Source organism: Panulirus ornatus, chromosome 44 (assembly GCF_036320965.1).
Source record: "Panulirus ornatus isolate Po-2019 chromosome 44, ASM3632096v1, whole genome shotgun sequence".
NCBI lineage: Eukaryota > Metazoa > Arthropoda > Malacostraca > Decapoda > Palinuridae > Panulirus > Panulirus ornatus.
The window spans coordinates 3918882-3971711 of NC_092267.1; the positions used below are offsets into that span (position 1 = coordinate 3918882).

At 43.9% G+C, this 52830-nt stretch overlaps 1 protein-coding gene across 1 annotated transcript; it reads left to right on the top strand.

Annotated features, from left to right (window-relative positions):
* The first annotated feature begins 13805 nt into the window (after positions 1 to 13805).
* LOC139762675 (glycerophosphocholine cholinephosphodiesterase ENPP6-like) lies at positions 13806 to 51318 on the top strand. The gene is given in 10 exon segments (XM_071687630.1): positions 13806 to 13953; positions 13955 to 13989; positions 17434 to 17576; positions 26004 to 26184; positions 27664 to 27808; positions 30501 to 30638; positions 31968 to 32129; positions 42336 to 42468; positions 43768 to 43899; positions 49280 to 51318. Coding segments are annotated over 10 exon segments (1380 nt in total). The 5' UTR covers positions 13806 to 13887; the 3' UTR covers positions 49525 to 51318.
* Positions 51319 to 52830: the final 1512 nt, after the last annotated feature.

The window sequence follows — 52830 nt, forward strand, 5'->3', positions numbered from 1 at the left end:
GAGTGATAGTATAAAGAAGTAAATCATACATAGATGTGGGTAAAACTGAGAGTGGATGGAGAGAGACGGATGATATTTGGTGCTTATGCACTTGGTCATGAGAGAAAAAAATATTGAGAGGCAATGTTTTGAGTGCAGCTGAGTGAGTGTGTCAGCAGTTTTGGTGCACGAGACCGGGTATTAGTGATTGGTGATTTGAATACGAAGTTAAGTAATGTGGCAGTTTAGGGTATAATTGGTGTTCGTGGGGTATGCAGTGTTCGGAATGAAAATGAAGAGCTTGTGGATTTGTGTGCTGAAAAGAAGCTGGTGATTGGTAATATCTGGTTTAAAAAGAAAGATATACACAAGTATAAGTATGTGAGTATGAGAGATGGTCAAAGGGGATTATCAGATTACATGTTATTTGATAAGCGTGTAAAAGAGCGACTTTTGGATATTATGCTGAGAGGGGCAGCTAGTGGGTTGTCTGATCAAATTTTTGTGGAGGTGAAGGTTAAGATATGTAAAGGCTTCCAAATAAAAAGAATATTGGGGAGAAGAGTGATGAGAGTAAGTGAACTTGGAAAGGAGAATTGTGTCTGGAAGTGCTAGGAAAGACTAAGAGTGGAATGGCAAAAGGTGACAGCAAATGGCATGAGGGGAGTGGATGAGGAATGAGAGATGTATTTAGGAATGCAGTGACAACATGCGCAAGAGATGCAAATGATATGAGAATGGTGGGAGGTGCGCAGATTAGAAAGGATAGTGAGCTGCGGGATGAAGAAGTAAAGTTGATAGCGAAAGAGAAAAGAAGCTTTTTGGACAATAATTGCAAGGAAGGCGTGCAGATAACTGGGAGATGTATGAGAGAAAGCGGCAGGGGGTCAAGAGGAAGATGCAAGGGTTGAAAATGAGGTCAAATGAGAGTTGGGGTGAGAGAGTATCATTAAGCTTTAGGGAGGATAAAAAGATGTTTCGGAAGAAGGTAAATAACGTGCGTAAGACAAGAGAACAAATGGGAACATCGGTAGTGAAGAAGTGAGGAGGAGATGGAGTAAGTATTTTGAAGTTCTATTGAAATTATTTGATGATAGAGTGGCATATGTAGAGTGTCTTTGTCAGGATGGTGTGCGAAGTGAGAGATTAGGGGAGAACGGTTTGGTGAAGAGAGAAGAGGTGGTGAAAGCCTTGCAGAAGATGAGATCAGGCAGTGCGGCGGTCTGGATGGTGTTGCTGTTGAATTTATTGAGAAAGAGGGTGATTGTGTTGTTTGATTGGTAAGAATGTTCAGTTTATGTATGGATCATGGGGAAGTGCCTGAGGATTGGCGGAATACATGTATAGGGGATAAAGGTGAGCGTTTAAACTACAGAGGCATAAGTTTGTTGAGTATTCCTTGGAAACTGTATATGAAGGTATTGATTAAGAGGGTGAACAGAGCATCGATTTGGGAGAGCAGTGTGGATTTAGAGGTAATTGAGGTTGTGTGGACCAGGTGTTTTCTTTGAAGGATATATGTGAGAAATACTTAGAAAAATATATGGATTTGTATGTAGCACTTAAGAATCTGCAGAAGGCATATGATGGTGTTGATAGAGATGCTTTGTGGAAGGTTATAAGAATATATGGTGTGGGAGGTAAGCTGTTAGAAGCAGTGAAAAGATTTTACCCAGGATGTAAGGCATGTATACGAAGAGGAAGAGAGGAGTGTGATTGGCTCCCAGTGAAGGTCGGTCTGCGGCAAGGGTGTGTGATGTCCCCACGGTTGTTTATGGATGGGGTGGTTAGGGAGGTAAATGCAAGAGTCTTGGAGAGAGGTGCGAGTATGCAGTCAGCTGGGAATGAGAAGGCCTGGGAAATGAGTCAGCTGTCGTTGTTCGCCGATGATACAGCACTGGTGGCTGATTCGAGTAAAAAACTGCAGAAGTTGGTGACTGAGTGTGGAAAAGTGTGTGAAGGAAGAAAGTTGAGAGTAAATGTGAATAAGAGAAGAGTTATGAGGTTCAGCAGGATTGAGGGACAAGTTAGTTGGGACGTAAGTTTGAATGGAGAAAAACTGGAGGAAGTGAAATGCTTTAGATATCTGGGAGTGGACTTAGCAGCGGATGGAACCATGGAAGCGGAAGTGAGTCACAGAGTGGGGGAGGGGTTGACGGTTCTGGAAACGATGAAGAATGTGTGTAAATAGTGTCATCTCGAAGAGGACAAATGGTTATGTTTGAAAGAATCATAGTTCCAACAATATTATAAGGTTGCAAGCCATGGGCTATAGACAGGGTTGTACGGAGGAGGGTGGATGTGTTGGAAATGAAATGCTTATGGACAATATGTAGTGTGAGGTGGTTTGATAGAGTAAGTTATTAAAGGGCAAGAGAGATGTGTGGTAAAGAAAAAAAAGAGTGTGGTTGAGAAAGCAGAAGACGGTGTGTTGAAATTGTTTGGACATATGGAACGAATGAGTGAAGAAAAGGTGACGGAGGATATGTATCTCAGAGGCGTCGGAAACAAGGAGAAGCGGAAGAACAAAGTGAAGGTGGAAGGATGGAGTGAAAAAAAAGATTCAGCGATCGGGGTCTGAACATGCAGGAGAGTGAATTGGAACGATGTGGCATACTGGGGTCGACGTGCTGTCAGTGGACTAAACCAGGGTATGTGAAACGTCTGGGGTACACCATGGGAAGGTCTGTGGGGCCTGGTTATGGATAAGGAGCTGTGGTTTCTGTTCATTACACATGACAGCTAGACACTGAGTGAACGAATGTGGTCTTTTTTCTGTTTTTCTGGCGATATATATATATATATATATATATATATGGATGGTATTGCAGTGGAATTTATTAAGAAAGGGGGTGACTGTATTGTTGACTGGTTGGTAAGGTTATTTAATGTATGTATGACTCATGGTGAGGTGCCTGAGGATTGGCGGAATGCGTGCATAGTGCCATTGTACAAAGGCAAAGGGGATAAGAGTGAGTGCTCAAATTACAGAGGTATAAGTTTGTTGAGTATTCCTGGTAAATTATATGGGAGGGTATTGATTGAGAGGGTGAAGGCATGTACAGAGCATCAGATTGGGGAAGAGCAGTGCGGTTTCAGAAGTGGTAGAGGATGTGTGGATCAGGTGTTTGCTTTGAAGAATGTATGTGAGAAATACTTAGAAAAGCAAATGGATTTGTATGTAGCATTTATGGATCTGGAGAAGGCATATGATAGAGTTGATAGAGATGCTCTGTGGAAGGTATTAAGAATATATGGTGTGGGAGGCAAGTTGTTAGAAGCAGTGAAAAGTTTTTATCGAGGATGTAAGGCATGTGTACGTGTAGGAAGAGAGGAAAGTGATTGGTTCTCAGTGAATGTAGGTTTGCGGCAGGGGTGTGTGATGTCTCCATGGTTGTTTAATTTGTTTATGGATGGGGTTGTAAGGGAGGTAAATGCAAGAGTCCTGGAAAGAGGGGCAAGTATGAAGTCTGTTGGGGATGAGAGAGCTTGGGAAGTGAGTCAATTGTTGTTCGCTGATGATACAGCGCTGGTGGCTGATTCATGTGAGAAACTGCAGAAGCTGGTGACTGAGTTTGGTAAAGTGTGTGGAAGAAGAAAGTTGAGAGTAAATGTGAATAAGAGCAAGGTTATTAGGTACAGTAGGGGTGAGGGTCAAGTCAATTGGGAGGTGAGTTTGAATGGAGAAAAACTGGAGGAAGTGAAGTGTTTTAGATATCTGGGAGTGGATCTGTCAGCGGATGGAACCATGGAAGCGGAAGTGGATCATAGGGTGGGGGAGGGGGCGAAAATTTTGGGAGCCTTGAAAAATGTGTGGAAGTCGAGAACATTATCTCGGAAAGCAAAAATGGGTATGTTTGAGGGAATAGTGGTTCCAACAATGCTGTATGGTTGCGAGGCGTGGGCTATGGATAGAGATGTGCGCAGGAGGATGGATGTGCTGGAAATGAGATGTTTGAGGACAATGTGTGGTGTGAGGTGGTTTGATCGAGTAAGTAACGTAAGGGTAAGAGAGATGTGTGGAAATAAAAAGAGCGTGGTTGAGAGAGCAGAAGAGGGTGTTTTGAAATGGTTTGGGCACATGGAGAGAATGAGTGAGGAGAGATTGACCAAGAGGATATATGTGTCGGAGGTGGAGGGAACGAGGAGAAGAGGGAGACCAAATTGGAGGTGGAAAGATGGAGTGAAAAAGATTTTGTGTGATCGGGGCCTGAACATGCAGGAGGGTGAAAGGAGGGCAAGAAATAGAGTGAATTGGAGTCATGTGGTATACAGGGGTTGACGTGCTGTCAGTGGATTGAAGCAAGGCATGTGAAGCGTCTGGGGTAAACCATGGAAAGCTGTGTAGGTATGTATATTTGCGTGTGTGGACGTGTGTATGTACATGTGTATGGGGGGGGGGGTTGGGCCATTTCTTTCGTCTGTTTCCTTGCGCTACCTCGCAAACGCGGGAGACAGCGACAAAGTATAAAAAAAAAAAAAAAAAAAAAAAATATATATATATATATATATATATATATATATATATATATATATATATATATATATATTTTTTTTTTTTTTTTTTTTTATACTTTGTCGCTGTCTCCCGCGTTTGCGAGGTAGCGCAAGGAAACAGACGAAAGAAATGGCCCAACCCCCCCCCCCCATACACATGTATATACATACGTCCACACACGCAAATATACATACCTACACAGCTTTCCATGGTTTACCCCAGACGCTTCACATGCCTTGATTCACTCCACTGACAGCACGTCAACCCCTGTATACCACATCGCTCCAATTCACTCTATTCCTTGCCCTCCTTTCACCCTCCTGCATGTTCAGGCCCCGATCACACAAAATCTTTTTCACTCCATCTTTCCACCTCCAATTTGGTCTCCCTCTTCTCCTCGTTCCCTCCACCTCCGACACATATATCCTCTTGGTCAATCTTTCCTCACTCATTCTCTCCATGTGCCCAAACCATTTCAAAACACCCTCTTCTGCTCTCTCAACCACGCTCTTTTTATTTCCACACATCTCTCTTACCCTTACGTTACTTACTCGATCAAACCACCTCACACCACACATTGTCCTCAAACATCTCATTTCCAGCACATCCATCCTCCTGCGCACAACTCTATCCATAGCCCACGCCTCGCAACCATACAACATTGTTGGAACCACTATTCCTTCAAACATACCCATTTTTGCTTTCCGAGATAATGTTCTCGACTTCCACACATTTTTCAAGGCTCCCAAAATTTTCGCCCCCTCCCCCACCCTATGATCCACTTCCGCTTCCATGGTTCCATCCGCTGACAGATCCACTCCCAGATATCTAAAACACTTCACTTCCTCCAGTTTTTCTCCATTCAAACTCACCTCCCAATTGACTTGACCCTCAACCCTACTGTACCTAATAACCTTGCTCTTATTCACATTTACTCTTAACTTTCTTCTTCCACACACTTTACCAAACTCAGTCACCAGCTTCTGCAGTTTCTCACATGAATCAGCCACCAGCGCTGTATCATCAGCGAACAACAACTGACTCACTTCCCAAGCTCTCTCATCCCCAACAGACTTCATACTTGCCCCTCTTTCCAGGACTCTTGCATTTACCTCCCTTACAACCCCATCCATAAACAAATTAAACAACCATGGAGACATCACACACCCCTGCCGCAAACCTACATTCACTGAGAACCAATCACTTTCCTCTCTTCCTACACGTACACATGCCTTACATCCTCGATAAAAACTTTTCACTGCTTCTAACAACTTGCCTCCCACACCATATATTCTTAATACCTTCCACAGAGCATCTCTATCAACTCTATCATATGCCTTCTCCAGATCCATAAATGCTACATACAAATCCATTTGCTTTTCTAAGTATTTCTCACATACATTCTTCAAAGCAAACACCTGATCCACACATCCTCTACCACTTCTGAAACCGCACTGCTCTTCCCCAATCTGATGCTCTGTACATGCCTTCACCCTCTCGATCAATACCCTCCCATATAATTTACCAGGAATACTCAACAAACTTATACCTCTGTAATTTGAGCACTCACTCTTATCCCCTTTGCCTTTGTACAATGGCACTATGCACGCATTCCGCCAATCCTCAGGCACCTCACCATGAGTCATACATACATTAAATAATCTTACCAACCAGTCAACAATACAGTCACCCCCTTTTTTAATAAATTCCACTGCAATACCATCCAAACCTGCTGCCTTGCCGGCTTTCATCTTCCGCAAAGCTTTTACTACCTCTTCTCTGTTTACCAAATCATTTTCCCTAACCCTCTCACTTTGCACACCACCTCGACCCAAACACCCTATATCTGCCACTCTGTCATCAGACACATTCAACAAACCTTCAAAATACTCATTCCATCTCCTTCTCACATCACCGCTACTTGTTATCACCTCCCCATTTGCGCCCTTCACTGAAGTTCCCATTTGCTCCCTTGTCTTACGCACCCTATTTACCTCCTTCCAGAACATCTTTTTATTCTCCCTAAAATTTACTGATAGTCTCTCACCCCAACTCTCATTTGCCCTTTTTTTCACCTCTTGCACCTTTCTCTTGACCTCCTGTCTCTTTCTTTTATACTTCTCCCACTCAATTGCATTTTTTCCCTGCAAAAATCGTCCAAATGCCTCTTTTTTTTTTTTTTTTTTTTGCTTTGTCGCTGTCTCCCGCGTTTGCGAGGTAGCGCAAGGAAACAGACGAAAGAAATGGCCCAACCCACCCCCATACACATGTATATACATACGTCCACACACGCAAATATACATACCTACACAGCTTTCCATGGTTTACCCCAGTCGCTTCACATGCCTTGATTCACTCCACTGACAGCACGTCAACCCCTGTATACCACATCGCTCCAATTCACTCTATTCCTTGCCCTCCTTTCACCCTCCTGCATGTTCAGGCCCCGATCACACAAAATCTTTTTCACTCCATCTTTCCACCTCCAATTTGGTCTCCCTCTTCTCCTCGTTCCCTCCACCTCCGACACATATATTCTCTTGGTCAATCTTTCCTCACTCATTCTCTCCATGTGCCCGAACCATTTCAAAACACCCTCTTCTGCTCTCTCAACCACGCTCTTTTTATTTCCACACATCTCTCTTACCCTTACGTTACTTACTCGATCAAACCACCTCACACCACACATTGTCCTCAAACATCTCATTTCCAGCACATCCATCCTCCTGCGCACAACTCTATCCATAGCCCACGCCTCGCAACCATACAACATTGTTGGAACCACTATTCCTTCAAACATACCCATTTTTGCTTTCCGGGATAATGTTCTCGACTTCCACACATTTTTCAAGGCTCCCAAAATTTTCGCCCCCTCCCCCACCCTATGATCCACTTCCGCTTCCATGGTTCCATCCGCTGACAGATCCACTCCCAGATATCTAAAACACTTCACTTCCTCCAGTTTTTCTCCATTCAAACTCACCTCCCAATTGACTTGACCCTCAACCCTACTGTACCTAATAACCTTGCTCTTATTCACATTTACTCTTAACTTTCTTCTTTCACACACTTTACCAAACTCCGTCACCAGCTTCTGCAGTTTCTCACATGAATCCGCCACCAGCGCTGTATCATCAGCGAACAACAACTGACTCACTTCCCTAGGGATAGGGGAGAAAGAATACTTCCTACGCATTCCCCGCGTAAGAGCAAGGTTATTAGGTTCATTAGGGTTGAGGGACAAGTCAACTGGGAGTTAAGTTTGAATGGAGAAAAACTGAAGGAAGTTAAGTGTTTTTAGATATCTGGGAGTGGATTTAGCAGCGGATGGAACCATGGAAGTGGAAGTGAGTCACAGGGTGTGTAGAAATTAAAAGATTCTTGGTGTCAGTGGGAGGTTTGGGCTCAACTCTATAAAATGATTTCTTTGCTAACTTAAGAGATCTATCAATGATTGATGATGAATTGAGAAGATATATTCTATTGGAACTAAGTTAAAGTACCCTACATCTTTCACTGATATATCCCTTAAGTTAGCAAAGAAATCATTTTATGGAGTTGAGCCGAAACCTCCCATTGACACCAAGAATCTTTTAGTTCTCCCTTTTAATGATAATTTTACCTTACTTCCCATGTTGCTGAAATCCTTTAATGTAAATGTTGCCTTCAGCACCAATAATACTATAAAGAATATCTTAATGAGGAACTCACCAGAAAATTCTCCTGGGTGCATCTGTAAAGTTCCATGTAGAAATTGTGATACGTTTTATGCTGGGCAGACTGGTAAGGATCTTTCTGTTAGACTTAAACAATATAGATATAGTATAAGAACAGGACAAGAATCAAATGCCTTGATTAATCACGTTAAAAACTATGATCATTGCATTGACTGGATTAATGCCATCTCATTTATCAACTCTAACTCCAGTACCACGAGAAATATCATTGAATCTTCTATTATCAAATACACAAAGAATTATAATCTTGATATTAGTGAAGGTCTATACAAGTTGGATAACTTTATTGTTGATAAAATTTGTAGTCAATTCCCCTTGTCCACAAAATCAGTTTATGACACGCTCGTTGTCTGTCTTGGACAGTCACATGTTTATCAAATAGCGTCCTAATTACGTCTCTTTGTTGTATATCAACTGATTGTTATATTTCTCTCTTGTCTCCCTTAATGATGTGATGATTACAAGAAAGTGCACTTGGGAACTTATCGAGTTTCATTTTCCTCATGGACTATGAGGATAAAAGTGAGTGCTCAAATTACAGAAGTATAAGTTTGTTGAGTATTCATGGGAAATTATATGGGAGGGTATTGATTGAGAGTGTGAAGGCATGTACAGAGCATCAGATTGGGGAAGAGCAGTGTGGTTTCAGAAGTGGTAGAGAATGTGTGGATCAGGTGTTTGCTTTGAAGAATGTATGTAAGAGACACTTGGAAAAGCAAATGGATTTGTATGTAGCATTTATGGATCAGGAGAAGGCATATGATAGAGTTGATAGAGATGCTCTGTGGAAGGTATTAAGAATATATGGTGTGGGAGACAAGTTGTTAGAAGTAGTGAAAAGTTTTTATCAAGGATGTAAGGCATGTGTACGTGTAGGAAGGGAGGAAAGTGATTGGTTCTTAGTGAATGTAGGTTTGCGGCATGGGTGTGTGATGTCTCCATGGTAGTTTAATTTGTTTATGCATGGGGTTGTTAGGGAGGTGTATGCAAGAGTTTTGGAAAGCGGGGCAAGTATGCAGTCTGAGAGAGCTTGGGAAGTGAGTCAGTTGTTGTTCGCTGATGATACAGCGCTGGTGGCTGATTCGTGTGAGAAACTGCAGGAGCTGGTGACTGAGTTTGGTAAAGTGTGTGAAAGAAGAAAGCTGAGAATAAATGTGAATAAGGGCAAGGTTATTAGGTACAGTAGGGTTGAGGGACAAGTCAAATGGGAGGTAAGTTTGAATGGAGAAAAACTGGAGTAAGTAAAGTGTTTTAGATATCTGGGAGTGGATTTGGCAGTGGATGGAACCATGGAAGCGGAAGTGAATCATAGGGTGGGGGAGAGGGCTAAATTTGTGGGAGCGTTGAAGAATGTGTGGAAGTCGAGAACATTATCTTGGAAAGCAAAAATGGGTATGTTTGAAGGAATAGTGGTGCCAACAATGTTATATGGTTGCGAGGTGTGGGCTATAGATAGAGTTTTGCGGAGGAGGGTGGATGTGCTGGAAATGAGATGTTTGAGGACGATATGTGGTGTGAGGTGGTTTGATCGAGTAAGTAATAATAGGGTAAGAGAGATGCGTGGTAATGAAAAGAGTGTGGTTGAGAAAGCCGAAGAGGGTGTTTTGAAATGGTTTGGTCACATGGAGAGAATGAGTGAGGAAAGATTGACCAAGAGGATATACGTGTCAGAGTTGGAGGGAACGAGGAGAAGAGGGAGACCAAATTGGAGGTGGAAAGATGGAGTGAAAAAGATTTTGTGTGATCGGGGCCTGAACATGCAGGAGGGTGAAAGGAGGGCAAGAAATAGAGTGAATTGGAGCGATGTGGTATACCGGGGTTGACGTGCTGTCAGTGGATTGAATCAGGGCATGTGAAGCGTCTGGGGTAAACCATGGAAAGCTGTGTAGGTATGTATATTTGCGTGTGTGGACGTATGTATATACATGTGTATGGGGGGGGGGGGGGGGTTGGGCCATTTCTTTCGTCTGTTTCCTTGCGCTACCTCGCAAACGCGGGAGACAGCGACAAAGTATAATAAAGTACCAGGAGAGACTGTGTACAGAATGGAAAAAGGTGAGAACAATGGAAGTAAGGGGAGTGGGGGAGGAATGGGATGTATTTAGGGAATCAGTGATGGATTGCGCAAAAGATGCTTGTGGCATGAGAAGAGTGGGAGGTGGGCTGTTTAGAAAGGGTAGTGAGTGGTGGGATGAAGAAGTAAGAGTATTAGTGAAAGAGAAGAGAGAGGCATTTGGACGATTTTTGCAGGGAAAAAATGCAATTGAGTGGGAGAAGTATAAAAGAAAGAGACAGGAGGTCAAGAGAAAGGTGCAAGAGGTGAAAAAAAGGGCAAATGAGAGTTGGGGTGAGAGACTATCAGTAAATTTTAGGGAGAATAAAAAGATGTTCTGGAAGGAGGTAAATAGGGTGCGTAAGACAAGGGAGCAAATGGGAACTTCAGTGAAGGGCGTAAATGGGGAGGTGATAACAAGTAGCGGTGATGTGAGAAGGAGATGGAATGAGTATTTTGAAGGTTTGTTGAATGTGTCTGATGACAGAGTGGCAGATATAGGGTGTTTTGGTCGAGGTGGTGTGCAAAGTGAGAGGGTTAGGGAAAATGATTTGGTAAACAGAGAAGAGGTAGTAAAAGCTTTGCGGAAGATGAAAGCCGGCAAGGCAGCAGGTTTGGATGGTATTGCAGTGGAATTTATTAAAAAGGGGGGTGACTGTATTGTTGACTGGTTGGTAAGGTTATTTAATGTATGTATGACTCATGGTGAGGTGCCTGAGGATTGGCGGAATGCGTGCATAGTGCCATTGTACAAAGGCAAAGGGGATAAGAGTGAGTGCTCAAATTACAGAGGTATAAGTTTGTTGAGTATTCCTGGTAAATTATATGGGAGGGTATTGATTGAGAGGGTGAAGGCATGTACAGAGCATCAGATTGGGGAAGAGCAGTGCGGTTTCAGAAGTGGTAGAGGATGTGTGGATCAGGTGTTTGCTTTGAAGAATGTATGTGAGAAATACTTAGAAAAGCAAATGGATTTGTATGTAGCATTTATGGATCTGGAGAAGGCATATGATAGAGTTGATAGAGATGCTCTGTGGAAGGTATTAAGAATATATGGTGTGGGAGGCAAGTTGTTAGAAGCAGTGAAAAGTTTTTATCGAGGATGTAAGGCATGTGTACGTGTAGGAAGAGAGGAAAGTGATTGGTTCTCAGTGAATGTAGGTTTGCGGCAGGGGTGTGTGATGTCTCCATGGTTGTTTAATTTGTTTATGGATGGGGTTGTTAGGGAGGTAAATGCAAGAGTCCTGGAAAGAGGGGCAAGTATGAAGTCTGTTGGGGATGAGAGAGCTTGGGAAGTGAGTCAGTTGTTGTTCGCTGATGATACAGCGCTGGTGGCTGATTCATGTGAGAAACTGCAGAAGCTGGTGACTGAGTTTGGTAAAGTGTGTGGAAGAAGAAAGTTAAGAGTAAATGTGAATAAGAGCAAGGTTATTAGGTACAGTAGGGTTGAGGGTCAAGTCAATTGGGAGGTGAGTTTGAATGGAGAAAAACTGGAGGAAGTGAAGTGTTTTAGATATCTGGGAGTGGATCTGTCAGCGGATGGAACCATGGAAGCGGAAGTGGATCATAGGGTGGGGGAGGGGGCGAAAATTTTGGGAGCCTTGAAAAATGTGTGGAAGTCGAGAACATTATCTCGGAAAGCAAAAATGGGTATGTTTGAAGGAATAGTGGTTCCAACAATGTTGTATGGTTGCGAGGCGTGGGCTATGGATAGAGATGTGCGCAGGAGGATGGATGTGCTGGAAATGAGATGTTTGAGGACAATGTGTGGTGTGAGGTGGTTTGATCGAGTAAGTAACGTAAGGGTAAGAGAGATGTGTGGAAATAAAAAGAGCGTGGTTGAGAGAGCAGAAGAGGGTGTTTTGAAATGGTTTGGGCACATGGAGAGAATGAGTGAGGAAAGATTGACCAAGAGGATATATGTGTCGGAGGTGGAGGGAACGAGGAGAAGAGGGAGACCAAATTGGAGGTGGAAAGATGGAGTGAAAAAGATTTTGTGTGATCGGGGCCTGAACATGCAGGAGGGTGAAAGGAGGGCAAGGAATAGAGTGAATTGGAGCGATGTGGTATACAGGGGTTGACGTGCTGTCAGTGGATTGAATCAAGGCATGTGAAGCGTCTGGGGTAAACCATGGAAGGCTGTGTAGGTATGTATATTTGCGTGTGTGGACGTATGTACATGTGTATGGGGGGGGGGGGGGTTGGGCCATTTCTTTCGTCTGTTTCCTTGCGCTACCTCGCAAACGCGGGAGACAGCGACAAAGTATGAAAAAAAAAAAAAAAAAAATATATATATATATTATCCCTGGGGATAGGGGAGAAAGAATACTTCCCACGTATTCCCTGCGTGTCGTAGAAGGCGACTAAAAGGGAAGGGAGCGGGGGGCTGGAAATCTTCCCCTCTCATTTTTTTTTTCCAAAGGAAGGAACAGAGAAGGGGGCCGGGTGAGGATATTCCCTCAGAGGCCCAGTCCTCTGTTCTTAACGCTACCTCGCTGACTCGGGAAATGGCGAATATTATGAAAGAAAAGAAATATATATATATATATATATATATATATATGTATATATATATATATATATATATATATATATATATATATATATATATATATATATATATATATATATATATATACATAATCTTTTTATATAAAGTGATGAAAGTAAGTCATTCAAATAATGATAGAAAAAATAGATTACAAAACACTTCTCAACACTATCATATGTTATCGCTGATAACTGTGGAGTTGGCCTTCTGGGTATTGGAATGATACGATTATCTTCATACTCATACATTTGAGGGTGGGGTGCAAAAACTTCTGTTTAATGAGATGGGGAAAGTAAACATTTGTGAGAGGGTGGTACAAAAAGCTCGAATGGGGGAAAAGTAAACGTTTGTGAGGGGGAGATGGAGCAAAAACCTCGAATGTTTAATGGGGGGGAAAAGAATCATTTGTTTGGGTGTGGTGCAAAAACCTCGATTGCTTAATCAGGAGAAAAGGAAACATTTGTGTCAGTGTGGTGCAAAAACTTCGACTGGTTCATGAGGGAAAAGTAAACATTTGTGAGGGGGAAGGTGCAAAAACCTCGAATGTTTGAATGGGGGAAATAGACATATGTGAGGGGGGGATGGAGCAAAAACCTCTAGTGTTTAATGGGGGGAAGTAAACATTTGTGAGGGAGTGCAAAAAAAATCGAATGTTTAACGGGGGGAATAAACATTTCTGAGGGTGTGGCGCAAAAACTTCGACTGGTTCATGGGGCAAAAGTAAACATTTGTGACGAGGGAAGGTGCAAAAACCTCGAATATTTAATGGGGGGAAATAGACATATGTGTGAATGTTAGAGGCATCATGTCGGACACTCCCTTAAGAGACGTTCCTGAGCTGTGTATGTATCTCGCGGGATTCGAACCATGCCGCGTGACCTTCCCTTTTCTCCCGGGGGGGTGTGTGTTGGAAGGGAGGAGAGGCCTGGTTACTGGGGGGGTGGTTGGGGGGATGTCCACGTATTGATTATCTCTAAACATGGCGGGTTCTGTTCCTCTAAGGCTGTGGTGCTGCCACGTTTGAAGGCCTCGCCATTAGGTGGTGATTGTGCCTGGCGGGCGGTTCGACATGCGTCGGGTGCTCCTACTGGCAACGGTGTTGTGGGCGTCCACGGGCGTGCTGCCCTCGACCACGCCCTGCGCCAGATATGCTGGTTATCATGCTGGACGGGTAAGCAATGCACAGAGCTGAGAGCCTTGAGGTATGTTGACAGAATGCAGCGCCACCTGTGGTATGCTGAGAGGCTGGGATGACGGTACAACAGTTGTGGTGCGCTGCGATGACGCTACAACAGTTGTGGTGTGCTACGATGACGCTACAACAGTTGTAGTGTGTTGGGACGACACTACAACAGTTGTGGTGTGCTGCGATGACGCTACAACAGTTGTAGTGTGTTGGGACGACACTACAACAGTTGTGGTGTGCTGCGATGACGCTACAACAGTTGTGGTGTGCTGGGATGACGCTACAACAGTTGTAGTGTGTTGGGACGACGCTACAACAGTTGTAGTGTGTTGGGATGACGCTAGAACAGTTGTAGTGTGCTGGGATGACGGTACTACAGTTGTAGTGTGTTGGGATGACGGTACAACAGTTGTGATATGCTGGGATGACGCTACAACAGCTGTGGTGTGCTGGGATGACGATACAACAGTTGTGGTGTGCTGGGATGACGGTACAATCGTTGTGGTGTGCTGGGATGACGGTACAACAGGTGTGGTGTGCTGGGATGACGGTACAACAGTTGTGGTGTCTTGGGATGAGGATACAACAGTTGTGATGTGCTGGGATGACGGTACAACAGTTGTGGTGTGCTGGGATGACGATACAACAGTTGTGATATGCTGGGATGACGGTACAACAGTTGTGGTGTGTTGGGGTGACAGTACAACAGTTGTGGTGTGCTGGGATGACAGTACAAACAGTTGTGGTGTGCTGGGATGACGATACAACAATTGTGATGTGCTGGGATGACAGTACAACAGTTGTGGTGTGCTGGGATGACGATACAACAGTTGTGATATGCTGGGATGACGGTACAACAGTTGTGGTGTGTTGTGGTGACAGTACAACAGTTGTGGTGTGCTGGGATGACAGTACAAACAGTTGTGGTGTGCTGGGATGACGATACAACAATTGTGATGTGCTGGGATGACAGTACAACAGCTGTGGTGTGCTAGGATGACGATACAACAGTTGTGATACGCTGGGATGACGATACAACAGTTGTGGTGTGCTGGGATGACGGTACAACAGTTGTGGTGTGCTGGGATGACAGTACAAACAGTTGTGGTGTGCTGGGATGACGATACAACAATTGTGATGTGCTGGGATGACAGTACAACAGTTGTGGTGTGCTGGGATGACAGTACAACAGTTGTGGTGTGCTGGGATGACGATACAACAGTTGTGATATGCTGGGGTGACGATACAACAGTTGTGGTGTGCTGGGATGACGATACAACAGTTTTGATGTGCTGGGATGACAGTACAACAGTTGTGGTGTGCTGGGATGACGATACAACAATTGTGATGTGCTGGGATGACAGTACAACAGTTGTGGTGTGCTGGGATGACGATACAACAGTTTTGATGTGCTGGGATGACAGTACAACAGTTGTGGTGTGCTGGGATGACGGTACAACATTTTTGGTGTGCTGGGATGACAGGACAACAGTTGTGATGTTCTAGGATGATGGTACAACAGTTGTGGCGTGCTGGGATGACAGTACAACAGTTGTGATATTCAAGGATGATGGTACAACAGTTGTGGTGTGCTGGGGTGACGGTACAACAGTTGTGGTGTGCTGGGATGACGGTACAACAATTGTGGTGTGCTGGGATGACGATGCAATAGTTGTAGTGTGCTGGGATGACGATACTACAGTTGTGGTTGAAAAAGAGGGCAAACGAGAGCTGGAGTGAAAGAGTATCATTAAATTTTGGGAAAAGAGTCGGTTGTTGTTCACCGATGATACAGTACTGGTGGATAATCCACGTGAGAAACTGCAGAATTTGGTGATTGACTTTGGTAAAGTGTGTGACAGGAGAAAGTTGAGAGTGAATGTAAATAAGAGCAAAGTTATTAGGTTCAGTAGGGTTGAGGGACAAGTTAACTGGGAGGTAACTTTGAATGGAGAAAAACTGGAGGAAGTGAAGTGTTTTCGATATCTGGGAGTGGACTTAGCAGCGAATGGAACCATGGAAGTGGGGGAGTTGGGGAGGGGGCGAAGGTTCTGGGAGCGATGAAGGAAGCGTGGAAGGAGAGAACGTTACATCGGAGAGCAAAGATGGGTATGTTTGAAGAAAAGTAGCTCCAACAATATTATATGGTTGCGAAGCTTGGGCTCTAGATAGGGTTGTACGGAGGAGGGTGGATATGTTGGAAATGAAATGTTTGAGGTGTGAGGTGGTTTGATCGACTAAGTAATGAAAGGGTAAGAGAAATATGTAGAAATAAGAAGAGTGTGGATGAGAGAGCAGAAGAGGGCGTATTGAAATTGAACACCTGGAGAAAATGAGTGAGGAAAGGCTGACAAAAAGGATGTGTGTGTCAGAGGTGGAGAGAACAAGGAGAAGTGGGAGACCAAATTGGAGGTGGAAGGATGGAGTGAAAAAGATTTTGAGCGATCGGGGCCTGATCAAACAGGAGGGTGAGGGGCGTACAAGCAATACAGTGAATTGGAACGATGTGGCATACCGGGATCGACGTGCTGTCAGTGGATTGAACCAATGCACGTGAAGTGTCCGGGGTTAACCATGGAAAGGTCTGCGGGGCCTGGATGTGGATAGGGAGCTGTGGTTTCGGTGCATCACACATGACTGCTAGAGACTGAGTGTTATCTGTTGCGGTCACTCTTCGTCTCTTCCTGGCACTACCTCGCGAAAGCGGGAAACGCTGGTGTTTCCCGCGTTCGTTAGATGGAAGTAACGTCACGGTGTTAGAGTAAAGAAATAAGACTTAATCGTTCTCTAGAACACCCCCTCCACAACTTTAGGGGCACTATCACCCATAGCCAGGACACAGCCATGCAGATTAGAGTCTTGCTTCCACCCCTGGCCCATCCCCCTACAGTTTCACAAGGACCCAGCCCCCCTTCAAGACTGTTGTTATTCAGTCAACTACTCTTCTCAGCTTCACTCTAGACGACAGACACAACTGATGCAGTCATAAGCAAGAGGTGGGACTGAAGATACGATGGAGTCTTGTTTCTTTACTCTGACACACTCTGGCGTTGCCTCCGTCAAGCAGGTATATCCACCAGAGCTTCATTTTCAGCAGGTGAGGAAGATGACAAGAATCCGAACTTCATGTTCCAGGGAGGAAGGACGTGACTGGAAGCTGGGAATGACCTCTTGGAAGCCCAGAGACGCACGCTGGGAAAGCCTGACTCCCGGCGCTAGTCTTGTGTGCGTTTAAGAGAGAGAGAGAGAGAGAGAGAGAGAGAGAGAGAGAGAGAGAGAGAGAGAGAGAGAGAGAGAGAGAGAGAGAGCGGTTCCAGTGTGAACGTCAAAACATTTTTCCCTTCGTTGGCGATCTAACGAAGGTACAAGATTCTCACACCGACCCTTGTCTGTACATGACGTGCCACGAAATGCCATTCCATGTTTCAGGTTCAGGTGGGATTATCATGTCATCTACGCTGGGGATGGATTGCCGGGCTTTGACAAGTTCGCTACGAGTGGCGTTCGTGCCAAGTACCTCAACCCGGCCTTCCCTACAAACTCGTTCCCCAACTGGCATACGATTGCGACAGGTCAGTACTGAGCGACGTCTTGTCTGTAGGAAGCAATGAGCGAGGGACAGATGGAGGATGATATTTGGGTCTGGAGGGGAAAATGAGTATAGGTTCGAATCCCGGTTGCGGCAGTCGGTCCAAAGTCGACTCATTTACTCGTCCTCCCTAGACTTACTCATCTTCCCCAGAGGGTTGGTCGATATACTGGGCAGTCGACCCATCTACTCATCTTCCCCTCAGAGTTGGTCGATATACTGGGCAGTCGACCCATCTACTCATCTTCCCCTCAGAGTTGGTCGATATACTGGGCAGTCGACCCATCTACTCATCTTCCCCTCAGAGTTGGTCGATATACTGGGCAGTCGACCCATCTACTCATCCTCCCATCATGGTTGGTCGATATACTGAACCCCTGGCTTAGGCTGGGATACACATATAGTGTTAATGAGATGGCCTTGATTGGGGCATTCGTAAGAAGTTAAGATTAATAATCTAAGTAGATAACGGATGATAAGATCAATCATCTGAGGAGATAACGGATCATAAGATTAATCTGAATAGATAGAGGATCATAAGGAAGGGTGTGTGTGTGTGTCTCTCTCTCTCTCAAGAGGCACTTGATGCAGAACTTCAATTGATTTTCGACAGTTGCAGCTTCCAGAACTCTGTTCTTTAGATCACTCTCTCTCGTATCATAACTGGAACTATAGATCCCCAAGCCTAAGACCTGTACCTCTAAATATCATCTTCCAGATTGGAGCTTCCAGTTCCAGTTGTGCACTCAGTGTTTCATTCCAGTGCCTTCTTTCAACACATCACGTTCCAATCGATGTACTTAATGTTCCAGCCCTACGTCTCATGTTCCAGTTCTGTGTCCCGTGTTTCACAGCCCTTTATTTATATTCCAGGCGCTATAGTACCTAGCGTAAAGATGAACAAAAGACCCTGCAACTTATTGTGGCGTCATCCGCTGCAGGACGGTATCAACCTAAGTCTATATATACCAAGTCGACCCATAAGCAAGTGGGTGGAGCCTGTATGTTACGTCACTGGCCCTAAACAAAGAAAACGTGATGGTACAGGGCCAACGAAAGCGTAGATTCATCTACACTTTGCTCATACTTTCTATACCTTCCCTCACAGTATCCATACCTTCCCTAACAGTATCCATACCTTTCCTCACAGTATCCATACCTTCCCTAACAGTATCCATACTTTCCCTCACAGTATCCATACCTTCCCTCACGGTATCCATACCTTAAGTTATCCATACCTTAAGGTATCCATACCATAAGTTTAATTTAACCATAGTGTTTATTATATACATCTCTTGGTTAATCTACTCCAGAAAGACATCCATTTTAATGAACTTGGATAAGAGTAACCCTTACGGTCAATATATATATATATATATATATATATATATATATATATATATAGAGAGAGAGAGAGAGAGAGAGAGAGAGAGAGAGAGAGAGAGAGAGAGAGGCATTTGGACGATTTTTGCAGGGAAAAAATGCAATTGAGTGGGAGATGTATAAAAGAAAGAGACAGGAGGTCAAGAGAAAGGTGCAAGAGGTGAAAAAAGGGCAAATGAGAGTTGGGGTGAGAGAGTATCATTAAATTTTAGGGAGAATAAAAAGATGTTCTGGAAGGAGGTAAATAAAGTGCGTAAGACAAGGGAGCAAATGGGAACTTCAGTGAAGGGCGCAAATGGGGAGGTGATAACAAGTAGTGGTGATGTGAGAAGGAGATGGAGTGAGTATTTTGAAGGTTTGTTGAATGTGTTTGATGATAGAGTTGCAGATATAGGGTGTTTTGGTCGAGGTGGTGTGCAAAGTGAGAGGGTTAGGGAAAATGATTTGGTAAACAGAGAAGAGGTAGTGAAAGCTTTGCGGAAAATGAAAGCCGGCAAGGCAGCAGGTTTGGATGGTATTGCAGTGGAATTTATTAAAAAGGGGGTGACTGTATTGTTGACTGGTTGGTAAGGTTATTTAATGTATGTATGACTCATGGTGAGGTGCCTGAGGATTGGCGGAATGCGTGCATAGTGCCATTGTACAAAGGCAAAGGGGATAAGAGTGAGTGCCCAAATTACAGAGGTATAAGTTTGTTGAGTATTCCTGGGAAATTATATGGGAGGGTATTGACTGAGAGGGTGAAGGCATGTACAGAGCATCAGATTGGGGAAGAGCAGTGTGATTTCAGAAGTGGTAGAGGATGTGTGGATCAGGTGTTTGCTTTGAAGAATGTATGTGAGAAATACTTAGAAAAGCAAATGGATTTGTATGTAGCATTTATGGATCTGGAGAAGGCATATGATAGAGTTGATAGAGATGCTCTGTGGAAGGTATTAAGAATATATGGTGTGGGAGGAAAGTTGTTAGAAGCAGTGAAAAGTTTTTATCGAGGATGTAAGGCATGTGTACGTGTAGGAAGAGAGGAAAGTGATTGGTTCTCAGTGAATGTAGGTTTGCGGCAGGGGTGTGTGATGTCTCCATGGTTGTTTAATTTGTTTATGGATGGGGTTGTTAGGGAGGTAAATGCAAGAGTTTTGGAAAGAGGGGCAAGTATGAAGTCTGTTGGGGATGAGAGAGCTTGGGAAGTGAGTCAGTTGTTGTTCGCTGATGATACAGCGCTGGTGGCTAATTCATGTGAGAAACTGCAGAAGCTGGTGACTGGGTTTTGTAAAGTGTGTGGAAGAAGAAAGTTAAGAGTAAATGTGAATAAGAGCAAGGTTATTAGGTACAGTAGGGTTGAGGGTCAAGTCAATTGGGAGGTGAGTTTGAATGGAGAAAAACTGGAGGAAGTGAAGTGTTTTAGATATCTGGGAGTGGATCTGGCAGCGGATGGAACCGTGGAAGCGGAAGTGGATCATAGGGTGGGGGAGGGGGCGAAAATTCTGGGGGCCTTGAAGAATGTGTGGAAGTCGAGAACATTATCTCGGAAAGCAAAAATGGGTATGTTTGAAGGAATAGTGGTTCCAACAATGTTGTATGGTTGCGAGGCGTGGGCTATGGATAGAGTTGTGCGCAGGAGGATGGATGTGCTGGAAATGAGATGTTTGAGGACAATGTGTGGTGTGAGGTGGTTTGATCGAGTGAGTAACGTAAGGGTAAGAGAGATGTGTGGAAATAAATAGAGCGTGGTTGAGAGAGCAGAAGAGGGTGTTTTGAAGTGGTTTGGGCACATGGAGAGAATGAGTGAGGAAAGATTGAATAAGAGGATATATGTGTCGGAGGTGGAGGGAACTAGGAGAAGAGGGAGACCAAATTGGAGGTGGAAAGATGGAGTGAAAAATATTCTGTGTGATCGGGGCCTGAGCATGCAGGATGGTGAAAGGAGGGCAAGGAATAGAGTGAATTGGAGCGATGTGGTATACCGGGGTTGACGTGCTGTCAGTGGATTGAATCAAGGCATGTGAAGCGTCTGGGGTAAACCATGGAAAGCTGTGTAGGTATGTATATTTGCGTGTGTGGACGTATGTATATACATGTGTATGGGGGTGGGTTGGGCCATTTCTTTCGTCTGTTTCCTTGCGCTACCTCGCAAACGCGGGAGACAGCGACAAAGAATAAAAAAAAAAAAAATATATATATATATATATATATATATATATATATATATATATATATATATATATATATATATATATATATATTTTTTTTTTTTTCTTTCTTTTTTTTTGCTTTGTCGCTGTCTCCCGCGTTTGCGAGGTAGCGCAAGGAAACAGACGAAAGAAATGGCCCAACCCCCCCCCCATACACATGTATATACATACGTCCACACACGCAAATATACATACCTACACAGCTTTCCATGGTTTACCCCAGACGCTTCACATGCCTTGATTCAATCCACTGACAGCACGTCAACCCCGGTATACCACATCGCTCCAATTCACTCTATTCCTTGCCCTCCTTTCACCATCCTGCATGCTCAGGCCCCGATCACACAAAATCTTTTTCACTCCATCTTTCCACCTCCAATTTGGTCTCCCTCTTCTCCTCGTTCCCTCCACCTCCGACACATATATTCTCTTGGTCAATCTTTCCTCACTCATTCTCTCCATGTGCCCGAACCATTTCAAAACACCCTCTTCTGCTCTCTCAACCACGCTCTTTTTATTTCCACACATCTCTCTTACCCTTACGTTACTTACTCGATCAAACCACCTCACACCACACATTGTCCTCAAACATCTCATTTCCAGCACATCCATCCTCCTGCGCACAACTCTATCCATAGCCCACGCCTCGCAACCATACAACATTGCTGGAACCACTATTCCTTCAAACATACCCATTTTTGCTTTCCGAGATAATGTTCTCGACTTCCACACATTCTTCAAGGCTCCCAGAATTTTCGCCCCCTCCCCCACCCTATGATCCACTTCCGCTTCCACGGTTCCATCCGCTGCCAGATCCACTCCCAGATATCTAAAAACACTTCACTTCCTCCAGTATTTATCCATTCAAACTCACCTCCCAATTGACTTGACCCTCACCCCTACTGTACCTAATAACCTTGCTCTTATTCACATTTACTCTTAACTTTCTTCTTCCACACACTTTACCAAACTCAGTCACCAGCTTCTGCAGTTTCTCACATGAATCAGCCACCAGCGCTGTATCATCAGCGAACAACAACTGACTCACTTCCCAAGCTCTCTCATCCCCAACAGACTTCATACTTGCCCCTCTTTCCAAAACTCTTGCATTCACCTCCCTAACAACCCCATCCATAAACAAATTAAACAACCATGGAGACATCACACACCCCTGCCGCAAACCTACTTTCACTGAGAACCAATCACTTTCCTCTCTTCCTACACGTACACATGCCTTACATCCTCGATAAAAACTTTTCACTGCTTCTAACAACTTGCCTCCCACACCATATATTCTTAATACCTTCCACAGAGCATCTCTATCAACTCTATCATATGCCTTCTCCAGATCCATAAATGCTACATACAAATCCATTTGCTTTTCTAAGTATTTCTCACATACATTCTTCAAAGTGAGTCAGTTGTTGTTCGCTGATGATACAGCGCTGGTGGCGGATTCATGTGAGAAACTGCAGAAGCTGGTGACGGAGTTTGGTAAAGTGTGTGGAAGAAGAAAGTTAAGAGTAAATGTCAATAAGAGCAAGGTTATTAGGTACAGTAGGGTTGAGGGTCAAGTCAATTGGGAGGTGAGTTTGAATGGTGAGAGGCTGGAGGAAGTGAAGTGTTTTAGATATCTGGGAGTGGATCTGTCAGCGGATGGAACCATGGAAGCGGAAGTGGATCATAGGGTGGGGGAGGGGGCGAAAATTTTGGGAGCCTTGAAAAATGTGTGGAAGTCGAGAACATTATCCCGGAAAGCAAAAATGGGTATGTTTGAAGGAATAGTAGTTCCAACAATGTTGTATGGTTGCGAGGCGTGGGCTATGGATAGAGTTGTGCGTAGGAGGATGGATGTGCTGGAAATGAGATGTTTGAGGACAATGTGTGGTGTGAGGTGGTTTGATCGAGTAAGTAACGTAAGGGTAAGAGAGATGTGTGGAAATAAAAAGAGCGTGGTTGAGAGAGCAGAAGAGGGTGTTTTGAAATGGTTTGGGCACATGGAGAGAATGAGTGAGGAAAGATTGACCAAGAGGATATATGTGTCGGAGGTGGAGGGAACGAGGAGAAGAGGGAGACCAAATTGGAGGTGGAAAGATGGAGTGAAAAGGATTTTGTGTGATCGGGGCCTGAACATGCAGGAGGGTGAAAGGAGGGCAAGGAATAGAGTGAATTGGAGCGATGTGGTATACAGGGGTTGACGTGCTGTCAGTGGATTGAATCAAGGCTTGTGAAGCGTCTGGGGTAAACCATGGAAAGCTGTGTAGGTATGTATATTTGCGTGTGTGGACGTGTGTATGTACATGTGTATGGGGGGGGTTGGGCCATTTCTTTCGTCTGTTTCCTTGCGCTACCTCGCAAACGCGGGAGACAGCGACAAAGTATAAAAAAAAAAAAAAAAAAAAAAAAACATTCTTCAAAGCAAACACCTGATCCACACATCCTCTACCACTTCTGAAACCACACTGCTCTTCCCCAATCTGATGCTCTGTACATGCCTTCACCCTCTCAATCAATATCCTCCCATATAATTTATCAGGAATACTCAACAAACGTATACCTCTGTAATTTGAGCACTCACTCTTATCCCCTTTGCCTTTGTACAATGGCACTATGCACGCATTCCGCCAATCCTCAGGCACCTCACCATAAGTCATACATACATTAAATAACCTTACCAACCAGTCAACAATACAGTCACCCCCTTTTTTAATAAATTCCACTGCAATACCATCCAAACCTGCTGCCTTGCCGGCTTTCATCTTCCGCAAAACTTTTACTACCTCTTCTCTGTTTACCAAATCATTTTCCCTAACCCTCTCACTTTGCACACCACCTCGACCAAAACACCAGGAGAGACTGAGTACAGAATGGAAAAAGGTGAGAACAATGGAAGTAAGGGGAGCGGGGGAGGAATGGGATGTATTTAGGGAATCAGTGATGGATTGCGCAAAAGATGCTTATGGCATGAGAAGAGTGGGAGGTGGGTTGATTAGAAAGGGTAGTGAGTGGTGGGATGAAGAAGTAAGAGTATTAGTGAAAGAGAAGAGAGAGGCATTTGGACGATTTTTGCAGGGAAAAAATGAAATTGAGTGGGAGATGTATAAAAGAAAGAGACAGGAGGTCAAGAGAAAGGTGCAAGAGGTGAAAAAAAGGGCAAATGAGAGTTGGGGTGAGAGAGTATCATTAAATTTTAGGGAGAATAAAAAGATGTTCTGGAAGGAGGTAAATAAAGTGCGTAAGACAAGGGAGCAAATGGGAACTTCAGTGAAGGGCGCAAATGGGGAAGTGATAACAAGTAGTGGTGATGTGAGAAGGAGATGGAGTGAGTATTTTGAAGGTTTGTTGAATGTGTTTGATGATAGAGTCTCAGATATATATATATATATATATATATATATATATATATATATATATATATATATATATATATATATATATATATATATATATATATATATACCCTTATGGAGTGAGTTCTTTGACGAGATTGTAATCCTAGCGATACAACCCCGGCCAATATGCCTTTTAACTCGAGGTGTAACCTCGAGCAGACGGAGAGAGAGAGAGAGAGAGAGAGAGAGAGAGAGAGAGAGAGAGAGAGAGAGAGAGAGAGAGAGAGAGAGAAGAAAGAGAAAGAGAGGTGTTTGGGGTGTGTATTGCCCCGTCTCGTCACTTTGTATACATGTAAACCATGTCATTAATCATATGAGTATGTATACACACACACACACACACACACACACACACACACACACACACACACACATACACTCTAGCCTAAGCCAAGTACCCATTTATCGACCAGTCCTGATGGATGGAAGAACAGCTGGGATTGGCTGTGGGCCAACTGCCGCGCCCGAGACTCGAGCCCACGCAGGCCCTACCCCAAACAAACACCCCTTCTATCTCACGGTCAGAAACGCTAACCGTTACACCACGGAGGCCCCTGCATGTATTTATGCATATCGCATAAATGAAATGGTAACACTTATAGATAATATCCCATTTTTATGGCTTTTGTCTCGCGTTCCACACCTGTATCAATGGTCGGAGCTTCATTTTCTACATATATTCCATTATGGAACCCTCTGTTTCAAGGATTGTACTGGGCAGAACCTCCACCGTGAAGTGGTGTATGCACAATCACCAATGGAAAGAGCAAATAAGAATAGTTAGTACTTTCGTTTATTACATCTTCAGACAGAGTGTGGGAATTATATAAGTGTCCAGGTCCTTAAAATCACAGAGGTAGCAGGGTAGGCTACCACTGTGCTTTTAAGGATCTCGACACTTGCATCCATCTCCCACACTCTGTCTGTCTGATGATGTGATCAACGAAAGTACTAACTATTCTTATTTGCTCTTTCCATTGGTAATTGTGCGAGGACTGTGCTATTTTGTAGGTGTCTTATCGTCAAGGTGTGCGCCCTTGTATTTCAGTCTTGTACCATACGTCCTCAGTTTTGTATTTCGGTGCCTCACAGCAGATAATTTCAAGTTGCTGCTCTTGCACATCCCAGACCTGCATCTTTGGCATCAGGTCCACAGTTGATGTTCCACGCTTGCTTATGCCATACTTCTCAAGCTCATTCCTTACGTTCCATATCTTCCGCATCACGTTCCATTCCTCTGTCTCATGTTTTTGTAGCTCATTCCTTATGTTCCATATCTTCCGCATCACGTTCCATTTATCTGTCTCATGTTTTTGTAGCTCATTCCTTACATTCCATTCCTCCATCTCCCGTTCCAAAAGCTCATTCCTTACGTTCAATTCCTCCCGTCTCACGTTCTAGGCTCTCATTCCTTACGTTCCATTCCTCCGTCTCACGCTCTAGGTCTGTACCCAGAGAGCCACGGTATCGTTAGTAACTACATGTACGACCAGGAGCGACAGAGCGAGTTCTCCTTGATGCAGATGGAGACGACGAGCGACCCTTCCTGGTGGAGCGACGCAGAACCACTGTGGATCACCACTACGAAGAACCACTTGGACACCGCCCTCATCCTCTGGTCCAGGTAAGGCCGGCTTGGTCCAGCTGGAAATATGGTTCCGTCTTTGAACGATTTATTTTGAGCCCCTTGTAGGAAATGTAGGGTCTAAGATCGGCATATATATGAGTCCCTGCTGATCTCAATCATAGACTCAGATATAGATACTCTATAGCAAATTTATTTCAGGTGATCAGGAAAAAAAGCATCGGATCCAGATGGGGTAAGGTTTGTGTTTCGGATTAAGAAAAGCATTCGATCCATTAGGTGGAAATGGTCGATTCGATTCCAGACTCTTAGAGTTCTGGATTCACATTATTTAATCTAGGTCCGACAGCATATCTTTCCAGTCTTGAAACATTTGGTTTAGTGAGGAATATACTCAAGTGTTGAATAGTTTTACTCCGGGATACACATAAGGGAACACTTGGCCCGTGTGAGGATCAAAAGATGGTGTATGGAACTAGACATTCCTCCTAGTTGAGGGCATAAGCCAGACGGCAGTTCGTCCAGGTGAAGATACATATGTGTTCCAGGCGAAGCATCATACATACCATCCTTTGGGCGAAGGTAAACGATCATCATTTCGTTGAGGTAGAAGCCCATGGAGTCCAGATATGATGACGCTGATCTACTGAGGTGGGAGATCGCACAGATGATGTGACAACTGACACAAATAGAACAACAACAGATCCAGAACAAGATCTAGAACAAGAGACGCATTCAAAGTGCATTCTCGTACTGCATGACAATATAGCCCCAGCTCCAGCGAGATGAATTGGACGTAAATATTGCATAGGAAAGAAATGAAAACATCTATAAGGTTTTCACCTATATAAAGCTCATGATCTTGACAAAAACTCACCATATGAGCAGAAGATGTGAGCAGATACACTTGATAAACTACATGAAATGTCCAAGAAGTCGCTGGAGGATGATAGAGCGCCAAGAGAATGGAGGAGGGTAAAACTCATGCCCATCTTTAAGAACGGAGATAAAGCGAATGTGCTGAACCACAAGTCGGTCTCCCTGTGGTAGTCGGTGACCAAATGTACGAGTTGTTGCAAAGGAGAAACCTACACGAGTGAGAGGCTAAAATGTGTCTCAAATTTGATCACCACAATGAAAGAAGTACAAAACAAAAGAGAGAAGTAAGACAGCTGAGTAGCAGGGAAAGGTTACGGGCCCTGAATTCACCCACCATGAAAGGGAGAAGAGTAAGGGGTGATCCGATCACAACCATTTTTCTTTCAAAGTAGTTTGATGAGGTCAACACTGAACCATTCCCTCTTCGAAAGAGGCCATACCATGAGATTAATATACTAAAAGAAAAACAAATTTCCTTGTAACGAAATAAATCAAAGCATTATGAATGTAGCAGGAATACATAAGTTACGAAAAATAAAAAAAGGTACAGTTAGGTCATGACATTGTGTGAGAAGGTCGGTTTGGATACGGTAGCTGCATATGATGACCCTTTCTGTGTGTGTGTGTGTGTGTTTACAGATGTGACGTGGCGTGGAGGGATGAGCTGCTGCCCAGGTACTGCAAGCCCTACGAGTTCGTCTTGTCGGAAACCACCTCCGACTTCTCCAGCAACGTGAACAGGGCGCTCGACATGATCCAGAACGATGGCTATAAACTGGTCATGGTAAGTAGTGTAGATGGTCCCTTGATGGTGAGGCATGGGATGGTGTTGTGAGGATTGTGTGGTGGCTATGCTAAGCCATACTGGTATATTCTCATGCTATGCTAAGGGGATTATAGGAGTCATGCTGAGCCACACTGCCACCTCCCCTCACACTATGCTGGCTAAAGATGCTGTTTGTGGTAAGTTTACGTTGGGAAAAAAATAATGGTCCATAAACCACAATGATTCATTGTTCACTGTTGAGAGTCAAGTGATGAGTCATTTTCCTTTTTTTTTTCTGTCCTTCTGTAGTGGTCAGGCTTCCCCCCCCCCCACAGCAGTGTGGCTCAGCAGGACCTCCATGGGGGCTTGGGGTAGCATGAGGATAGCAGTGTGAGCTGCAGGGCTGATAGTGATGATATAATAGATAAGAATATGATTAAGGCACAAGTGATAACATAAGGGATATAAGAACTCTCACTTTGTGTGGTAGATGGTTATATCAGCTACACTTGACACACTTGTGGGCTGAGCCAGGGTGCTGAACTGACACAGCAGACGATCCTGGTGAGCCGGATCGATGCTGCGGTGAACATTCATGATGGCTGAACAGGGAAGAACATCATGAACACCGTTGTGTAGTGAGGAACAGCCCTTTACCAATGAAGCCATGATACAAGTTCACACTGATGGTGAGACATGGTGAGCCATACTGACATTTTGGCGCCATACTGGTGCTGTGGTGGAGGGTCACGGTGAGCCATACTGGTGCTGTGGTGGAGGGTCATGTTGAGCCATACTGGTGCTGTGGTGGAGGGTCATGTTGAGCCATACTGTTGCTGTGGTGGAGGGTCATGTTGAGCCATACTGGTGCTGTGGTGGAGGGTCATGTTGAGCCATACTGTTGCTGTGGTGGAGGGTCATGTTGAGCCATACTGGTGCTGTGGTGGAGGGTCACGGTGAGCCATACTGGTGCTGTGGTGGAGGGTCACGGTGAGCCATACTGTGGTAGAGGTGTCAGGTGGAGGAACATGTTGGGCCACATTCATCTGTGGGTCGTGATGAGCAATATCGTAACAGTGATATTCCAGGGAGGAAGGAAATGGCTCGTGAACATGCAACACGATCACATGCATACCTGTGCACCATTACAACACGACAGCTTATAACACAACAGCTTACAACACAACAGCTTACAACACAACAGCTTACAACACAACAGCTTACAACACAACAGCTTACAACACAACAGCTTACAACACGACAGCTTACAACACAACAGCTTACAACACAACAGCTTACAACACAACAGCTTACAACACAACAGCTTACAACACAACAGCTTACAGCACAACAGCTTATAACACAACTGCTCACAATACAAAAGCTTACAACACAACAGCTTACAATACAATAGCTTACAACACAACAGCTTACAATACAATAGCTTACAACAGGAAGAACTAGAGATTAATGCAGTCCGAAGACATTGGTTTTAACTCGACGCTTGAGTATCGTAAAAGACTGACTCGACGCTCGAATATCGTTACATATTAACTCGACGCTCGAATATCGTAAAAGACATATCAACTCGACCGTCGAATATCGTTAAAGATTCATTAACTCTACGCTCGAATGTCTTTAAAGATATTGATATCCACCCGACGTTTGAATGTCGTAAGACATTAACTCGACGCTCGAATATCGTTAAAGACACATTAACTCGACGCTCGAATATCGTTAAAGACACATTAACTCGACGCTCGAATATCGTTAAAGACACATTAACTCGACGCTCGAATATCGTTAACTTGATATACAATTCGGTCTTCGCCTGGAATGAAGCGATCTTGAAAGAAGAAAGCAGGATCCACCCTTCATTCCACTGGCCTTCGGGTCTACTGACGCTGCGGGAATCTTAAGATAGCATCTAATACCACAGCCTCAGCGGCTCCAAATGTGTCTATAATAGGTTCGGGTTCTTATTATTTTCTGGTCGTGTGGGTTCGGGTTTATTCATTTCTGGTCGTGTGGTTTTGGATTCTTATTCATTTTTGGTCGTGGGTTCGGGCTCTTATTCATTTCTGGTCGTGTGGATTCGGGTTCTTATAGATTTCTGGTCGTGTGGGTTCGGGTTCTTATTTATTTCTGGTCGTGCAGGTTCGGGTTCTTATTTATTTCTGGTCGTGTGGGTATTTTTTCAGGCCACCTGGAAATGACCAAAGGATGAAACACTAGCAAAGGTGATTTTCGAAGTAGCGTCTCTTGTCTGGGTCAACCAGTGAGGGAGGGTGAGTGTGGATGGTGGTGTCTATACCGTCTCTGCGGACCTCAGGTCCTTGTTCGCAGCAAACCACACACCCACTCCCATATATACTTGACTCGGCCCTCACACACACACACACACACACACACACACACACACACACACACCTACTACATATACTTGACTCTGCCTTCACATACACTCCTCCCACGCCCTAACCTCTTATTTGTCTGGCGGTAGCAGATGGCCAACCAATGAAGTACTTTGATATGGGATTAAGACGAGTCAACATCAATAACACATGACTCAAAGGCGAAATTGTGTCGAGAATTACCAAGAATGGTTTGTCTGGGACATAGCATTTCCATAACATGCATACATATAGGGCTGCAGAAGCCTCAACAGGAAGACTTAAACTGTTTTTTTCCTCCTCTCCTGTATGGACAGTTGTACGAAGGAGTAGTAGACACCATAGGCCACTATCATGGGCCCACGTCTCCCGAGCTGGCCTTCATTGTCAAGGGCGTGGACGCAGTCTTGCAGCAGCTCTGGCAAGAACTTGAGGCCAGGGGTATGATGAACACGGTAAGGCATCACCCAACACACTATCTATTCTTTCCATTTTGTTTTTATATACTGGACTGAACATTGGCTGACTTATCAAAAAACAGAATCCTAATTCATCGTTTCATTCTGCCTTAAGTCATTCGTCTTTAACACATAAAACACTTCGTTCTGGGAAGTTAAGGGATCTGCTAATTAAGAAATGACAGTTTTCATATATCAAAATACACCTACAAAAAAAAAAAAAGACGCTTCGAATCTCGTAACACCGCTTACAAACCACATACCTTAACTCCGTGTTCAGGACAAATACACGATGTAGTATCAAGACATAACGTTGATAAACCCTAAAAACTTCATGGCTAGGCAGTACTTTTAAGAAGCTGCTTAAACCACGCCCCCTCTCAGGGGTACATGACCCATCAACCTTGACCTCTTGAGATTCTGCCACCAATAGCATGGCTGGGGATGTTACTGCAAAGCACATCAATAAAGACACAGACATTCGACTCTGCTAAGCTATACAGATACGCACGCGAAACAGCTAGGCTGTGTACATAGACATACACGCGAAACAGCCAAGCTGTGTACACAGACACGCACGCGAATGAGTTTGGTTACACACCCCACCCAAAAGCAATGTTTGATAGCAATACTACACAGTTATTCTGCCGATCCCTCAGGTGTCGACCTTCCCTCTATAAAGTGAATGTTTTGTTAGACCAACACTGACCAATAGTACACTCCCTCTTTGGTTTATGGAAGGTGGTTCTTTAGTAGCAAATAGATACCATGGCATACCCCATTATGAAGTTAAAAGGTAAGAGTTGTAATATAAAACGTTGGCAAACATTTCTTCATCAACAGAGTTATAATAGAACGCTGGGGTAAACAGTCTGATGATGTACTTTCGGTATATTGAAGTCCCCTAAATCAGATCTGATTGCATTATCTGTTTATCCTTCCTATAAAACTTCCATGGCGGTATATTTCTACGATGATACATGGTATTCTTTTCGTAGTAATCTAATATGCTGTCTCCACTGATATAGTTTATCTAAGAGTTTAGGATGCTATCACTGTCCTGTTTTGTTATCTATTACATCTCCACGTCCTTATCATACTCTATAGTTTCGCTCTTTATTGATAACACCAAAGACTCCATATCCTGAACACTACATCCGTTGTCACTTGTGCAATATATATATACCCCAATCCCTTATGTTCCATCTAACTAGGATATCCTATCTCTCTTCTACCACTCGTTTGCCCAGTGTTTCCCACTCAGACTCTGCTTGGTTCCTCCACCATTTCCTAATGTTGTTGACCATCGTATTCAACATTCCTCAGACCAACGTGGTGGTGCTGAGCGACCACGGAATGACGGGGACGGCGCCAGATCAAGTGGAGACGGTGGACTTGGGTGCTTGCCTGGGGATGCAGCGGGTCCTCTATGTGACGGAGCTCGGAAGCTTCGTCAACATTATGGTCGCTCCTGAGGACACACAGCAGGTAAGGAGAGGCTAGGCTGCACCTCATGACCAAGAGATCGTTTGCAGGAGTGGTAGAGGATGTGTGGATAAGGCGTTTGCTTTGAAGAATGTATGTGAGAAATACTTAGAAAAGCAAATGGATTTGTATGTAGCATTTATGGATCTGGAGAAGGTATATGATAGCGTTGATAGAGATGCTCTGTGGAAGGTACTAAGAATATATGGTGTGGGAGGCAAGTTGTTAGAAGCAGTGAAAAGTTTTTTATCGAGGATGTAAGGCATGTGTACGTGTAGGAAGAGAGGAAAGTGATTGGTTCTCAGTGAATGTACGTTTGCGGCAGGGGTGTGTGATGTCTCCATGGTTGTTTAATTTGTTTATGGATGGGATTGTTAGGGAAGTGAATGCAAGAGTTTTGGAAAGAGGGGCAAGTATGCAGTCTGTTGTGGATAAGAGAGCTTGGGAAGTGAGTCAGTTGTTGTTCGCTGATGATACAGCGTTGGTGGCTGATTCATGTGAGAAACTGCAGAAGCTGGTGACTGAGTTTGGTAAAGTGTGTGAAAGAAGAAAGCTGAGAGTAAATGTGAATAAGAGCAAGGTTATTAGGTACAGTAGGGTTGAGGGTCAAGTCAATTGGGAGGTAAGTCTGAATGGAGAAAAACTGGAGGAAGTGAAGTGTTTTAGATATCTGGGAGTGGATCTGGCAGCGGATGGAACCATGGAAGCGGAAGTGAATCATGGGTGGGGGAGGGCCAAAATTCTGGGAGCCTTGAAGAATGTGTGGAAGTCGAGAACATTATCTAAGAAAGCAAAATTGGGTATGTTTGAAGAATAGTGGTTGCAACAATGTTGTATGGTTGCGAGGCGTGGGCTATGGATAGAGTTGTGCGGATGAGGGTGGATGTGCTGGAAATGAGATGTTTGAGGACAATATGTGGTGTGAGGTGGTTTGATCGAGTAAGTAAAAATAGAGTAAGAGAGATGTGTGGTAATAAAAAGAGTGTGGTGGAGAGAGCAGAAGAGGGTGTTTTGAAATGGTTTGGTCACATGGAGAGAATGAGTGAGGAAAAATTGACCAAAAGGATATATGTGTCAGAGGTGGAGGGAACGAGGAGAAGTGGGAGACCAAATTGGAGGTGGAAAGATGGAGTGAAAAGATTTTGAGTGATAGGGGCCTGAACATTCAGGACGGTGAAAGGCATGCAAGGAATAGAGTGAATTGGAACGATATGGTATACCGGGGTCGACGTGCTGTCAATGGATTGAATCAGGGCATGTGAAGCGTCTGGGGTAAACCATGGAAAGTTCTGTGGGGCCTGGATGTGGAAAGGGAGCTGTGGTTTCGGTGCATCATTACATGACTGCTAGAGACTGAGTGTGAACGAATGGGGCCTTTGTTGTCTTTTCCTAGCGCTACCTCGCTCACATGAGGGGGGAGGGGGTTGTTATTTCATGTGTGGCGAGGTGGCAATGGGAATGAATAAAGGCAGACAGTATGAATATGTACATGTGTATATATGTCTGTGTGTCTATATATATGTATACATTGAGATGTATAGGTATGTATATTTGCGTGTGTGGACGTGTATGTTTATACAAGTGTATGTGGGTGGGTTGGGCCATTCTTTCGTCTGTTTCCTTGCGCTGCCTCGCTAACGCGGGAGACAGCGACAAAGAAAAAAAAAAAAAAAAAATATATATATATATATATATATATATATATATATATATATATATATATATATATATATATATATATATATATATATATATATATATATATATTTACCAGGAATACTCAACAAACTTATACCTCTGTAATTTGAGCACTCACTCTTATCCCCTTTGCCTTTGTACAATGGCACTATGCACGCATTCCGCCAATCCTCAGGCACCTCACCATGAGTCATACATACATTAAATAACCTTACCAACCACTCAACAATACAGTCACCCCCTTTTTTAATAAATTCCACTGCAATACCATCCAAACCTGCTGCCTTGCCGGCTTTCATCTTCCGCAAAGCTTTTACTACCTCTTCTCTGTTTACCAAATCATTTTCCCCAACCCTCTCACTTTGCACACCACCTCGACCAAAACACCCTATATCTGCCACTCTATCATCAAACACATTCAACAAACCTTCAAAATACTCACTCCATCTCCTTCTCACATCACCACTACTTGTTATCACCTCCCCATTTGCGCCCTTCACTGAAGTTCCCATTTGCTCCCTTGTCTTACGCACTTTATTTACCTCCTTCCAGAACATCTTTTTATTCTCCCTAAAGTTTAATGATACTCTCTCACCCCAACTCTCATTTGCCTTTTTTTTCACCTCTTGCACCTTTCTCTTGACCTCCTGTCTCTTTCTTTTATACATCTCCCACTCAATTGCATTTCTTCCCTGCAAAAATCGTCCAAATGCCTCTCTCTTCTCTTTCACTCTTACTTCTTCATCCCACCACTCACTACCCTTTCTAATCAACCCACCTCCCACTCTTCTCATGCCACAAGCATCTTTTGCGCAATCCATCACTGATTCCCTAAATACATCCCATTCCTCCCCCACTCCCCTTACTTCCATTGTTCTCACCTTTTTCCATTCTGTACTCAGTCTCTCCTGGTACTTCCTCACACAAGTCTCCTTCCCAAGCTCACTTACTCTCACCACCCTCTTCACCCCAACATTCACTCTTCTTTTCTGAAAACCCATACAAATCTTCACCTTAGCCTCCACAAGATAATGATCAGACATCCCTCCAGTTGCACCTCTCAGCACATTAACATCCAAAAGTCTCTCTTTCGCGCGCCTGTCAATTAACACGTAATCCAATAACGCTCTCTGGCCATCTCTCCTACTTACATAAGTATACTTATGTATTGATTGAGAGGGTGAAGGCATCAGATTGGGGAAGAGCAGTGTGGTTTCAGAAGTGGTAGAGGATGTGTGGATCAGGTGTTTGCTTTGAAGAATGTATGTGAGAAATACTTAGAAAAGCAAATGGATTTGTATGTAGCATTTATGGATCTGGAGAAGGTATATGATAGAGTTGATAGAGATGCTCTGTGGAAGGTATTAAGAATATATGGTGTGGGAGGCAAGTTGTTAGAAGCAGTGAAAAGTTTTTATCGAGGATGTAAGGCATGTGTACGTGTAGGAAGAGAGGAAAGTGATTGGTTCTCAGTGAATGTAGGTTTGCGGCAGGGATGTGTGATGTCTCCATGGTTGCTTAATTTGTTTATGGATGGGGTTGTTAGGGAGGTGAATGCAAGAGTTTTGGAAAGAGGGGCAAGTATGAAGTCTGTTGGGGATGAGAGAGCTTGGGAAGTGAGTCAGTTGTTGTTCGCTGATGATACAGCGATGGTGGCTGATTCATGTGAGAAACTGCAGAAGCTGGTGACTGAGTTTGGTAAAGTGTGTGAAAGAAGAAAGTTAAGAGTAAATGTGAATAAGAGTAAGGTTATTAGGTACAGTAGGGTTGAGGGTCAAGTCAATTGGGAGGTGAGTTTGAATGGAGAAAAACTGGAGGAAGTGAAGTGTTTTAGATATCTGGGAGTGGATCTAGCAGCGGATGGAACCATGGAAGCGGAAGTGGATCATAGGGTGGGGGAGGGGGCGAAAATTCTGGGAGCCTTGAAGAATGTGTGGAAGTCGAGAACATTATCTCGGAAAGCAAAAATGGGTATGTTTGAAGGAATAGTGGTTCCAACAATATTGTATGGTTGCGAGGCGTGGGCTATGGATAGAGTTGTGCGCAGGAGGATGGATGGGCTGGAAATGAGATGTTTGAGGACAATGTGTGGTGTGAGGTGGTTTGATCGAGTAAGTAACGTAAGGGTAAGAGAGATGTGTGGAAATAAAAGGAGTGTGGTTGAGAGAGCAGAAGAGTGTGTTTTGAAATGGTTTGGGCACATGGAGAGAATGAGTGAGGAAAGATTGACCAAGAGGATATATGTGTCGGAGGTGGAGGGAACGAGGAGAAGAGGGAGACCAAATTGGAGGTGGAAAGATGGAGTGAAAAAGATTTTGTGTGATCGAGGCCTGAACATGCAGGAGGGTGAAAGGAGGGCAAGGAATAGAGTGAATTGGAGCGATGTGGTATACCGGGGTTGACGTGCTGTCAGTGGATTGAATCAAGGCATGTGAAGCGTCTGGGGTAAACCATGTAAAGCTGTGTAGGTATGTATATTTGCGTGTGTGGACGTATGTATATACATGTGTATGGGGGTGGGTTGGGCCATTTCTTTCGTCTGTTTCCTTGCGCTACCTCGCAAACGCGGGAGACAGCGACAAAGAAAAAAAAAAAAAAAAAAAAAAAAAAATATATATATATATATATATATATATATATATATATATATATATATATATATATATATATATATATATATATATATATAAACATAGCCATAATCATTTTCATCTGAAAACAACAAAGCAATTACACTGGTCTGCATGATTTTAAAGGTCAAGAATATGTTTGCTACTGTTAGATCAGTTTCTTACGCTGATTCCGAAAAACACATCCATTTTTCCTCAGTCAGGACAAATTCTCAAAATAAATTACTTTCAAAAAATGTTCATTTCCAGTTTTATTGGCAGAGTGGATTCATCGAATGGAATAATGTAAGTGCTAAATACATGCAGGTTGTTCTTATAGATCTAAGATACAGAATACGAAAATAGGCTAATCAGGGATGAATGGCCTCTTCAAAAACTATTGCTTGTGCTAGGCAGACACCACATCCCTTTTTAGACACCAACTGTAGTCGGCCAGGAAGTTGATGTCCCATCGGCCTTGATAACATTCCTCCATTACTTGGATGTTCTTGTGAAAACGTTCCCCCTGCTCTTCACTGGTCACCACAATTCTTTGGAAAATAGTCCAGATGAGATCTGAGGAAGTGCATTTTTACTGACGTGCGTACACTTTGTCTTGTGACTTCTACTCGACGAATCTATGAAAAGTCTCCATTCTGTGGAGTCATACTTCAAACCATTGATTCAGTCAGGTTCAGCGATGCTGCTGCGGTAGACCAGCAAAGATGCCTTATCAAATGAAAAGAATTTTCGGAACTCTTTCTCGCGGTTTCTATACCGAGAGAACGTTGTCTCCCGTGCCAGCAAACGTTTTTTGCCGAAGGCAGTAACCCAACAGCCGAGCAGACTTCTTGGACAGGGTCAAGTCTCGTGTCAGATCATCGAGCTCAGTTTGGCTCAGTGGCACTGGATGGTCCTCCTCTCCTAGCTCGAATGTACCAGACTTCGTCGGTCTCATTTCCAGCTTCAGATTCGGACGACGATTCCATGTTGACATCAGGTTCACGAACATGAGCTGCTACCTGGCCTTGGGGGACTGGTTTTATTGCAGATGGAACATCTAGATGATGATTTTGACGCTTGTTCTTGCGATTGATGCCATGCAGATTTGCCATGCAAAAATAACAGTCTGTAGTGTGATCTTTCCCTTCCCTCAACACCATCGGAACACCAAATGGCATACTCTGTTTTGTTCCTCCAATTCCGTAGGTTTTGAACACATGTTTTGCAACAAATATGAGGGGCAAATGGTTTATCTTGGTCGCTTGGTTTTACTCCAAAATAAGTGTGATGTGACTTCACAAAATGTGTAATTCTTGCTCGGCGGGCTAAAAGAGTCCCCTTTCCACAGATGTAACAATCTGTCAGGTTGGTTCTTGCACATTCGATTCATTGCAGTTTCAATTTAGATCTAAAATAAGAAAGATAGGTTATACCAAAGGCACCCGTGACATGCTAGGACAAAAACATCATTCATAAAGGCCAGTTCAGTAGCACCAATCGAGAAATATCAGTACTTTTTCAGATCCAGCATATCTAAAAAAAAAACCTGACCTGATTGAGACATATGGAGTTCATTTTTTAATTTAGCATACAAAACATATCCTAAATCAGTTGAAAAACTCTGACCTCTGAAAAAAGTTTTAAAACGCAGGCCTGTGTTATAGGACTTATCGATAATACTTGTGTATTCTCAAAAGCCTAGCCTCTTTTTTTTCGCTTCTACATATGCATGTATTGAGAGGGATTATCGTACACCTGATCTTCATGCTCTTGCATGAAACCCGCAAATTATGATCATCGATCCATTCCATGGGGGTTGGGTCAGTGAATATATTGCTCTATATCAGCATCCTCAACCCAAGCACAATGTGCTTCAAGTCCAACATGGACTTCTAAACATAGTTTTTTGCCGTTGTGGCTGATATGATGCAAGCAAAAGCATACTCAGACTGTAGCCGTAGCCAAAACCAAGAAAAAAAATTAAAAAGTATATATGACTATATGACTAATGTTTGTCGACCTAACACGTATACACGAAACTTTGCAGTGAAAATGGAAGACAAGGAAGATTATTCCAAAGTTTCCCTATTCGAGGAAAGAAGGTACCATAACGTTCAATCCTCATCTGGCTAGCTTTCACACAGAAACCATGGGAGGAAGCAGGTGGCAGAAGCATGCCACGGGTCTAGGGGTCTAGACGTTGGCAGACACGCAAGCACCCAACAAGAACGGAGACCAGAGTCATAGAATAGAGAGAGAACGGCGACGGAAAGGGATACCTGAGTGGTATAGCAAAAAAGTTAACAAGGAAGAGCCCTCCAGATATACGAAAGTACCCCATATTGAATTAAAAGAAGAAATGGGACTGCTGCTCATTTGAAAAAAACATTTGGACGATTTTTGCAGGGAAATAATGCAAATGAGTGGGAGATGTATAAAAGAAAAAGGCAGGAGGTCAAGAGAAAGGTGCAAGAGGTGAAAAAGAGGACAAATGAGAGTTGGGGTGAGAGAGTATCATTAAATTTTAGGGAGAATAAAAAGATGTTTTGGAAGGAGGTAAATAAAGTGCGTAAGACAAGGGAGCAAATGGGAACTTCAGTGAAGGGGGATAATGGGGAGGTAATAACAAGCAGTGGTGATGTGAGAAGGAGATGGAGTGAGTATTTTGAAGGTTTGTTGAATGTGTTTGATGATAGAGTGGCAGATATAGGGTGTTTTGGTCGAGGTGGTGTGCAAAGTGAGAGGGTTAGGGAAAATGATATGGTAAACAGAGAAGAGGTAGTAAAAGCTTTGCGGAAGATGAAAGCCGGCAAGGCAGCGGGTTTGGATGGTATTGCAGTGCAGTTTATTAAAAAAGGGGGTGACTGTATTGTTGACTGGTTGGTAAGGTTATTTAATGTATGTATGATTCATGGTGAGGTGCCTGAGGATTGGCGGAATGCTTGCATAGTGCCATTGTACAAAGGCAAAGGGGACAAAGGTGAGTGCTCAAATTACAGAGGTATACGTTTGTTGAGTATTCCTGGGAAGTTATATGGGAGGGTATTGATTGAGAGGGTGAAGGCATGTACAGAGCATCAGATTGGGGAAGAGCAGTGTGGTTTCAGAAGTGGTAGAGGATGTGTGGATCAGGTGTTTGATTTGAAGAATGTATGTGAGAAATACTTAGAAAAGCAAATGGATTTGTATGTAGCATTTATGGATCTGGAGAAGGCATATGATAGAGTTGATAGAGATGCTCTGTGGAAGGTATTAAGAATATATGGTGTGGGATGCAAGTCGTTAGAAGCAGTGAAAAGTTTTTATCGAGGATGTAAGGTATGTGTACGTGTAGGAAGAGAGGAAAGTGATTGGTTCTCAGTGGGGTGTGTGATGTCTCCATGGTTGTTTAATTTGTTTATGGATGGGGTTGTTAGGGAAGTGAATGCAAGAGTTTTGGAAAGAGGGGCAAGTATGCAGTCTGTTGTGAATGAGAGAGCTTGGGAAGTGAGTCAGTTGTTGGTCGCCGATGATACAGCGCTGGTGGCTGATTCATGTGAGAAACTGCAGAAGCTGGTGACTGAGTTTGGTAAAGTGTGTGAAAGAAGAAAGTTAAGAGTAAATGTGAATAAGAGCAAGGTTATGAGGTACAGTAGGGTTGAGGGTCAAGTCAGTTGGGAGGTACATTTGAATGGATAAATACTGGAGGAAGTGAAGTGTTTTAGATATCTCGGAGTGGATCTGGCAGCGGATGGAACCATGGAAGCGGAAATGAATCATAGGGTGGGAGAGGGGGCGAAAATTCTGGGAGCCTTGAAGAATGTGTGGAAGTCGAGAACATTATCTTGGAAGGCAAAAATGGGTATGTTTGAAGAAATAGTGGTCCCAACAATGTTGTATGGTTGCGAGGCGTGGGCTATGGATAGAGTTGTGCGCAAGAGGGTGGATGTGCTGGAAATGAGATGTTTGAGAACAATATGTGGTGTGAGGTGGTTTGATCGAGTAAGTAATAATAGGTAAGAGAGATGTGTGGTAATGAAAAGAGTGTGGTTGAGAGAGCAGAAGGGGGTGTTTTGAAATGGTTTGATTACATGGAGAGAATGACTGAGGAAAGATTGACCAAGAGGATATATGTGTCAGAGGTGGAGGGAACGAGGAGAAGTGGGAGACCAAATTGGAGGTGGAAAGATGGAGTGAGAAAGATTTTGAGTGATCGAGACCTGAACACGCAGGAAGGTGAAAGGCGTGCAAGGAATAGAGTGAATTGGAACGATGTGATATACCGGGGTCGACGTGCTGTCAATGGATTGAACCAGGGCATGTGAAGCGTCTGGGGTAAACCATGGAAAGTTCTGTGGAGCCTGGACGTGGAAAGGGAGCTGTGGTTTCGGTGCATTATTACATGACAGCTAGAGACTGAGTGTGAACGAATTGGGCCTTTGTTGTCTTTTCCTAGCGCTACCTCGCACACATGAGGTGGAGGGGGTTGTTATTTCATGTGTGGCGAGGTGGTGATGGGAATGAATAAAGGCAGACAGTATGAATTATGGACATGTGCATATATGTCTGTGTGTGTGTATATATATGTATACGTTGAGATGTATAGGTATGCATATTTGCGTGTGTGGACGTGTATGTATATACATGTGTATGTGGGTGGGTTGGGCCATTCTTGCGCTACCTCGCTAACGCGGGAGACAGCGACAAAGCAAAATAGATAAATAAATAACACCCTTAACTTATGGGAGGGAAAATTCATGTTTGTTGTATGAGGTTTCCATTATTGAGTTCAGGAAACAGTTATTGCAACGATGAAATGTAGCATTTTGAAATTTGATGGTGGCTAAAGAGTTATATTCAGAAATGGGGAGAGAGACGCTGCACGGGTTGGGATAAACAGAAAAGAAATCATTTTGATAAGCGTTCGTTTTCTCTTTATTCTCTTTATGGAAAGTGGAAGAGGAGAAAGAAACCCAGTGAAATCACTGGCGTGAGAATGAATAGAGTCGAAGGTTGAAGGAAGATCATTCACAGACAGGAGAGAAAAGAAGGTAAAACACAGGGAAGAATCCTGAGGAACACCACTATTGACAGTGGAGGGGTTCGAATCCTGGTTGCAGTAGTCGGTTCATCCAGCTGTTCATCCAACCTTAGGGGTTGGTTGATATACATAGCTTCAATGGGATGGCCTTGATTATGGCCTCAGCTGCCCGTGCCGTCTCAAAAAAAAAAAAAAAATTAATGGCCCACCACAATGGAACACCTATGGAAAGGGAGGTATATGTATTAGAGAACAGAGGAGAGAAAAGAAGCCAAAAGAAGGATGGTTCTTGGAAACGAAGACTTGAGCCACACATTGTCGAATGCCTTGAGGTCGAGAGCTACCCATGCAGTGTTCATTTCTTTTCTTAATCAAGTGAGGAAAAACGTCTCCATTTACACCACCTCTATGTCATCTCGACATTTATTCCTCATTTATGTCTTGATAATTGGAATCGCCCATTGCACGAGATTTATCATCTCGTAAGACAAAAAATAATGCTGCCTCCTGACTCATCCTGATTGCAACACCGACAAAAAAGAATTCCAGATTTATTGAAATTATTTTGCAGGACTGTAGATTGTCAGCACACCTACGCATTATGCAGGACTGTAGATTGTCAACACATCTAAGCATAGTTTTTCTAATCATTTTTTCTTCTTTTACATATGCTGTTGGAGTTCTGTGATTACCTGTTTTGTAATCATTTATTTAGTCGATAAGTTTATAAATCAAAGTAAATCTGCTTGGTAAACCAGGCTCCAGATGTGTGTGTGTGTGTGTGTGTGTGTGTGTGTGTGTGTGTGTGTGTGTGTGTGTGTGTGTGTGTAGGTGAACGGCTAGGCCATGCGTTGCTAGGAGTGTCTGTCGTTCTTGCAGGTGGTGGAGGAGGTGAGGACGTGTCCCGAGGTGGAGGACAAGGTCATCGTCTACAGCAAGAAGGATATCCCCGAACGCTACCATTACAGGGCTCACAGACTCATCAACCAGGTCTTGGTCATAGCCAAACAAGGTATGAATCTCGTCTTCGTACAAGCAACACAAGTAACCTCCTTTGACATGCATAAATAATGGCCACACTCGTCTTAAAAATTCCAATCTACACTCGTCATCTTTAAGACAAGACGTCCACAAATTACGGATGATTCTCGTGTAACACTTAACCCACCACGGGACTTGAACTGCTCCTGATCGGAGCGCAACACCTTATAATCTGTCTTATGTTCTCTTCTAAGCAGCAAGTCTCCACACAAACACACTGACGTTTGGCCAGCAGTGGCTGAGTGGCAACACACTTGATGTATTCCCACAAACACAACACACGTCGAGATGCTTATTCCCACAATACAACACACGTCTAGATGCTTTCATGCCCAGGACACAAGCACCACAGTGAAGTCACTGTACGGTCTACCCACACTCTCGCCACACATGGACACGATCACATCATCACTGCACTTGGTGGACCTATGGCCCTGCGTGGTCGACTTAGCCAGCGCCGTCCCTGGGATCTGGTAGTCTGTTCTCTTACAGGATAGAGCATCAGTGTGAGGCCTGGTAGTGTGTTCTACTAGGTACGACATTAGTGTGAGGCCTGGTGGTGTGTTCGACAGGGTAGAGCATCAGTGTGAGGCCTTTTAGTGTGTTCTACTGGGTAGAGCATCAGTGTGAGGCCTGGTAGTGTGTTCTACTAGGTACGACATCAGTGTGAGGCCTGGTGGTGTGTTCGACAGGGTAGAGCATCAGCGTGAGGCCTTTTAGTGTGTTCTACTGGGTAGAGCATCAGTGTGAGGCCTGGTAGTGTGTTCTGCTAGGTACGACATCAGTGTGAGGCCTGGTAGTGTGTTCTGCTAGGTACGACATCAGTGTGGGGCCTGGTAGTATGTTCTACTGGGTAGAGCATCAGTGTGAGGCCTGGTAGTGTGTTCTACTGGGTAGAGCATCAGTGTGAGGCCTGGTAGTGCATTCTGCTAGGTACAACATCAGTGTGAGGCCTGGTAGTGTGTTCTGCTAGGTACGACATCAGTGTGAGGCCTGGTAGTATGTTCTACTGGGTAGAGCATCAGTGTGAGGCCTGGTAGTGTGTTCTACTGGGTACAGCATCAGTGTGAGGCCTGGTAGTGTGTTCTACTGGGTAGAGCATCAGTGTGAGGCCTAGTAGTGTGTTCTACTGGGTAGAGCATCAGTGTGAGGCCTGGTAGTATGTTTTACAGGGTAGGGCATCAGTGTGAGGCCTGGTAGTGTGTTATACTGTGTAGGGCATCAGTGTGAGGCCTATAATTGTGGTGCTCAGGAGTGTGTTCGCCCACAGGGTACGCCATCAAAGTGAGTGGGGCACGGCAGCTACCTCGTCAGGCGACGGAGTACGTAGGTGACCACGGCTACGACAACACGGAGGGGCAGAACCCGGATATGAGGGGCCTCCTGTTCGCCCATGGACCAAGTCAGTACCTCCTTCGTACACACACACACACACACACACACACACACACACACACACACACACACACACACACACACACACACACACACACACACACACACAAAGTGAATAGTTCTTGAAGACAGTGGGGTCGGTGCAACCAGTGGATATGACGATGAGCAAGACACGTATAAAAAGACATGATAAAGGAAGATTTTTACAGTATCAAGAGTAGCTGAGGAATGGAAAGGGCTGAGGACATAGTTGACTGCAGACAGGATACATATATTTACAACGTTGTATGATGGGAGAGAATGGTCAAGAGATGGGAAACCTACGAGTGTTAATCTCTCTTACACAGTATAAAAACAGGTAACTGCCTGCTGTTCCCAGATGTGGGATTTCAATCACAAAGAGTTATACAAGTGGAATTTGGATTCTCATGGTGACAGAGCCATGGATATGCAAGTATATATGACATATGGGGGGAAATATCCCATACAAATGTGTCAATGAACACACAAGGATGAGAGGGACACGTATACCACGATCACACATATTGGCATGGGTACTGAGAGCATCGTATGTGTTACGCAAGCGCATTCAGGGGAAGTCTTGGGTCGAGTCCATATAGGTTCGACTTCTGTTCGAGTCAATCGGTCCAAAGTCAACTCGGCTGGCTGTTCATCCTCCACTAGGAAGTGGTCGATAAAATGGGTACCAAGCGTAGGCTACGATATATATATATATATATATATATATATATATATATATATATATATATATATATATATATATATATATATATATATATTTACTTATTTATTTATTTTGCTTTGTCGCTGTCTCCCGCGTTAGCGAGGTAGCGCAAGGAAACAGACGAAAGAAATGGCCCAACCCACCCCCATACACATGTATATACACACACGTCCACACACGCAAATATACATACCTATACATCTCAATGTACACATATATATATACCCACAGACACATACATATATACCCATGCACACAATTCACACAGTCTGCCTTTATTCATTCCCATCGCCCCCTCGCCACACATGGAATACCATCCCCTCCCCCCTCATGTGTGCGGGGTAGCGCTAGGAAAAGACAACAAAGGCCTCATTCGTTCACACTCAGTCTCTAGCTGTCATGCAATAATGCCCGAAACCACAGATCCCCTTCCACATCCAGGCCCCACACAGCTTTCCATGGTTTACCCCAGACGCTTCACATGCCCTGATTCAATCCACTGACAGCACGTCAACCCCGGTATACCACATCGATCCAATTCACTCTATTCCTAGCCCGCCTTTCACCCTCTTGCATGTTCAGGCCCCGATCACTCAAAATCTTTTTCACTCCATCTTTCCACCTCCAATTTGGTCTCCCACTTCTCCTCGTTCCCTCCACCTCTGACACATATATCCTCTTGGTCAATCTTTCCTCACTCATTCTCTCCATGTGCCCAAACCATTTCAAAACACCCTCTTCTGCTCTCTCAACCACGCTCTTTTTATTTCCACACATCTCTCTTACCCTTACATTACTTACTCGATCAAACCACCTCACACCACACATTGTCCTTAAACATCTCATTTCCAGCACATCCACCCTCCTGCGCACAACTCTATCCATAGCCCACGCCTCGCAACCATACAACATTATTGGAACCACTATTCCTTCAAACATACCCATTTTTGCTTTCCGAGATAATGTTCTCGACTTCCACACATTCTTCAAGGCTCCCAGGATTTTCACCCCCTCCCCCACCCTATGATTCACTTCCGCTTCCATGGTTCCATCCGCTGCCAGATCCACTCCCAGATATCTAAAACACTTTACTTCCTCCAGTTTTTCTCCATTCAAACTTACCTCCCAATTGACTTGACCCTCAACCCTACTGTACCTAATAACCTTGCTCTTATTCACATTTACTCTTAACTTTCTTCTTTCACACACTTTACCAAACTCAGTCACCAGCTTCTGCAGTTTCTCACATGAATCAGCCGCCAGCGCTGTATCATCAGCGAACAACAACTGACTCACTTCCCAAGCTCTCTCATCCACAACAGACTTCATTCTTGCCCCTCTTTCCAAAACTCTTGCATTCACCTCCCTAACAACAACATCCATAAACAAATTAAACAACCATGGAGACATCACACACGCCTGCCGCAAACCTACATTCACTGAGAACCAATCACTTTCCTCTCTTCCTACACGTACACATGCCTTACATCCTCGATAAAAACTTTTCACTGCTTCTAACAACTTGTCACCCACACCATATATTCTTAATACCTTCCACAGAGCACCTCTATCAACTCTATCATATGCCTTCTCCAGACCCATAAATGCTACATACAAATCCATTTGCTTTTTCTAAGTATTTCTCATATACATTCTTCAAAGCAAACACCTGATCCACACATCCTCTACCACTTCTGAAACCACACTGCTCTTCCCCAATCTGATGCTCTGTACATGCCTTCACCCTCTCAATCAATACCCTCCCATATAATTTACCAGGAATACTCAACAAACTTATACCTCTGTAATTTGAGCACTCACTCCTATCCCCTTTGCCTTTGTACAATGGCACTATGCACGCATTCCGCCAATCCTTAGGCACCTCACCATGAGTCATACATACATCAAATAACCTTACCAACCAGTCAACAATACAGTCACCCCCTTTTTTAATAAATTCCACTGCAATACCATCCAAACCTGCTGCCTTGCCGGCTTTCATCTTCCGCAAAGCTTTTACTACCTCTTCTCTGTTTACCAAATCATTTTCCCCAACCCTCTCACTTTGCACACCACCTCGACCAAGACACCCTATATCTGCCACTCTATCATCAAACACATTCAACAAACCTTCAAAATACTCACTCCATCTCCTTCTCACATCACCACTACTTGTTATCACCTCCCCATTAGCGCCCTTCACTGAAGTTCCCATTTGCTCCCTTGTCTTACGCACTTTATTTACCTCCTTCCAGAACATCTTTTTATTCTCCCTAAAATTTAATGATACTCTCTCACCCCAACTCTCATTTGCCCTCTTTTTCATATATATATATATATATATATATATATATATATATATATATATATATATATATATATATATATATATATATATATATATATATATAAGAAGATAGAATTGTTGGACGAGATCTAATTGTGTGCATAAAATTATCGCGCGGCCATGTCGTTATCGCACAAAACAAACACAGACGGAATCAACGAGGGAGCAGATGGGCGCCAGTGTTGTCATATCTGTCTAAGCTGTATAGTACCTTGACTCATATCTGTTTGATATTCTGGGAATAGTATACCTTGTCATCAAGAATATACATTATTACTAGAGCCATTATATGGAGGAGGGAGATCATATGTTGGTAACCCCACAGTGTTGATCGGTGGCCCAGGTCAACAGCGAGGGGCCGTCAGCCACCTACTGACCCCCATCACATCCCTCCCGCGGTAGGAATGAGGCCAAATACGGGCACTCTAAGTATTATTGTTTAGCAATCAAGGAGAACGCAACTACATGGCTTTTTATTTTTTTTTTTTTTTTTAGAGCAAACAGCTGCCCGTGGCATTTCAGCTAACACTATAAAAGCGTGATGGTCACCTCTGATTATGTGGTAAATGATAAAGCATGAGAAATGAGACGAGATTTAAGCACGAGATATAATCGTACACACTACACAAACCTCAACAATTTCTATGGTAATGTACTACACTGAGGAGATGGAGTCAAGCAGCTTAGAACAAGGGCACTGTGGTGAAAGGAATTTAGATACGAAGGGAAGGCTGAAAGGAAGAGGAGAAGGAATGGTTCAATAACTCTTCAAAAACAGAGGAGCTTCGAGGTGCGCTGTGAAAAAGATATAGGCGACGCTCCATCTAGCCAGTATCTATATAGAATAAGAGGGGGAAGAAACGATTATAGCAGGGTGAGCGAAGGAGAAAAAAGAATGAAAGGAGTATTGTGAGCAAGGCTGAAGACAATCTAAAAACCTTTCCTATAGATTCGTCAGTTTTCAGTTACAGAGAGGGGATTTGAGCAAAGGGATTTGAAGGGAAGAGGTATACCTGAATATTTCTACAGATGATGCAAATGGTATGGGGGAAGTGAAAAGTGATGAGGATTGCATCAACTTACAGGGGGACCTGGACAGACTCCAAAGCTGATCTGGTACATGGCTGATAAGATTGAACTTAAGTAAATGTAAAATAATGAGAGAGGGACATACTCAAGCGAAGGCTTCAGTATGAATATCATGAAGCAGGTAATAAGCCTCCAGATATGCGTGACAAGAGACATGGGAATCGACGCTGTCACTCACCTGTATCCAGAGGATAATAGTGTAGGAGACATGTCCACTGACAAATATTAGAAAGATATTCAATAACATGGTTAAAGTAATGTTCAGAAAGCTGTTCATGTCCTACATTAGGACAACAGTAGAATATGCTTCACAGGACTGTATGATGGCTTCAGTCGCACAAAGTCCTATAAACAACTTCGGAGACACTTCCTCCACACACACTTCGAGGATATCCAGCTGAGTGTTGATCCCCTTGTCCAAGCTTCAATATACTTTAGCCTAGACGAGGACATCCGGCTGAGTGCTGATCCCCTTGTCCAAGCTTCAAAATACTTTAGCCTAGCCGAGGCATCCGGCTGAGTGGTGATCCCCATGTCTAAGCTTCGAAATACTTAGCCTAGGGCATCCGGCTGAGTGTTGATTCCCTTGCCCAAGCTTCAAAATACTTTAGCCTAGCAGAGGACATCCAGCTGAGTGCTGATCCCTTTATCCAACCTTCAAAACACTTTAGCCTCGTTGAAACCTTGAAAACGACACCCATTCCACGCTTGCACTTTCTCTTCACTCTTTGCCATTCCATCCCTCGTTACCCTTTCTTTCTCTTGCTTGGCACACACTTTCCCATCACCGTCATCCATCCCACCAACCCAGGTACCTCACTTGAGTTGCAGGTGCACATAACCCAATACACAACGTAGCGAATAGAGGAAGAACTTGGAAATTTATGTTGTAAGAGTCAAATCGCTTGTATATAGAGATAGATGTGTATTCCTGTGTAATACTGTCATCTGCAGGTGACCCATTCTATAAGTTTTCGGTTGTTGATGGCAGGTTTTGAAGTGAGCAATATAAAACAATATCATGTAATGTGGAGTCTATACGATTGTGTGATGGACAGACCACAGAATTCTGCTTCATTGTTTCTGTCTCACGCCAGCACACACAGCAGACCCATCTGACTTATTTCTTAGGATGTTTTTATTCTTAATAACATTTGCGTCTTAGGGATAGAGTGGACTAACTTGTACTGACGTCTTCCGTGGCAGCGTTTGCGAGCGGAGTGGAGACAGACGTGGTGGAACAGGTGGATGTCTACGGCTTGCTCTGTCGCGCACTCGACATCTCTTGCCATCCCAACAACGGCTCCATGGAGCGTGTTGACGCCTTCTTCAGCTCTGACCAGCCCGAGGTGACGACGCCCAACCGAGTGATCTTCCTGGCAGTGTTTACCCTGATCGTGGCAGCACTGATCCTGAACTCATTTGGTGCAGGCGGGAGGAAAAGTACGTGAAGGCGTTGCTCACCTCGACGTCAACCCCCTCAGAACAACCATGCAACGGCTGCCCTTGAGGTGAAAACCAGGTTGCGTCACGTTGCACATTGACGAGTATATTATGGTGATGTGAGACGACTAAGTGGCATCTCCAAGAAGTGCAGAAACTTCCCATTGCATCATTGGTAATAAATGGCAAGAATTTATCCTTGAAACTCGAGTCAAAACATTTTGACTGGGGCGTAGTGGTACGACTTACCAGCAGGTAAACCAAGAATTCACTTTACCAAGGGATAAGTACATTTCCTCATATCAGTCAAGACTCGACCTCCTGTATGATCGGAAATCACATCTGTTTGTCAGATTCCCCATCGTAACGTTGCGTTGCTTCCTGAAAACATCACTGATGCAACGAGACCAAGCTTAACTTACACCTTACACACAGACTTAATTCTAGTCCAGTTTCGTCTCTTGGGATTCACTGATAACTATTAATGGCTGAGTGGAACAACTGTTCATCCGAAATCATTAAGTTCTCAAGTTCACAAAGCTCTTCGGCTCTTGCCCTTCAATGTCTGTATATTTACCCATGTTCTACAGATCCCGTTTATTTGCCTTTGCCCTTTAGTACCTAAGCATCTATCCTTGCCCATTAGTACCCTTATATATACCCTTGCCCTCCAGTGCTGCACATCTTTCTTTTCTCTCTATGTCCAACACATCTGCCCTTGCCCTCCATGTCCTACACATCTGCCCTTGCCCTCCATATCTGCATACCTGGTCTTGCCCTTTGTATCATCTGCAAACACATTCGGGTAAGAGTCTGTACGTGCTAGCAAGTCATTGACATAGATCAAGAGCAGCAATGGCTCCAGAATAGAACCCTATGGCACTCCGCTGGTGACCCCTACAGACGTGATCCTCTAACATGCGTCCTTTGGTCTCGTTCAGTTAGACAGCGTCCTATCCAACGAAGGAATTTCCCCCTTGTTTCTGCCTGGTGATCAACTTCTTAACGAGTCTCCCATGCGGTGCAGTCATATGCTTTCTGGCAGTCCAAATACAAACAATCCAACCACTTTTCCTTTCTGCTGATGACCGAGCATCACTCACTCTTAGAAATCTGAGAGGCTTGTCATGCACTACTTCCTTTCCATTCAGAAAGACCAGTCTGTAGTTCAGTGTCTGTTCACCGATGTGCATTCTTGTACATATGTATGACGTGAACCTTTTCCCACTCTCTTTGCCTCTCTCCAGTCACTAGCGCATTTGCACACATCTTCAGCACATATGCTGGAATTTCATCAGGACCATGAGCAATGTTTGGGTCAAGACATTTTAGTGTGTGTGTGTGTGTGCGTGTGTGTGATTATTACTATAGTGTTATAGGTAGAGAGCTTTACAATCGTGTTGCCCCGTAACCTTGTATATATGTATCATGTCTTTACTCCTGTGTACGTATGTTTGAACACACACACACACACACACACACACACACCAGCCAGCCGGCCTAAGCTAAGCACCCATTTATCGATCGATCAGCCCCGAAGGAAAGATGAACACCTAGGTTGGTTGTAGGTGGACAGCATCGACCAGGACTCGAACCCATGCGGGTCCGTCTCATGGATGGCTCGTGCTGACTCATGGTCAGTAACGTTAACCACTACACCACGAAGACCCGTGTGTGTGTGTGTGTGTGTGTGTGTAGGGGCTGAGGACTTTGGTAACCCAGTTTGTAGATAAAGTTAGCCGGATAGGAATCCCCAAACTTCTTTTCCATCATGCGAGTACTTAATAAATTAAAAGCTCATAGATTATTTTCATTGTCTTATCCTTTGATATGAAACCCCGAGGGAATAATATTGTTGATTGTGTTATCTGTCTCCCTACCATCTTCGTGGCAATAGTATATGCAACGCTCACTCTGAATTGTCGGCAATACTCGTAGTCTTCACCTGCTGACTATACTTCCCTTCTTTCATCCTTTTACTGTATAAAGCCATACTATCACAGATCTGTTTCACCAGCCTTGCATCTATCTCATAGGAGATGTAAATGGCCAGAGTCACCTTAACAGACTCCTCCATACGTCTTTCCATTAACTCTTACTTTTTTTTCACGTCTCAAAACTCTTGAACCCTTTCATGCCACAGGGGCTATCCAATTCTTCATTACTTATTTTTTGAACAATATTTTCAATAGAGAGCCAAAGTTTCATACCCTAGCAACAGTCCAAAGTGCACATAAGATATCCAGCAGTAAAATTTGGGTGTTTTGTCATAGAGCGAAGGACTGCTTGCACTGAGAAGATGGGCACACACAAGATCTACTGCTTGCCAAAGTGGTCGCATCTAAGGAAAAGTTTGCTTTTTTGGGGGGGACCCACTCCAAGCACCTTGGGTCCCCTCAACCCACTCTGACGGACCCTCAACCATCCAGTGTCTCTGTAGTAGATAGTGATGGCGATCATCCTCCAGAAACTGGTATACAACCAGGTGATGAGGTTTTGATCTGTGAATATCAGTGAAACCCATTCGACCGGTACTTCCTCCTCCCAATCCTTTTAAGATAGAAAAAGTTATTGATGGGCAGGCTGGGCCCTTCGTCTTATGGGCAGACTGGGCCCTTTGTCTGATGGGCAGACTGGGCCCTTTGTCTGATGAGCAGGAATGAGCACCTTCGACTAGGTAAGGTAGTCGGTTCGTGGTGACTTGTCTTGAGGTTCGTATTCTGCAGACCAAGTTAGGGAAGTGACAAGTTTTAGTCATGTGATCTGGTGACTATGAATTCCTGCAGGAGAATAATCGTCTGCTGGATATATTGGATCAGTTAAGTGAGAACCAATTGTCGAGGTGAGGACGTTGTACCCTATTTATTGACTGAGATGATGAATTGGGTAAAGATGTTATCCCTACTCTGTCTATACCCAATTTGTTGACGCCGAGCGACAAAGAATTCCTTCCCCCCTTTTAGCTCTGCCGTTTGGAAAGATTGAATTGCTTAAAGATATTGCTATTGGATACACAACATGTTCACTCAGATCCTGCGTTCTTACCCTACGTACTTTAACCCCCCTATTATAAATGCCAAAAAAGAATCGACCATGGAGAAGAGCCTTGTCCTTTTCGTCCTTGTTGTGGGAAAAGCCCAAACATGGAGTTATTTACACGCGAGCTCGTACCGAAAGTGTCCCCAGTGCAGGTTTGAGGAGGAAGACTGTGTGTGTGATTAAGGTGAAGAACAACATGTATGGTTAGGCAAAGAGGAGAGTTAGGAAGCCAAGTTAACTCCATATCATAATGGCTCAGCAAGATAGAGATTTAA